The sequence below is a fragment of the Perognathus longimembris genome, chromosome 2, assembly GCF_023159225.1.
Source record: "Perognathus longimembris pacificus isolate PPM17 chromosome 2, ASM2315922v1, whole genome shotgun sequence".
NCBI lineage: Eukaryota > Metazoa > Chordata > Mammalia > Rodentia > Heteromyidae > Perognathus > Perognathus longimembris.
In genome coordinates, this window is record NC_063162.1 from 13,546,307 (window position 1) to 13,618,395 (window position 72,089).

Below are 72,089 nucleotides of genomic sequence, written 5' to 3' on the forward strand. Positions count from 1 at the left end.
CATTGCAGTGGGGAGGATGAAGCAGAGCAGCTCACATCATGGTGGCCAGGAAGTGGAACAAGAATATCTGTGCTATTGGACCTTCTCCTTATTCTTCTTTTAATCCGTTGGAGCCCCAGACCACAATGCCACCCACATTTAGGGCAATTCTTCCTCCTTAGTTAATTCTGTCTGGAAGCTCCCTCACAGAGACACCCAGAAGTGTGCTTTACTCATCTCCTAAAGGCTTCTCAATTAAGTTGACAGTGAAGATTAACTATGGAGAGAATAAAACACTGATACACACCAACAGTGGTGGATGGATTCAGAAAGCATTATGCTAAAAAAATGATGCCAGACACAAAAGGTCACCTCTCAGAAAATTCTATTTGGATGAAATATTCACAGTAAATAAATCCAGAGATACAAAAGGCAGATTGGTGACTGCCGGGGGCTAATAGGGGGAAGAGACGATATGAAGACACTGCTGTACAGACAAAAGGTTTTATTATGGAGTGGCAGAAATGTTTGGAAAGGGGTAAAGGTGGTGGTGGCTGCATAATATCAAAAGTGCTAAATGTCATCAAATTATTTACTTTAAACATCATGACTTTCACTTTAATAAATTGTTTGTTGAAACAAAACCCTTCAGAGTATGAGTCTGTGTGCATATATGCATGTGTATTGTGATAGAAAATTTTGGATACACACAAACCAAGCTCAACCAACCAAGGCTCTGAAGCTGGGTGCTGGTGGCTCACACCTGTAACCCAAGCTACTCAGAAGGCTGAGTAGCCATCTATCTGAGGGCCACAGTTTGAAGCCAGCTCATGCAGAAAATTCCAAGAGACCCTTCAATTAAGCAGCAAAAACGCTAGAAGTAGATTGTTGCTCAAATAGAAGAGCACTGGCCTTAGCAAATAAAGCCAAGCAAGAGTGGGAGGCTCTGAGTTCAAGCCCCAGTTTTTACACACACACACACACACACACACACACACACACACACACACACACACACGGGTGGCAAGAGATTATAGTTGGGGACACAGGCAGGTGGGAACTAGGCTTTGATCTGGATTATAAAGAATGAAGAACATGGCTTCTCAGGCTAGGGAGTGTAGCAGAATTTTTGAGGTAAAAACATCTACGAACTGGAAATTGGGGTAAGCATTGATAGGGGAGAAGACTGGATGGAGGGTAACAATGCTGGCCAAAGCTAGATTAGACTCTCCAAGGATAAAGAGGCCCAACCTCACCTCAGTTGGGAATGGGGGACCTTGAGCTTGCATGATCCAAGGAGAACGAACAGTAAGAAGGTGGTCTTTGGTAGCATGTGACAAATTGGAAGGGACAGGATTGGAAACATGTATTTGTGAGATTGCCGTGACCATGACAATTGGAACTTTTTGGAAATGAAAAGCAATTCACCTATCCTGGGTAGGTTTTGTTCACAGAGAATGTTGGCTCTTTCAAGAGGTCAATTTCTTGCTCAGGTATATCTGCCCACAACTTCATATGGTTGATAACAACCCTTGCATGCTTTTTATTAGAATTAAGAGGTAGTGCTTCTGTAGGAAATGTTTAGTGAGGCATCACTGTGAAACTGTTAAGAAGTTATTCTGACTAACCCATGTATTTCATGACAACTTCCTACTGATTTTAAGTTTTCACTAGGATGTTATAGACTCAAAGATTAGACAGGAATGATTTACCTCACTGGACAGTTGGAGAGACTGAGGTAAAATGAGACATGATCTAAAAGAATCTGTGTAACAGAGTCAGTGTGTGATCAGGTCATCCGAACCAAGGCTTGGATGTCAAAACCTACTCTCTGGAAGTCAGTTGGATCCAGTCAGTTGGATGCAGATGGAATAAGTCCAGCTTTTGTGTGTGGCCCTTTCTTTGTGCCTGTGATGTCAAGGGTGAGTCAGGAAGTGGGATGGACAAGATTCACCCACCTGACAGAGGAAGTCAGGCCCCCAGGACTGCGGGCAGGCCAAGGATTCTCAGGACTTCAGAGAGGGAGTTCAAGGAAGACCTGATTTGAGAACCTTGCAAAGGGACCACCAGGCAACAAGAGGCAACCAACCTGGAAATCTCAGAAATCTAGTCCTGTATAGGACTGGAGGCATGGCTCAAATGGTAGAGCACCTGATTAGCAAGTGCAAGGCCCTGAATTAAAACCCTAGTACTACCAAGGTTAAAGTTTTCTTTTTTAGTGGTGAGTGGTATTCCATTGTGTGGATATAGGAGAGCTTCTTTTTCACTATTGTCCCCTTGAAAGATACTTGGCTTGTTTCCAGTTTTAGATGATCACAAATCAAGCTTCCATGAATATTCATGGTTGGTTTTTGTCTGAAATAGGATTTTACTTCTCTGAGAAATATGTCCAGGAGTAGGGCCACTGGGAGTTAAGACAAACATATGCTTCGCTGATGAGAAATTGCCAAACAATTTCCTCTACATCATTAATTTTTATAATGAGTAGACTCCAACCTCTGTTCAGCACTCTTTCTATTTTTAAAGACAGTAATAGAGCCCTGAAGGGGAGGTAGGAGGAGGGAAAAGATGGAGTTGCATCTCAGAAAGCATGCAAATAGGCTACAAATGGGGCTTTCCCAGTCACTCACAGAGCTGACAATGTAGTGGGCACATGGATTGACTCTGAGGAGCCACTGTCAACTTCAGTTATCTGAATGAAGCCCAAATCCAACCAGCCTGGATTCAGAACTTGCCACATGCCAAGCACCAACCTAGGCACTGAGAAGAAGGCCCACAAACTCAGGTAGAGCCTCCCTCCTCGCAACCTCTCACCCCGGAGCAAGAGCAGACACCCACGTCCACTTCATACCATCCAGGATGGTATTGGGGCAGAGGAGGCAGTGAGATACATAGACTCCCACAAAGCAGGTGACAGCACAATGATTAACACTGAGCCCCAGATAACACAAAAGTGCTCTTTCTCTGTTTCTAATTTCTTCTTTTCTTCAGGATGTTATTGTCTGAAACCTGAGCAAGCAGCTTGAAGATAGGACTGAGGTGAAAATGAATTCTGGACAAACCAGAAAGTGAACACTGAGACTCAGAATCACTTTTTGACAACTTGATCACCTGGAAACCGAGTGTGACAGCTGGATTAGTCACAAAAAACAAGGAGCGTTTTATTGGATTATCTGGATCATCTGTCTGCTTGAACTTAGCCACTCAGGGATGGCCCACCTCTCAGCTCCCAGAGGCCGCTTTCCACAGAACGCATTCACCTTGCTGTTCTCCCTGTCAGTTTCTTATCTTTCTCTCCTCATCCTACTCAAGGAATTCAGGCTGGGCCCTGAGGAAGGACTCATAGGTAAGTCATTGGTCTTCACTGTCTCTTCTCAACTGAAGGTTTTCTAGGCCCAAAATACTGGCTCTGCATTTACCCGAATCAATAAGGCTCTTTTAAATACATAGGTCTAACCTGCCCTGCTCTGAGAAGTGGAATTCTGCTTGACCTAGAACATCTCCATAAGTGTTTCACCCTTTGACTTGACTCTTGTAAATTTAAACTTGAGCCCAGGCTGGTGTCTGGCTTTCTAGAACTAATGTTCACCATACTTCCACAATCCACACAAAGATAGGCGGCTTGGGGCAGAGCCAACAGAGCCATGACTAGGGAAAGTAGCCTATGGCATTGTAAGACCCATTTGTCTTGATCATATCTGATTGGCCTTGGAGCTTACACCTAACCCAAGTCAAGCCAATCAGATCCTCTCCCCTTTAAATCAAATGTGTCAGTGAGGGGCTGGGGATATGGCCTAGTGGCAACAGTGCTTGCCTCGTATACATGAGGCCCTGGGTTCAATTCCCCAGCACCACATATACAGAAAATGGCCAGAAGTGGCGCTGTGGCTCAAGTGACAGAGTGCTAGCCTTGAGCAAAGAGAAGCCAGGGACAGTGCTCAGGCCCTGAATCCAAGGCCCAGGACTGGCCAAAATAAAAAAAAAAAAATGTGTCAGTGAGTTTTGAGGAGTTAAGGATGTCATCTGGAATCTGTCCCATGAACAGCCATGGTAATGAGCAGGAGAGAGCCTGTGGAGAAGAGAGTGGAACAAGGGTCGAAAAGGCTACAGGATCAGCCATCTATGAGCTATCAGAGAAAGAAAGAGTGACTTCCACCTCCTATGAGGCCAGCCTACATGTCCCACATCGGAGTCTCAGGAGCCGGCCCTGAGTGCTTATCAAGTATTTTCCTGGAACTAAGTTCATTTGCTGGATGAGCTTTCTCTCTCCAAATCCTGCAACCCAAATCACCAGAGAAGGCCAAAACTGGCCATGACCCATGACATGGCAGGGTGACTCTTAGCCCAATACACTTATGGTGTCAGCACACTTGCTTCCACCTTTGGCATAAGGCAAATTTCTTTTGTATGAATGGGATATGTCGAAATATTTTAAAAAATGAAAACAGATTTTTTTTCTCTGTATCTGCACAAGGTTAATGGATATAACATAGGGCCCAACAAATATTCAAGTCACTTTCTGAAGAGCTCTAAGTAGGCATAGTCACATGGCACCTGAAAGCCAACCAGTAGACCAGCAGTGGCCAGAGCTAGCACAGGGACCAAAAGGAGCCTTTGTATGTGTCCTGGCAGAGCTCCCTGTTCTGGGCCAGGACTCCTGTTGCAAATCCTGACATTAGGTAGTTCCCAGAACACAGTGAGACTGGAGCCTGGGATGGCCACGTTCCATGTATTATCTCCCTGCTAGGAAATAAATGGCTTGACAAGAGAACTTCCTACCCTCAGGAAGAAAACTGGCTCCCATTTGTTCTGGGTCTGGCCATAAGGAATAACCACTTTACCTCCTGCTTTGGACCATTGTTCTGCGGCTATTTATCTAGAAATCTCAATAAAGGACAAACTTCCTCAGAAACAATAGTAATAAGAGCCATAGTACAAGGTCTAGCACACACATTCTCCTTAGCCTCCAAACAACCATATGAAGTGGGTGGTACGATGTCATTTTACAGATGAGCAAGCTGGGGCCCAAAGAGAATCATTAAATGCTTTACCGGAAGTTACTTGGCTGGTAAGTGATAGAGCTGAGTATCCACTCTACTCTGCCACTAGCATAACTCTAGTGCCCCAGCATCTCTCTGGCAGAGCCTGGCATGTAAGGTCCTGCTGCCATGCTAGCTGAAGTGTTAAGGTGTCATCCTCTCCACCCAGCCTGGGCTTCTGCCTGTGCCCCTCCTTGCATCCACAACCCCACACCTGCTCTGTGAAGTGAGGCTGACTGTCCTGTCCCTGCAGCCCCCATCCTAGATGAGTGAGCTCTAACGTATGCTGTTTCAATTGGCCACACTGCAATGCCAGGAGATTCATGAAGGAAGCCTAGAAAGTTCTCTGATAAAAAGAACAATGAGTAGCAAAACACACACACACACACACACACACACACACACACACACACACACAAAAGTGAGCTAATTTGAGACAGGACAACAAGCTTATGGGGGTGGGAGGGTGGGGAATCCCAACATCCCAAATCCCCTAACATTATGCCCCACAGTGAATGGCTTCAGGGGTCCTCATGGAAACCAAGAACTGAGCCAGGAGGCACAGGCCCTCTGGTGAGGGCATGGGTAGTGTGCACTGCTGCTGAGGAATTCACATCTGAGGGAAAGTGTTTTTTAGACATCACTTCCTGAAATATACAGAGAGAGGGAGGGAGAGGGAAAGAGAGAGGGAGGAGGAAGGGAGGGAAAAATGGAGGGAGGGAAAAGGAAAGGGAGAGAGAGAAAGAGAAACTGAGAGAGGCTAAATTCTTCCAAACTCTTGTTCTTCCAAGAGCTTAGAGTAGGAATCTTGGAAAAACTGAAGTCCCTAGTCTTGCCGTGTCTTTGGCTGGCCTCACTGCCATTATGGAGAATTATGTTGTGACTCAATTACATAATAGCCAGTTGCCTAATTCACCAATTGTATATAGATTTCTTTTTAAATCCATTTCCCCTCATAAACAAGAGGGTAATTTTAACCACCAAAACCACTCAAAATCTTAACCCCAAGCCATGTTATTTGCATTTTTTCCTGACAGGACTTACATTTTATTTTTCATTTCTATAATTGAACCATTTTGAGCCTTGAGCTGACCACCGGCTGTGACAAGTGTTAACAGTCTCTTGGTGTTCCCATTCTTTTCCACCATTGCTAGAATTAAGGGAGTGTTTCATGGCCTCGGGCCTAAAAGACCTAAAAGATGTTTAAAGGATTTGGGGCTCTGTCTGCTGGGTCAGAAGACAATACAAAGTGAGAATAGAAAGCCCTTTTCCCTTTTTAAATTTTGGCATCTCAAATAGAGTTGGGGCTCTTAAAATTCCACAGTGCTTCCTCACTGGAGTCCTGAGAGCCTTCTAGAAGCTTGTAGAATCTTAGGAAAGAGGAGAACAAATCAAAATTAGTAAGGAATCGTCTTAAGAAACACACACACACACACACACACACACACACACACACACACACACACACACGAAAGAATCCCGCCAGGTGTGTTGGTATTGGTACATGCTCCTCGGGAGGCTGAGGCAGAAGAGTTACAAGGTGGAGGCCTGACTGGGCTATGAGACCTTGCTTCAAAAAAATACCAAAAATACCTTCTTCAAGTGTCCCTAAAACTGAATCTTTTCCCACTCCTGACCCCCATTTAAATATTTCATTTTTTTAAAAAAGTGTGACCCAAAGTCCACAGGTCCAATACCACCCATGTCTCTCCTGAGGGAGTTAATAAATTAATATGAACACACATGTTATAACAGGCTTAGGTAATAGATTTGCAGTCTCATAGCAGTAAAACTTTCCTAAACGATTCTTTGCTTGTTGGTGTTTTTCTGGGTTTTTGTTGTTGTTGTTATTAGTTCCGTTAATGCTTTTGGCTTTTATCATCATCATCATTATCATCATCATCATCATCATCATCATTACTATTATTTTAAATCTTCAAGTGTTCAAAGTCTTTCTCTAGGGCTAGATCTTCGGGTACTTAAACACCAGGGTGACTTTGTGTTTGACTTGCAGCCTTGGTACTGCTCAAGATCAAAGCAGCAAGGCAGGATTAATGGGAAAGAATTGTTGTTTCTTTGTAAGTATTTCTGGATGTTAACCATCTCTGACCGTGTGTCAACTCCTTCCAACTCTATTCATCAATAGATTCTCTTGAAACCTCATGGATTCCCTGGCCTATAATCTTCTTTTGTTTCTGTAATGAGATGAAGGGAAATAACTTCCACTGAAATAAGTTCCAATTAATTATGCCTCTGAGTAAATCTTTTGGATCATGATAAGTGGCTCGCAGTCAGAAGCACAACTCTCCTGGAATATGTGTATGCACACTCGGTTTTTGTTTCTCTTTAGGAAGTAAGGGAAATCAGGCAACATTTTAAAAAACAACTCAATAATTGATTGCACTTAAATGTTTTGGAAGATGATACATGATTTGAAGATGAGACTGATGGGCCCTCAAGCTTTCTGAAAACATCCTTTGGCCAAAAGGAATTAGGCTTTTGTTTTGTTGTTGTTGTTGTTGTTTTCTCTACTGAATTTAAATCCGATGAAATTATCAGAAATTACTTACATACAGACAGCTGGTGATCAGTGTGGTAGGTGGATAAAGACAGGGAATGGAGAAAGTTGACTGAGTTGAGAAAGAAACTTTTATTTAACTCAAGTAAAAGTACTATTATTTTTGTAAGTTCAGGTTATTGCAAAGGAGAAGCTAACAATTGTTTTAAAGAAGTGTTGGTGGTGTGGGACAAAAGGTTCTATGAGTTTCTTACAAAGGTAGTTACCCAAAAATGATCTGAAACGTATAGAAGTTATCATGGATCTCAGTGTGGGAGAATTCAAATAGTTGATCAGTCATTCTCAACCAAAAGGAGCCATGGAAGAAAGAAGCAAGCCCTGGGGGAAATCATCATTTTAAAGAGGATAAGGAAGAGATGCTGGGAATGGGGCTAGCCACCCTTCATTGAGTGTGTGGAAGATGTAGAGCTGAAAAGTTTTCAAAGTATTGAGGCATTCTTTAGGAAGTAACTCTGAGGCTCACTGTCAATTACTATCAAGCAAAGATGGGATGGAAAATCAGACCAGGATGTCTCCACAGTACAAGCTCCTAAACACTGAACTGTATTGCAAACTAATAAGAAGAAATTCAACAGGGCCATAGGTCATGAGATTGCTGAGAACAGAATAAAAGTGGCAATAATAAGGAAATGGTCTTCCATTAGGTTTGAAATATGCAAGAGTACTTAAGTAAAAAAAAAAAAAGGGGGGGCTGGGGATATGGCCTAGTGGCAAGAGTGCTTGCCTCGTATACATGAGGCCCTGGGTTCAATTCCCCAGCACCACGTATACAGAAAATGGCCAGAAGTGGCGCTGTGGCTCAAGTGGCAGACTGCTAGCCTTGAGCAAAAAGAAGCCAGGGACAGTGCTCAGACCCTGAGTCCAAGGCCCAGGACTGGCCAAAAAAAAAAAAAAAAAAAAAATGGCAGGATCAGAATTGACTTCCACAACTAAGGGGTTACCTTAGTTCAAATTTAGCACAAGTTCAGGGACCACATATATTCCTACTGGAGAACAAGGTCACTGTCTAGAACAGCAAACTTCTATGGAGGCCGGATAGTAGTTTGAGTAATGCAGAATATCTGGCTTGCTGTGTAACTGTTTATGCCATAAAGCAGCCAAAGGAAAAAAAAAGTAAACCAACAGGCATGGCTGGGCTCCAAGTACACTTTATTAAAAGAACAAACAGTGGGCTAGATTTGATACACAGACTCGTTTTCCAACTCTTGTCTAGAATATTCTTGACAGATATCAAATGTTCCTTGGTTAAGTGTTAGATACATACACATGGATACATACTTTCAAATCAGTTATTTCACTTCTCAAATTTTTATCTGAAATTATCATGACTATTCTCAGAGATTTTCTGGATGACTGTTCATTGCTTTATTGTTTGTAAGAAAACAGCGGAAACCACCAAAGTAAATCATGGTTAAATAAATCATGTTATGTCCACAGAACTGAATATAAGCCAGTTATTTAAAATAATACAGAAAAGGGATGTTTTTTGTTGTCAATATATGTTTCTACATATTCAGTTCATGTTCATATTCATACATGTTCAGTGGGCAAAGCAGGTTACAAAACAATCTTTGGTTAAGTACATATTACCTCACTGGACACTGTGTTGAAAATGAGCTATACAATTTATGGTTGGGGAAGGGAAGTAAAGACTGGGAGAGGGGCAGGGAAGGAGTGACCTGGTCCAGAAAGAAATGTACTCTTTACCTGACTTATGTGATTGTAACCCTTCTGTATATAACTTTTATAATAACAATGAAACAACTAAAAATAAAAATTTCACAAACAAAACACAGATTACATATTATATGTTATATTATAGATTCCTACAGAAGATACCTATGAGAATGTCACTTGTGGTTGGGATTATTGGTCATTTTAACTTTCTTTTTTATGAGTGTCTGTATTTTCTCAACTTAATGAGCAGTCTTATTTTACAGAGAAAGGAAAGCTATTTTGTTTTTTTAAGTTATCCGCACTAAGGAAGTTCTCAGACAATTTAAAAATAAAAGGATCTAGCTAGGCCCTGGTGGCTCATACCTGTAATCCTAGCTACTCAGGAGGTTGAGATCTAGGGATTGCAGTTTAAAGCCAGCCCCGGCAGTAAACTCTGTGAGAGTCTTATCTCCAATAAATTACTCAAAAAAGCTAATAAGGGCTCTGTGGCTCAAGTGGTAGAGCACTCGCCTTGAGCAAAAGAAGCTCAGGGATAGCATCAGGCCCAGAGTTCAAGCCCCAGGTCTGGCAAAAAAAAAATTTAAATTAATAAAAATAAATAAATGAAAGGCTCTATTTATCTCCCCTTTGTTCATGTACTTCATGCATAAGCACCAGTCCACCCTGAAACTTTGCAAGAGATCCACAGACTCTTAGTATTCCACCAAATTTAAAAAGTGACAAGATTGAATATGGATGTAATTTACCACTTCTACAAGTCTTACTGAGTCATAAGGAAATAAACAGCCATACGTGGTGCACATGCTTGTAAACCCAGCATTTGGGAGGTAGAGGCAAAAGCTGGTGAGTCTAAGACCAGCCCAGGCTACATAGTAAGACCATGTCTCAGAAAAAGCAACACTGAATGAACAAATGAATGAATGCTACTGAACCTCAAGTAGCTCATGTGTTGTGAAAGAGGAAAAATGACTACAAAAAAAATAGCTGTCATGATAGTCAGTCAGAGGAAGTCCCATTGGACAGGTACATAGTCACGAGGTATGAGGTTGAGGTTGGGTGAGAATGGAAAGCATTTGCTATCAACTGTACCCCTGTTATGCTCCCAGAACCATATTCCATTTAGTCTTCTCAACCCCTTCTTAGAGATGACTTGTTCCCTGGGTCCAGAAGGCCCCAAGACCAGAAGCAGAAAAGGTGAGAAAGTTCCACTGATGGCTGAAGTTCTTGTTTTGTTTGTCCACACTGCTGTTTCTTAGAGAGTGAATATTTGATTATTAAAAGTGTCTCATGACCAGAGATTTGGAGGAAGTGATACATGGAAGGGTCTGATACATCCTCAAGTAAGACACTTGAAGACACTTACCAGACGCACTGGGCCATGTTTTCATGCACTATTATTTATTACTCATCCTCATAGAACCAAGAATTCTCTCCCCATCACACAGTACTGGTTTTCTACCCAGAGAGGACAGGTATGTCAGAGAACAACTCAACACGACAAGGCCCGGAAGTGTAAAGGAAGGTTTGTCCAGGTACAGCCAAGGGGACAGGCTATCCCCATTCTCTGTGAGAGTACAGCGACCCACTGGAGTGATCCAGCTTGACTGTGAGGGGCCCTAACTGAAGCCTTGCCCCTAGATCTAGTGCCGTTTGTGAGAGTCATACGCGGAGTCTCCCTGTGGTGGCAATGTTGCAGTAACACAGGAGGCCGTGAAAAGAACACAGTGACAGCCAGGCGGGTGACAAGTTAATTTCCCCAATGGGGATTGGTGCCCACATAGCCCAAACAGACAACATGATTTGCCTAATATTCTCTCCAGAGACATGTCTTCCTTCCTCTAGAAAGCCACTGAGGAGTTTCTCCCTTTCACTCATAAACAACCGTGGTTAATGTCTTCCCATGATCTTTGTGCACTGCTGGCCTTTGGACGCTCATTTAACCTACATTGCTGACAGCTCCACCAGGCTCCCTGGAGGCTTCACCCCACCTGACAGGCAGCCTCCTCCTCCTCCCTTGCAGATCTTAGTTATCCAAGTATCTGAGCAACGAGTGGACAGAGGAGGCCACAAACTCAAGGGCTTGCCTCAATTGGCCATTCTTGTTGACATAGACCCTCAAGTCTGGCATGAGGCACGGGTTGTATAGAATTAAGGAAGGGCACTACAGGTTCACTCTTGTTCAACTCTTGGGGTCATTGCTGGGCTTGAATCCCATTTTCAAATATACTTTCAGTTTCAGATTCTGGGCCATCCACAGGCATAAAAAGTGAAAAGGCAGATGTGCAGTACCTAGAACCAAACTGCTGTGATGAAGCTGGCTTAGGTTTAGACTCCATCCTATGAGCATCTCTAGGAAGAGGAAGAGGATAAGCACATGAGCAGCCCACCAGGAAGCTGAGCCCAATCCTTGCATGCTACTGAAGATGGCTTCTAAGAGGCAGGACCTTCCCACCCACTCCACCCACCAACACAGACAAGAAAAGACATGGCCAGATATGTGGGTCTTGTTATCACAGCATGATTAAGAAGGAAGGAGCAAGAAAGGAGCTAAGCAAACAGAAGTCACCTAGGGGCCTGCCCAGGAGGTGTGTAAACTAAGCTTCATCCCATAGGGATAGGGGTAGATCAGTCAGAGCAGGGAGGGACAGACTGTGTCTGTGATGGGAAAAGAAGGCAGAGAGAGCTCTTGAGTCTCCTGAGCTCATATGCAGAGGAATTGAGTGTTCCTGTGTAGATATTGGAGTAGTGGGCATCCAGGGACAAGAGAAAAGAGCCAGGAGTCCAAACTACAGCAGATCTTATCTGAAAACAACAGCTTTGGTTTTCAGAGGGTACCTCAACACAGACAGACAGACAGACAGACAGATGACCGACACACCTAAGTGTGTGTGCCTCACTCTGGCCAGATGGCAGTCATCTCCCAATGCTCATTTCTACGCAACTAGGCCTGCATGGAAGAGCTGCTCCAGGCCTGTGTGTAATTACTTAATTTTGACAAAATTGGATGAGTACATTGCTTGTGTCATGAAAAATTAATGTAAAGAAAAAGAAAAAGCCAACTAAGAAATCGAACTTCTCAGCTTTCTAAAAGAGCATTCCTCCTAGGGAATCTCCTTTTGATTTTCGGGGAGAACTTTTCACAGATTTGCCCAGTGAAATGCCAACATCTCCAGAAGAATTCCTTTCCGAGGCCTAAAAGCTGACTACACATTGCTCCCCGCTGGCCTGGGCTTAGAAGCAAAGACACCTTTACTGAATGTTGGCAGAAAATTAACCAGGCAAAAGGCAAAGCCGTTGTCTCCTTGGTTAGCTCCACGTTCATCACTCCCTGCCCTATGCTTCCTCCCTCCCAAATGTGCCTTCTCCCAAATCACCTTCCCTTCAGAAACCCACTCCTCCCTTCCACAGATGCAGGCCCGTGGCACAGCAAGGGTGGCATGCTTTCTGCCTGAGATGAAGTTTCACGCTGCTACAGTCATTGGCTTCCGATGGAAGGAGGAACGCTGCCAAGAAGGAACCTAGATAGCGAGTTGAGCTGCGTTTTACACGCCTGTCCCTCACTGCCTTGTCAAAGGTCCTTCCTCTCCCCTATCATCACAGGGAGAAAAAAAAGACAGAAGTCTGTGCTGGCTGGGCAGCCATCAGCGGCATAGAAGGCACAGAGGGAGAGGAAAATATGCGGTATTAATATTTAATGCCCCCTTTCCATTTTCCCCTAATAAGCCTTGCACTACGGCGGGCAAAGCTGATTTATTATGGCAGCAGTGGAAATATTTCAAGTATGATGCATGTCACTGGGTCACACGGAAGCCGTCACACAAAAACACACATGGCAAGCCACGGACGAAGACTCTACTGGACTTGATCTCCAAGCCTTTGGGTTTCAAGGCACCTTGCAAACAGGGCATGATTTTGATGACAACTGGGTACAGGGTGGCTGGCGGCTGGGCAGGAGAGCCCTTTGTTAAGTGAGGCACTTGTGGCATGGCAGGAAGAAGAGGACTTGGGGTGGCATGCAGTAGGGGACTCCATCTGAAACACTGGCCCTTGCCCTTGCCTGTGTCCTTGGCACCGGTGACTTCCTGACAAACTTTGTCCATCAGTACTCCTCTGGCCCATTAACAGAACAGGATGGAAGAGCCTATGGGATGAGACCTCTGGATATAGCCCTGAATCAATGTCAGATGCAAGTGGCAGAGCCCAGCTTTTTTGGCCCTCTGAAGGGAGCTCTGGGATGACCTCCAGAGGTTTCCCCCTGAACTCCAAGGGCCTATAGCTACACCCTGCTCATTTGCACACTGGGTTCAAGCTTCTTTCTGCTTCCTGTCCCAGGCCTCCACCCCTTTCAGGAGGGACTGTTCTCCTGAATAACCACTCAAATAAACTTGCCCACTAACTTGCCCTCTAAGGGTCTTCTGGACAAACAATCCATTCTTATTCACAATAGCAACCATTCCGCTAATGGAAGCCAAAGAAAACATCAAATACAGCCATGCCAACATGGCAGGTCAAGAAAGGCAAGATTCTGTCATCCCCAGTGAAGACACGAGTTTCTTATAAGCCAGGCACCAAATCCAGATAATAGGACATGAAATAAGTCCTTGCTTCATCTTTTTGTGAAAACTGAGTGACTCTACCCCTGTGAGCATCCTTGACCTTTTCTCCCCTGAGCAGTAATGACACTGATGAGAAGAGAATTGGAAGTACTTAAAAGATATTAGAAAGGACGTCTGCCTCTGACACATGAGGCAGACCTGATCACATGACCTGATTGGATATGAGTTAAACTATGCCCTCTGCCCCACCACCACCACCCCAACAGATATGCCCCAAATCCTGACCTGGATGTCAGTGAGTATGAGTTTATTTGGGAAAAGAGTCATTACAGATAGAATTAGGGAACCTGGGATGAGCTCAGCCTGCATGAACTGGGCAGGACCTTAAATCCAAAGATTTGTGTCCTTATAGGAAGAGAGAAAGATGAGACAGAAGAGCAGGAAAAGACCATGGGAAAGACCACGTAAAAGCCAAGGATGAAACAAGAGTGATGTGGCCACACACCAAGGACACCTTGAGCCGCCAGCATCTTGAAAAAGTAAGGAACAGCCCTCCCTTAGAGCATGCAGGGGAAGTGTGTTCCTGTCAACATCTTGACTTCAGACTTCTGGTCTCCAGAACGCCGAGAGTATAAATTTCTATTGTTCTAAACCACTCCATTTGTGGTCATTGTCAAAGCAACTCTGGGAGCCATCATGCTGGGAAAGGCCAGGAAGTCACTGTCTTTCCAGTTCACCTGCGCAGCCCTGGATGGCTGAGAAGCTATGTACTGGAAAAGCCATGGGTGCTTCAGTACAAATAGTCTCCATCAAACTCCTGGAATTAATGGCCAAGATCCTGGCAGCCAGGACAAACTGAACCCACAGCACAGGACAAGTCAATACAGGCACAGTGATGCATCTTTCTCTCTTCTTATAAGAACACAAGTCCTGGAAGCTGTGGTTCCCCACTCCTATCTGTGGGCACCAAGATCCTTCCTGGGCCCCTTTGATGTCAACAGAAACTATGCATTACAATCACTGGGAACTTTCTTTTTTAAAAAAAATCAGTGTTTTCTGTCCTCTGCAAATCTGATTTAATTGGTCTCAAGTGGGGCTCGACCTTTAGAACTTCTTCAATACTGTAACTTCTTCCAAAGTGTAGTCAGAGCTCAGAATCATGGTCCTCAGCAACCTTATGTGATCGTGTCTGCCATTATTCAAAGAAGAACTTTCTTGGAGATTAGCTCATGAGATCTTCAAAGGTAGTCCTGAGAGTGAGGAAGGCTGAATTGACATTATTGGCCCCATTTCATAGGTGAAGAAACTGAGGGCTTGAGTGCTCAAATGAGTCCCTCTGTGATACCTAGTTACTCAGATCACAGAGCCAGGATGCAAAAGCTGACCTAAAATGTAAAGGATGGTATCCTCCAATAAGAGTGCTTTCCTGACAAGGCAGTAGGCTACAAAATACTTATCACCCCTCCTTATAATAAGGCTTCAAACTGATGAGGAGCACCAAACTCAGAAGCAGCCGACAATGTCCTTTCCACATCGAAACTGTGACATTTAAAGAGTAGTTTGCCCCACCTGGCATGTCTATAAGCCCATTGTCCATAAAGCATTCCAGGTGGTGTTGTACCTAAATTTTTGCTAGGGCTTACAAAAAAACCAAAGTGCAACCTAAAAATAAGTAACTGGCTTATTAGCATATGTAAATGTCATTGCTTATTAATTAAGTGTCTGTTAACATTTTGCAGCATTGGAATGCAACAAGTAGGTTAGAGTCTCTTGCCTTGTCATGCACAATTTGCTCTACAATCTGAGAAACCATGGTTAATCGCAAAACAAATTAATTACATGCATACATCTAATTTCAAAAGGAAAAAAATCACAAAAAATCCTCCAAAGATTGGGTTTTTTTTTAAGAGCCAAAGTAAGATTTGCTGCCACGTGAACTCCTTTAATATTTGTGACAGAATGAGAGGTAGGCTGATCAAAATTAGAACATGTCCAGGGCTACCTGACAACTGAAGATGGCTCTAGCTACTCAGAAGACCATGAATGCTGATAGTCCCTATCTTCCCACATTTGCCAAGCCTGCTGGGAACCAGGCTGGGACCACTATGCCCCTGAGCCCTCCTGGCTTCCCTAATCCAGAGAGCAACCCTAGAGACCATCTTGCCTTTCCGTGCAGCAAGAGAAAGATTTTTGAGGATAAAAATAAGGACTTCCTCATCTCTTCATCATAATTGATTGATGGAAATCTCCATTGGGCATTGATCTTTTTTCCTGTTTTTGAACATGGTAAGTTCTTAAAGTCTTTTTAATATGAAGCAATCTTTAATTTATTCTTCTCATTTCATTTATTCGTTTCATTGGTTCCTCGTGCTTCCCTGAATAATCTCCCACAGGTTTCCCCATGTTAATCTTCACCTGAGCCTGACAAATTTGCCTCAGCCTGGACTTGGGACTACTCTAAGAGAAGTCACTTGCTTTCCCTCCTTGGAGATAGACGTCCTCCTCTCACTTCTTGTTTCTCCTTTCTTTCTCCTTCCTTCCAGCCATTCCCACTACACTCACCCTCTTGGCTATATAGAATGGTGGATACTGGGAGTAGACATTGAGATAGGCCTGCCAAGGGGATGTTTATTTGTCACAAATAAAAAAAAACAAACCAACAAAGCAAAGTAAAAAGTCATGCCTCTATCAAAGCCACATTGTAGAGGTACAGAAACACAGAGGAGGGCTGGAGGGGAGGAAAATCAGTTCTCTAAAAAGAAAAGGCTTCCCCAAGAGTGTTTTCTACCCTACATTGTGATGTCGTTCTAACTCCATGTTGTTTGAAGTTGATTTGGGATGACGGTAAGAAGGATAGACAAGAAATGCTACTGTCTGTGAGGACTTCTAGACTCTTTGTCATGTTGGGGGAAATGATGTTATGTTATGATACTTCTCAGTATCTTCTGTATAAGGACCCACTTGATAAATTCCCCAAGTTCTTAGAACTAGGAAATTCTTTGTCTTTCCCCAAAGTATTGGCATCAGACAACAAGAGTTAGGTCATTCACCAGCTTTTCCTTTTTTCTTAGCTACCAGGAAGCTCTTGAATAAATCCCATGACTATTAACAAGGATTATTTCATTCTTAGTCTCCAGTGGAAGATACTAACACATAGTAAAAACTGCTAGCCTCTGAATTCTGAGAGTTGCCTAGCCCACTAGGTTTGCGTGATGTCTTGCTTGGTGATCTTTTTTAGGAAAACAAAAATACTTTTTAGGGTTTTAATGCCTAAACTATTGGCTCAGGGACTATATCTGTCTTACCAGAGATGTGTCATATTCAAATAATACCATTAAGTAAAAGAGATTAGCAAAGGGATCAGTACTCAACAAGTATTACTTACATGAGAGCTGAGGATGTTCCTCCATGGTAGAGCACTTGAATAAAATGTGCAGGAGCCTGGGTTCAATCCCTAGCAGCAAGTACAATCACAAACAAAATGTAGTTGTGTGAGTACGTAAATGAATACATGAATGAGACAACATTGAAGAGTGACACATATTAAATGTTTACTCACCCCATGATTCTCTGTGCCTCTGAGCCTCACCACCCACTAATAACAGATTAACCTTTCTCCAGCACAGCACTGATCTTGCTACGCTTCTTTCTTCTCCTCTATCACCTCTAACTCTGCTCCAAAGCTATTAAGGTTCCATTTTGTCTTCAGAGACTAGGTGCGCTCATTCACCTTAAACTTGCCATCAGGTCAACCATTCCTAATGGGTCAATTCCTTCTTCGTCATATGTCAAGTCTACCAATGATGCACTTGAATGCTATATCCTTGTCAGATTGCCTCAGAAGTTTCTAAATGTCTAGTCTCGTGTTGTGTATCTCACTGCAGAATAGCAAGAATTTGTAGTAGGTACAAGTGTATGGACTCTACAATAAGTAACGGTGACCTGTAACTATAACTACCAAGATTTAGATGTTCAGAGTAGAAGAGCTTAGTCAGCAGACTCCTTTACAGAATGACACCTCCTTAGTCAGGTTGAATTTAGAGGCCTGGGCTATACACATGTCAACTAAAGGGGTTTCTGACATTAAACCAACAAACAGAAAAAAAGACCCCTGGCTCCAAAATTCCTGGAAAAACTCCAAGGAGATGGCTGCAAGTTAGAGCAAGGGCAAAAGGAAACTGTAGTACATATCTGAAGATAGCCTTGTCCACTCGTGGAAATACAAGGTGATGTTCAGAAATAATAGCCTGAGGGGAAGTTGGCTAGGAAAAGGTCGGGCCTTGTGTGACAAGCTTTTCCTGTTAATCCAAATCTCGGAGAACAACACAACCAGTCCCTGAAGAACACACTTATTAGGGGTGGTTCTGCTCCCCAATGGGCTTGGCAAAGGAGGTAATCCATGCTGAGGTCACAAAGGTGTTCCTACAAAAATCAAAGGATGCTGTCTGAGGATTGTTCGTCTTTCTCATTTCCATCTGCTTCTCTAGATTTCTATCTGCCTCGCTAGATCTCCATCCCTCCACTTCTTGCTTTAATCCAGTGATTTTTGACCCTGTGCTCCCAATAGAATCACCTAGAAAATGTAGACAAGTACTCATGTGTGAGTTTCACTCTAGAGATACTATTCTATTTGACTATGGCTGGGCCCTGGAATATGTGTATTTTAGTAACTGCTCAGATGATTACAAAGATATCCTTTGATTTATCCCAGATAACTGGCTTGTTCTTTCACAGATTGTTAATGTAATCAATCCATCCATCCCAGCCTCTTCTGAAATCCAAATGTGTGCCGAGGTGAGGCAAATTTAGCAGAGTATTGAGTCAGGGCCTTCCACAGCAGCCTGCTTAAAATGTGAGTCTCACTGGGCACCAGTGGCTTGGGTCTATAACCTTAGCTACTCAGGAGGCTGAGATCTGAGGATCACAGCTCAAAACCAGCCTGAGCAAGAACGTCCATGACACTCTTATCTCTAATAAACTATTTTTAAAGCCAGAAGTGAGCTGTGGCTCAAATAGTAAAAAGACCTTAGGGACAGGGACTGCACCCAGGCCCTGAGTTCAAGTCCCAAAGCCAGCACAAAAAAATAAAAATAAATAAAACACAAGTGAGTCTCTGGACCTACAACAGCAACATCACTTGGGAATTGGCTAGAAACTAAAATGACCAGTCCTTCCCCAGAGCTAAACCAGAAACTCTATCAAGCAGGCCTAGAAATTTATATTTTTAAAACTCTTGTAAGACTAGGTAAGAGTTTTTGCTCACCTGTAATCCTAGCAGTTGGGAGGTTGAGACAGGAGAATAGAAAGCTGAAGTCAACTGCAAATTCAAGGCTACCCTAGCTACGCAGGGAGACCTTGTCTCAAAAGAAAAGAGCCCTTTAGGAGAAGGGAAACTTGTAGAGACAGAAAACAGAAAGGTGGTGGACAGGCGTTCAGACGGTAAGGGTGGGGATTGGATGAGGAGTTACAGCATTGCAGTTTGCAAGAGGGGAAATGCTCTGTGGAGGGATGGTTACAAGTGATGATGGTTACAAGATGGAATTGTGTTCAATGCCCGTGAAAGAAAGGCCCACTTTAAAATGGTTTAGATGGTGATTTCCACATTATTTATGTTTTCCTTCAATTATAAAATAAGTAGATTTTTAAAGTTAAAGCCCACTAGGTGGTTCTGGTTGATGCACACTAACGTTTGCAAACACCTGTTCCAGGTTCCACGTATTCATCGATTTGAGCATTAGCCTGTCATCATTCTCCCTATCCTGTGTAGTAAGTACCAGAGATTGTGCTCAGCACAATATAAACATCAATACCAGCCCTATGCCTTTGAGTACGAACTTCAGTGTGAAAGTAGATATCAAGCAAATTATTTTGACAACTCATTATTTAATTCTAATTGAGAGTATATTGAGAGTATAGCACCAAGTAGAAAGTACAATGGGCACATGTGTCCCAGCTTAGAGAAGCACTTCCCTGAGGAAGAAAATACCTGAAAGATTCTTAAGACTTAATCCAGATGAAAACTGGGGGCATGCTAACTAGGCACAGGGAAGAGCTTTAAGCAGGAAGGAGCTTGGCATGTTGGAGGAACTGAGGGAGGACAGAGGTGATTGGAGGAGTGAGCAACAAGTCTGAGCAGAAGCCAGGCTAGGGATTTTGAACTTCGTTCCATGTGTAATAAAAGGTTCATGAAAACTTTTTGAACAAGGAGCAATAAGAAATGCCTCTAGGCCAGTGCAGAGAACATGTCTGAGGTAGAGGAATTTTCAAACTTATTATTGGGTTCTGGGAGCTATAGCTACCAGTACCAGGTAACGAGGAGTTAAGGAAGCTCAGTCATGCCTTACCCTATGTGCCCTTTCTATCTAAACTGAGAAGACAGAATTTGCACATGTGTATCAATGCTCTCGCTATATTAATAACGTGTGTTAGTTAAGATAGGTTATGCTTCCTTATTGCAACAAATAAATCCCAATCGATTGACATTAAGTTCATTTCTTATTAATGCTGACCATCCAAAGGAAGTCAGTAGACAATTCTGATGACAGTGAGCCAGGACCCAATGTGTAGGAGTTGTACATCTGTATGTCTTAGTCACTACACCAGAGATGCTAGGGGATCCGATACTAAATCTTAATGCTTTAACCCAAGGACAAATCATGTTAGCTCAAAGGCTGTTGGCTAAGCCTGGTCTACCTAACTACAAGGGAGCTTGGAAATCTGAAGGAGCACATGTCTGATGAGCAGCCAAAGTCCCTATCCTATAATAACACATGCTGAAGAGTGAAGCTTTTTACAAGGCACTGCTCAGTTATAAACATCCATCCCACTCAGATCATCCTGCATGAGAGAGGAGCTGAGCCTGACATTCCCCTGAAAAGATGAACTCTGCCAATAAGGCTCAGATTCGAGCGCATCTGATCCCCAGATGCCTTGCTGAAGGGTAGTGATGTCCCCTCACATTTGGAGGATCATGTTGCCTGGACTTCCCTCAAGCACCCAACCATATCATGAGACAACTGAGTGGATGTCTTCCAAATCATGTAATCTATCTCATCATGGTGACAAGGAGAGGAAGAAACTTATCCCAAACTCACAAAAGCTAATGGCCAAGCTAATGATGGAGCTCTATCTCCTGCCTTCCGTTCCCAGGCTAAATTAGCCCTGGAATATAACAAATAGCATTTTTCCTTTTTTTTTTTTTTTGTCGGTTATGGGGCTTGAACTCTGAGCATGGTCACTATCCCTGAGCTCTTCAGCTCAAGGCTAGCGCTGTTACCACTTGAGCCACAGCATCACTTCCAACAAATAGCATTTTTAAAGAAAAAAAAATTGAACCAAAACTCAAAGATGCTGTCTAAATACACAAAAAGGTAAACAACAGACATCAATACTGCATAGCCAGTAGAAAGCATGAAACTAAAATGTCAGACATAAGCTGGATACCAGTGGCTCACACCTATGATCCTAACTACTCAGAAGGCTGAGATCTGAGGATTGTGATTTAAAACCAGCCAGAGCAGGAAAGATCATGAAGCGCTTATCTCCAATTAACCTCCAAAACAAGCAAACGTAGAGCTGAAGCTCAAATGGTAGAGCACTAGCCTTGAGCACAAAAGCTCAGAGACAGTGCCCAGACGCTGAGTACAAGCCTCAGGACCAGAACAACAACAACAAAAGTCCAGCATAAGTCTAAATACACCATGATCATAATAAACATGACTGGATAAAATTCTTCAATCAAAAGTTCAACACATTTTTACAAACATCTGCATGCTACCCACAATTCAACCTAGAAACAAAATGACACACAAAGGTTAAAAACAAAGGACTGAAAAGGGGGGAGAGGGGGTACGAGGGACGAGGTAACAAACAGTACAAGTAATGTATCCAATGCCTAACGTATGAAACTGTAACCTCTCTGTACATCAGTTTGATAATAAAAATTTGGGAAAAAAGGACTGATAAAAGATAAGGCAATCATATGCTAATTAAAGTGGAGCCAATATACTGATATTGATATTAACAAAATAGGAACCTAAAGGCTTTCAGTAAGGCTATATTCCAAATAGAACAATCACTATGTTAAAAAGTCAAGACACATACTAGCTAAAGAGTGCCGATATGGCAAAGATATAAACAGAAATGTATATAAGATATTGTGGGGTCTGTGTGTGTGTATGTGTGTATCCGTGTGTAACTGTAAACCAAATGTTTCTGGTTCTATAATCCCATCCAACTGTCCTTTCTTTGACATACAGCCATAGTCCTATGCTGGACCTCGACTAACTGTCCTCTGAACAGTGACTTATTCAGACATAGGCATCTAGATAGCAGCCCACCCACTCTAATGAGCCATGTAACTCTGCCAATAAGAAATCAATATGTGATAACCCAGTATTTTGCACTAGCCTTGGGGGAAGGGCTATCACCTTACAAAGGAAAAATGAGAATTATGTTCCACAAAGACAGACTAAGTCCGGGTATCTGCCTCTGCTCCTGATGCCCAGTCACAGCAGCACAGCATTCTAGGGGAACACCAGCACTGGTCACTACCTTTGAAAGGCACAACGAGCCCTGTGGACCCTTGGCTGAGGCTGCTGAGACCCCAGCTGCTGAGAATTCTTTCACAGCCCCTGTCATGCTGGGCGTTTCCAAAGCAAATATCCCCAAGGCCCACACATAGCCATCTGTTTTCCATTTGTAGGAGTGAGTCCTACACAGCAGTTTGTTAAGAATGCCACTGAAAGAAAAGAAAAGAAATAGCCTCCTAAAAACACCCAACTGGTCTTGCCCTTGCCCTGCAGTTTTACAACAGGGCCCAGGGTAGCAAAGGACTGGCAGTGTGCCTATTAACAAGTATACCGGCATCCCAGCTCCCATCCATCACAGACCTATGCCAAAGCATGAATGAGGCACGCCACGCACTGGGTGTTTATGGCATGGGCCACTAGCTGCTGCTGGCTCTTTATCCAGCATCAAGGAGCCTCCAAGCTGGCTTCTTGGGGGTGGAGGCTTGAGGGAAAGAAGGCTTCGGATGGGGACAGATGAGGAACTAGAGGTGGAAGATCATTTCCGCAGTGGAACTTGAGGTCAGACAAGAGCTGCAGTGACTGCTGGGAACTTGACTGCGCAGCTCTGTGTCTTTTGTTGCATCCAATTGTCCTTCCTGCAGCCCACTGTAAGGACCCCTGAATGCATTGCAGACATTTTTGGCAGGCTAGCCTCGGTGCTGGGCTTAAGTTCATTAATCTGCCTGCCATTGAGGCCCTTGTGAAAAGAGGAAATTGTTTCACGCTCCCCGAGAGACCAGGGGAAAAGGCTGAAGTGGGAAGGAGGCCCAGACTCTAGATTCATAGCCAAGTTGGGGTGCTATGGCCTAGTGCCCTGGAGTATCACAGAGAGCAGCTTCCTCTGGGAGCAGACAAGCCCTTCCCTGGAAGGACCTTGTAACACACACAGCCTGGCCACTAATGAGCCCAGGGATGGAGGCTGGCTGGCGTTGCCCAGCAGAAGCCATGGGCCCTGAAACAATCAGGTCCTGTTTCCTGACAGAGATGACAAATGGAGGAAGTGAAAGGGGAAGGAGGTGAGCAAAAAGGAAAGCAGGGACAAGAGGAATGGCGAGTGCAAATTGCTGTAATGAATTTTAAAGGCAGGCTCTTGAAAATAGAAGACTGGGATTGTCCCAGAACCGTGTGGGGACTGTGTTCTTTTGCACGCATGCTTGGACAGGTGGCAGCCTTGTTGGCCCTAGGGGCTTTGGCTGGGGCTGGCTCCTTCCCGGGTGCCTCTGGGTTGACTGGAACTCAGAAACATATGGGCTGTGCATCCTAGCTCACATCTGGGTTATGATGCAAGGAGAATGGAGGGGAAAAAATTCCACTTATTATGTTAAAAGAGTTCCTTAATGAAAAGTAGGACTTGGTTCTGCTGGACTAGTTCTGGAAGAGGAGAGCTAGAAAAAAAAAAACAACAGGCAGCTCCAATCACCAAGGGGAAGGAGACATTTGGAACCCCTGGGAGCAAGAAAGAAAGGAAAATGGGAACAAAGATGGAAGAAGACAAAAAAAAAAAAAAGTAGAGGCCCAGGCCCAACGGTAGAGACTGACAGGCCTGGATCTCCAAGCAACAGGGAAAACTCAGAGACCTACACATCACAGGAGGGTCAGGGTGTCATGGTGACAGTTTCCATGGTAACCACACACCTCTCACTTGACATCCAAATGGGCTCTTTGTGTCCTTTTCCCCAGATTCTTGTTACAAATGACAGACAGTAGGGTTTGCTAGATTTAGCATAAAGTTCTATGTGTTTTGATAAATTCACCTAGTTGTGAAGCCACCAAGACAGTCAAGATAACAGAAGCTGAACATTCCAAAACCATCCTGCAGGCCTCTTTGGAAATCAAACCCAACCCTTACCCCATCTAAGACCTAGTCACCAATAATATTGTGCCTGTCCCTTTGGGTTCACCTTTTCCCAGACATCCCTAACATGGAATCATGTGTTGTTGATTTATTAGTCTCGCTTCTTTCACTCGGCATAATAATGTGAGATCCACCCAGGTTGTCATTTGTATGAGCAGCCATTCCTCTTGATTGCTTAGTAGTATTTCCATCTGTGGTTGTGCTAAAGTCTAGAAGTCTGTTCCCTACGAAGGAATATCTGGGTTGCTTTCTGACACATTTGATCTTGTCTTTTATGGAAAAATGTGTGTGTGTGTGTGTGTGTGTGTGTGTGTGTGTGTACACACATGTGTATGTGCTGGCACTGGGGCTTGAACTCAGGACCTGATTTCATCCCTTAGCTTTTTTATTTAATGCTGATACTCTACTACTTCAACCATAGTTCTACTTCCAACATGTTTTATTTGGTTTGGGGATTTTTTTGGTTGTTTTTGTTATTATTATTATTATTACTTTGGTGGATAATTAGAGATAAAACTTCCATGGACTTTTTCTACCCAGGCTAGCTTTGAATCACAAAACTCAGATTCGCTTCCCGAGTAGCTAAGATTATAGGCATGAACTACTGGTGCCTGGCTTATGGAGTTTTTTAACTGGTAAAAATTGTGAATGAAGGAAATCAGCCTCAGCCAACACTTTGGTATCATCTCTTTTTTTTCCCCTCAAGGACTCTAAGGCCTTTCTAGATCCACTTCTTCCTATATATTGGCTATCTATGCTTGTGCCATATTTAAAAAGGTTATGGTTTAGGCTTGTCTGTATTGAGATATAATTCATAAGTCATTGGCTTTTAGCATAATCACAGACTTGTACACTTATCACCACCATCAATTCTAGAGAATTTTCATTACTTCAATGAAATGAGGCCCACACCCCTCACAAGCACTATAGTCCTCCAGTGTTCCCAGCCCGAGACTAGCAATAATCTGTTCTCTGTCTCTAAAGCAAATTGTGGCAATCTGGGACATTTCATACCAACAAGATCCTGCAATGTGCCGTCTATTGTGTCTGGTGTCTTTTCTTTAGCATAATGTTTTTTGAGTTTTATTCCTTTCTTAGCATCTGTTAGTACTTCACATCCTTTCGTTGCTAAATAATATTCCACGGTAGGCACTTACCACATTTTTATTCATCCAATCATCAGTGGATGGCCATTCAGATCAGATGGTTTCCATGTTTTAGTAATTGTGGATATTGCTGCTCTGAATTCATATACAAGTTTGGGGGTTAGCATATGTTTTCATTTCCCATCAGTAAATGTCCAGCTGTGAAACAGCTAGATTATATGGTAAGTCTATGTTCAAACATTTGAGGGACTGCCAAATGGTTTTCCAAAAACAGTTGCACCATTGTATAATCCACAAAGACACTCTCAAGTATAAAAATGTGATATAGATGGCCGCGATTTACTACTACTCATTGAAATGGCAAGCAACGTTGATCATTGTAATCAAGCAGTGAAGAGTCTGAAACAGCATGCCCCTCCAGACCCGCTAACTCCCATAGAGAAGCCTTTAATCAATTTGGCATGTAATCCTGGAACCTGTGTCCTGAGGTACAAACCTCATGAATGTTCATTAAAACAGAAATGCACTCTTGCTATACATGTAACATGTAACTTCTTTTGGGGGGGGAAAAAACACCTATTTTCAAGGTGATAAACTGCTAAAATTTTTTGCCATATTTCAGTATCTTTTCAGTGATTGTGTAGCCATCCATCCACAGAACTTCTTCATCTTCCTAAAAATGGACACTTGGGGTGCATTGAGAAAGCTCCTCCCCATTGTGCCCAGTGCCAGGTAGCCAACATCCTATTTCCTGCTTCTCATGAGGTATTCAAGTACCTCTAAATACCTCAGGTGGGCAGAATATACAGCACTTGTCCATTTCTGCTAGCTATTTTACTTCAAAAATGTCTCCCTTCAAAGTTAGTTCAGGTTGTAGCAGGTATCAGAATACCTTTCATTTTCACCACTAAATAAGATGCTTTACACATATGACATATACATATATGTGATACATATGGTGACATATGTATATATAATCTATAATGTACATATGTGAGTGCATGTGCATGTGTGTAATTTGTTCATCCACAGGTAGACTTGGGTTGCCTCTCTCTCTTAACTATCCTGAATAATACTACTGTGAATCTGGGTGTATAAATACCTCTTCATAGTCCTGCTTTGGATTATTTTGGATATATAGCTTCTATTTTTGTATATATACCTGTCTTTTTAAAAATTAAGTAAACTTCTCACTGAAATTTACACTTAAAAATACAAACAGCATGGGCTGGGAATGTGGCTTGGTGGTAGAGTGCTTGCCTAGTATACATGAAGCCCGGGGTTCAATTTCTCAGCACTACATAAACAGAAAAAGCCAAAAGTGGAGTGGTGGCTCAAGTGGTAGAGTGCTAGCTTTGAGCAAAAAGAAGCCAGGGATGGCGCTCAGGCCCTGAGTTCAAGCCCCAGGACTGGCAAAAAACAAATAAATAAAAAACAATATACTATTGTGGTTATCGTGAGTTAGGGAACTATCTTCCTGCTCTGAATTTCCTTGGTTATCGTGAGTTAGGGAACTATCTTCCCACTCTGAATGTCTTTGTTTCTGGGCAATCAGGTATCTTGCAACCTGCTTCACCATGCCATATCATTGTATGTCAAGGTTCATTACTAGGAGGTGTTCCCATGATGTAACACTTTACATCCACACTGGCTAACGGGATCCTCACAACTCTCTGCAAAAGATGTAAGTCCTGTTGTAGAGACAAAGAACCTGAGTGAGAGAGCTTAGGTGAACTGCCCAGAATTCTCCGGCTAGTAAGTACGAAGGCTGAAAGTCTATCTGATCGCCAAGCCCACGTGTGAAAGGTGGGCAGCTTAACTAGTGATATTCTACATCCGTCTTGGTAGTTGACCAAAGAGAGAACTGGTGGGGGAGAATGAATGTGGACAAGCATTCCACAGAAGTGATTCTCCAGTGACAGCAGAGCTGCCTTTGTGCAACCCATGTTCTTCTTCAGAGGTTAGGCTCCCCATAGCTACAGAAGAAAGTGAGTAGATTCTTTAAGGAGAATGGTCGCACCATCTTCCTTCACCTTGACCTCCCACTTGTTCTCCCCTCATTTCCCTCCTCTACACCGCTGAGGTTCCAGGGGTATTTCAAAACTCAACTGAAATTAATTTACACTAATAGAAAGACCTTGGGGTCTTATTTAAATGGGTGTGCAGGGGTGCTTCTGGCCTCCATCATGATTGTATCTGGGGCTCAAATTATGTCATCCAGCTCTCTCTTCATCTCTGGCTTATTCTTAGGATGATGACCTAGGCGTTTTGTTTTGTTTCTCTTGTTGTATTTTTTGCAGTAGGTAAGCTTTCTTCACAAAGTGGGGGAAATAGCTCCCAGAAAGTTCAGAATCACAGTTCTGAAGCTCCCTCCAGGAGGGCTTGCTTCCTTCTCTCCACATCGATGTATATCAATCTCAGGGCAGAATCCAATTGGCCCTGCTAGAGACATATGCAAATTTGTGGGCCACTCATGTGGTAGGAAGAAGCAGCCTTAGGATCAATGTAGATTCCATCACATGGAAGGCAACTTAAGCCTTAAGAGAAAAGAAGATAGCATTTGTGCTAAGTAAACAAAAACAATAACTACCACCACATGTTGCCTGCCTTGGTCAAGAGGCTCTTCTGAGCAATAACAAACTTCCCACACACAGCTTTTGTGGTTACTGCCACCACGGCCATTGAACTCAATCTCACATTGCCAGAGGTGGACGGAATCCTGAGTGTGACACTTTACAAAGAATGCAATCCTGAAGTCCATGATAATATCCAAGTCACGAAACTTGATTCCCCTTTTCTGGAGGAGACAGTGCATTATCCAAACATTTTCATCATTAGCTGTTTTTTTCAACTCACCCCAGGCTTGCCTCATCTCTTACCAAGTCTTGTTTCTCCCCTACTCGAAGGTAAAAGAAGCATGAGGTGACCAGATGTAGTGCTGTTTACATTGCACAAAGCATGGGCCGTGCGTGTGGCTCTCTGCTCATCTCTGGCTCCGTTCTCTCAGCTGTCCTGGGATCTGATGATTGCTACAAGCCAAATGGTCACAGACAAGCCTAGTCATTACTCTGTCTCTTCCCCATGAGCCATTGCAGACCTGACTGCATGAAAATATCTGGCTTCCTCATCATAAAGAGGTCTCAGTTTTCTTTGCCATTTGATTGACTGTTAAATGAAAGCCAGGCCCTTTTGTTTGCTGTAGGTTCTTTTTTCTTTTTATTTTGGTTGGTTGGGATTTTTTTTTCCAGAATGTCATGATTCATTTATCTCTGGCTTGCTTTCATGGGCAAGCTATAACATTTGGCACCTTCTTTTTTGTTTGTGCCAGTAGTGAGGCTTGAACTCCAGGCCTTGCACTTTTCCTTGGCTTTTTCTTTCAAAGTTTGAGCCCTATCTTCCCTAGCATCTTACTGGCTAATTGAAGATAAGAATTTCACAAGCTTTCCTTCCTGGGCTGGCTTTGAACCATACTCATCAGACCTCAGCCTCCTGAGTAGCTGGAATTACAGTACTGAGCCACCAGGTCTCAGCCTTGGAACCACCTCCTCCTTCTCCTTCCCCTGTATTTTTCCCTTCCTGTACCCAAGCCCTATCTTTAGAAACAATGTTTTCTTCCTTGCTAGGGTCACAAAATTCTTGTCTATAGATAGATATACTTCCCAGAGTTCAGGGCTTTTGGATATAATAACAGTGTTTGTTTAAAAGAGCTCGATGCTCCTAAACCATCTTCCCACTAAGTTACAAAATACAAATCACAGAACTTTTGCTTTCTAATGACTCATTACCTAAAGAGACATAAGGCAAGCTAGGTGCCAGTGCCTGTAATCTTAACCACCCAGGAGACTGCGATCTGGAGCATCATGGTTCAAGAGTAATGTGAACCAGAAAAGTTAGCTAGACTCTATCAGTAAACAACCAGCAAAAGTCTGGGCTGGAGGTGTAGCTCAAGTGCTAGAGCACCAGCCCTGAGCAAACAAGCCAAGTGAGCATGAGGCCCTGAGTTCACACTATGATACGGGAAAGAAAATTAAAAAAAAAAGGAAACATGGGCAGAATGAGAAATTGGGCCATTATTATAATTATATATTAATAGCATAGATAGTAGCAATTTATCATTCTCAAAGCACTTTCATTTTTACCAGATTAGTTATTCCACAACCTTATGAAAAAAGTAATAGGAGTTGGTATAGTAGCACATGCCTATAATCCCTGCCCTTGATTACAGGAAGATCTTGGGTTCAAGGCCAGCCTGGGATAAACAGTGAAGCTCTCTTTCAATAAATAAATTGAATAAATTAATTAAATTAAATTGGTAGCAGGATGGAGACTATGAATGTTTCGTTTTGTAAGTAGAGAAGTGACAGACTATTTCTAGGGGGTGAGCTTTCAAAGGGAGCCTTCTAGAACAAAGTCCCTCATGTGCCTCCTGATCCCAACAGAGCTGAGGAATGGAAGAACAGGTATGAAGCTGGAGTCACAGGAGAAGAGAATGAAAGCCTAGTCAACTCACCCATCTCTGTCCAGGCAAAAATCCTTTGACAACCATATCCCAGAAGCCAGCGAGGCAGATAGAACAGCCCCATGTCATAGGGGAATAAATATACCAAGGCTGGAAGGAGGAGGGTAGAGCACACACCATGGTCACGTCAGAAATAGACACAAAGCCTTACCCAGACACAGGCTTATTACTCTGCTTTGTCTCTGGACTCTAGAATGGATTTCATCTGCACATGACAGGAATGTGGCCCCAGAGAAAAAGGGATAGGGAGGGCCTAGTCCCTCGACCTCTCCCACTATTGCTGTAGGAAGCTAAGCATAGAGACATATGGGTTGTCATTTGCATACTAGGATTATGGACTCAAGTTGAGCAAGGCACAAAATGGACTCTTGGAGGTTTGGACCCTTGCCTCCCTTCAAGCCAACAGGGAAAAGACTGTGGCTCTCTCAGTGGATCTGCCTAGTGATGGCCTTTCAGAGCGAGCACCATTGCTACAATAAGGCAGGAAGAGGGAAAGCAGGAGAAGGATTCCTGACAGGAATAAAGGTGATGTCTAGATATCAACGGCAACAAAGGGCAGAACAGAAGTGTGATTCAGCCAGTCATCTATCTAGTCATTCAACAACTATGCAGTATGCCAATTCTACGCTGACCTTGAAGTTCTCATGAGGATTAAAAGAGAATACTTGTGGCTGGGAGAGGCCAGTATGGTACTTGTAACATAGAGGATGCCCCTCAGTGCTGGGGCCCCTTCCTTCCCTCAGGATCACAGTCAGGGCAGGTTCTGGGAGGTAATAGGAAGTGTACTAGGCCTTGGAAAAGCCCAGAAAGACTCAAGATCTTCTTATTTGTGAACTCAAACGAGGGCTTTCTAAAGAACTGTGTCCTTCCCCATAGCTATTGCTTAGTCAGGGTCAACACCTCTTTCACTGTGATTGCAGTCCTTTGATGAATGGGATTGCTGAAATGGGTGGATCAAGGCCTCTGCACAAACTCATTACAACTTCCTGGTTCTAACCAACTCAAGACTCCATTCCAACCCAGGAACCTACAGAAGGTTCCAATCCCACCCTCCAGAGAATTCTATGTGAGATCATTAACTCTGGGATTCTCAGCAAGTATACTAGGGTTTCATGCCAGCAGGCTTCCAGGAGTGCAAGCCACTGCAGCAGTAAAGCTAGCCCCATCTTAAGGGTTCCAAGGCCCCTGTCTCCTCTAATACAGACTCACTACACCTCCAGAAAGGGTCCTCTGGGTATGCTTCTCCCTGGACTCTGCAAACATCCCCTTTGATCCCTGAGACAGCTCACTGGAAAGTCCAAATGACCTTCCAGGAGCTCACGGTGAGTGAGGAATCCCTGTTCAGAATCACATAAACCAATTCTTGATGAGACCAAGTTTGTGGTGGAGGAGAGTAACAGCAGAAAGTAGAAAGGGGCAGGGCAGTGGGAGGGTTGTGGAAGAGAGACTGGATAAGACTGGGGAAACTACCCACACACAGACCTGAGAGTTTGGGGGAGCACTGCTGCTTGAGTGGGTAGTGCTAGCTCAAGGCATCTTCTGCTTCCTCTTCTCCCATCACCCTGCCCCAGCCCAAGTGTCCCTGATTCCTGTAACACAGGAAAGGGTACTGTGTACAGCTGATCTGAGTGAGCCTTGTACAAGCACACTTGGCTTCAAGGGCACCTGACTTACTAAGGGCTTGTCTATTAAGAGTGACTTCCCCCCTTTCTTTCTTCTTTCCTTTTCCTCCCTCCATCTTTATTCCTTTCTTTCCTTTTCTGTTCCCTTCCTCCCTCCTCCCCTCCTTCCCTCTTTCCCTCCCTCCCTCCCTCCTTCCTTTTCTTCCTTTCTGTACAGGGGCTTGAGCTCAGGGCCTAATTGCTCTCACTTGGCTTTGTCATGCAAGGCTGGTGCTCTACCACTGGAGCCACAGCTCCACTTCTAGCGTTTTCTTTTTTCCTTGTTAATTGGAGATATGAATCTTTTGGACTTTTCTGCCCAGGTTACCTTTGAACTGTGATCCTCAGATCTCAGCCTCCTGAGTAAGGTAGGTTTACAGGTATGAGCTACAATCACCCAGCAAGGACAATCTTTTCTAACTCATGCAAAGGCAATACCTGAGTGAGTGTAGCTCTACTAGACCACTCTGAGTCCCTCTATTTGTTTATTTCTTGAATATCAGCTGAATGTCTACTATATGCCAGGCTACTCCAAGGTGAGAGAGACACTGTCCCTGCTCTGAAAAGCTAAAGGTCTAGTAGGAGAGTTGGGTACACAATGAGGGTAAAATGCACAGATAGAGGGACTCGAAGAGACCAGATATGAGGCACATCCCAGCTAATTGTGTTCTCCTTTTCTTCCCAGCCCCACTTTGTTCAACAGATCAGAACTCACCCAGGTGGATACACAGTCCCCTGCCCCCCCCCCAGCTGCTCCCCAGCTCTATCTGACCAAGGCAAGGTCACCTTTCACCCTCAGGTGTAGTCAATAGGTCCTTTGTCTCCAGGGATTGTGGGAAATTTCTTCCTTCCTCTAGGCTCGGGGACCTGCCATTCTTAATAGGTTCAGTATTTGATTATCAACAGATGGAAGGTCAACTCCCAAAACCCAAAGGCTTTGGGTCTGAATTGTTTATTTAAGTCCCTCCAACTCTCCACAAGATGTGAGGCTGCACTCTAAATCAATCTGACCTCAGGGTATGGATAAAGTGGCTCAAGATAGAAAATATGCTGTGTAGGGGCTGGGGGGTGGGGCAGACACAGGCTTCCTCTTCCCTGCACGGCTACTCTTTGTCCCTAAGCAGTTTCCAGAAGACCTTAGATATCTGTCTGTCCTTACTGAATCTTTCTAAAGACATTCAAAATCAATCATCTCTAATCCACTTCCCATCGCAAGGTTGTCATCATTTGAAATTGATTTTCTAGAAATTTCTCTCACTTCTAGTAGCACAAGTTAGTCACATTGGCTTCTCCCTTCCCTGTGTGTACAGGCTCTTACAGAAAGGACAGTGGGACAATAAGAGAGCTAGAATATGGGCACTATGGCCAGATGGTCAGGATGCTTTGGGGGTGTCCTATTCAGAAAGCCACATGATAGATTGAGCTCATCTACTGCCTATCACACAACAGCCAACCAAGGTCAGCAGGGCCATGCTGGGAAGATACATAGCCTTCATTTTCATGTGGGTCTAGGGCAGAGGTCACAGCTCTAGGTCAGCCAGTAAGAGGTCATCTCTCACTAAGAGGAGGCTGACCATGATGCCACATGACTGAGCCCCAGAAATGTGCTGCAAAAAGAAGGTCACTCCAAGGAACTTTGTCCCTGTGTTGCTGGGAACAAGAAGCCACTTGAGAGGGGACCTCCTGACAGCATGGGATTGGAGTCGCCACACACTCTATTTCCCCCGAAGAGTTTGGGCTCCAAGCCTCAGCATCATCTCCCTCCTTGGTTTCCCAGCCTCTCTAGTGCCTACTTCTGGCACAAAGGCAGTATGGCCAAGGGTGGAGGGCAAAGACTATCAATGTTCAAGTATAAAGGGGGGAGGGGAGAGCAAGTGCATATCCATAAATAGCGCACTGGGATCTATGCAAATCATTGGCAAACCCACTTGAGAGTTCTTGCTCTATTAAATATTTTATGAGCACCAAACAACGGACTTGGTTCATGAACTAGCAACACAGAATGATGGCTAGATTGGATTTAGTAATGACTATATGACTACATTCCAGTTTCCCACCTGTGGAAAGCCAACGTGCTAAGAAGAGATTCAGGAAGGAGGCTTTGCAGGACGACTTTTGCAAGCTGAGGTAGAAGTAGTGATGGACCAAGGCTGGGAAGTGGGATGATAGGCCCGGAGCAAGACTTCCGGGAAGACCTTCCCATGAAAGGTGTGTGGACTCTGGGGTGGAGGGACACGGGGCCGGATGATCTGGAGCTTGAACTTCCTCAGAGGAAAGGAGGATTCTTACCATCTCTTCCTTGCATCATGTCCCTTTATGAGCAAGGCAAAAAGATTTTGACAGTTTCATTTTTATTTTGTTCTAAACAAGAGATAATATAAAATAGGCCCCTGGGGGTGGTTTGAATTAACAACCCCAACCCAACCAACAGCTGCATTCCAGAAAGGGGAGAGGGGCATTTCCTGCTTTGAGCTATATTTCCTTTCAGCAACAGTACACTACCACACATGAAATACAGCCAGAAAGTCCAGGAGTGTTTTAGGGAAAGACAAAGATAAGCCCCTCCTCTATGTTAAATGTACAGCCAGTTAATTGGCTGTGTAAGCCTTGGTTTTCAACTCGCCTACAGAAGTCTTAACGTTAATGAACCCATTACTCTATGCATAGGTATTGTGGAAGGAAGGCAAAAGGAGATATCTTATCTGGCAGTACTTATCAAAGTGGAATGAATCCTGTGTGTGTGTGTGTGTGTGTGTGTGTGTGTGTGTGTGTGTGTGTGTGTCCATGTTAATGAGAACAATTATATTTCTCCATCTGGAAACCATTAGCTGTGATTATGATGATGGACCCTCCCACCCTTATTATGATCAAGATTAGCTAACCTCGTTTTAACCAGGCCACCTTTCCTAGTCTTCCCCACCAAGCCCAAGAGATGGCTTCCTGTAACTAAGCCATTTCCCCCTCTTCCACTCTGGAGTCCTGGCAAACTCCTTACCCCCATCTCAATTGCAATAGTCTTTAATAGGCCTTCCTGTCCTGGGGGCCCAGGCCTGTGCAGGTGTCTGGGAGGCAGGGGAGGAGATAGCCAGCTGACTGGTGCAGCCAGGAGCCCTCCATTCATTCACCCATGCTCGTGGCACCCACCCAGCTTGCAGGTGTTCCACCATTATTCTGGCCCAATTCTCTTGACACCACCATGTCTAAAGAAGTAGATGGGAAAAGAACGAAAAAAAAGACCATTAAAAGGGTTGATTTCACAAAAGCCTAAGAGATAAGTGGACCTCAAGTAGAATGCCTGAGCCCTTCTTTGCAGCCCATGGATTCCCAAAGCTACCCTTCACCAGCCCCCCAAGACTGGAGATGATGTGGGGTGCTCTCTGGCTGAAAACGTCAATGAATTCGTTAAGACGATGGGACGTAGGGCTTTCCTTCTCTCTGTTGTAACTGTTCCTCCTCCTTCCCCTCCCTTTCCCTAAGCACCTTATTTCCTGACCGCCTCTACTCACATCAGTAGGAAGGTGAAACACATGCTTCAGCAGGGCAGCAGGGTGCAGAAACCCGGAAGACCCCATTTTTTTTTTTTTTTGGCCAGTCCTGGGCCTTGGACTCAGGGCCTGAGCACCGTCCCTGGCTTCTTCCCACTCAAGGCTAGCACTCTGCCACTTGAGCCACAGCGCCGCTTCTGGCCGTTTTCTGTATATGTGGTGCTGGGGAATCGAACCTAGGGCCTCGTGTATCCGAGGCAGGCACTCTTGCCACTAGGCTATATCCCCAGCCCCCGGAAGACCCCATTTGAGAGAACCTGATGCTTCCCGAAGAAGCCCACAGAGAGTCACTCTGAGAAAGATCAGGATGCGGAGGGGTCCTGTGACACTTACTTCACAGCTTAGTATCGTTCCTGGTCCCTTGGAGTGCAGTTGGCGAGGGGGGGCCCGGGCTGCTCAGCAGCTGCTCTCTGAACATTTCCTTCGTGTGTCTGCACATGCACAGCACTCAGCCACCAAGGCTGTGGATGTGGTTGCTTCTTACGGCATCTATTTGCAAGTTCTTCCCAAATATGTCAGTGTATTCCACAATAAACGTGTACTGTAATCAAAGAGTCTTGAGGAAATGAAATCCCTTTCTTTAACTAAGAATATAAAGGAGCAATGGTGTAAATGGTGTTGACAGTCAAACCCAAGGCCTCACACATGCTAGCAAGCACTCCAGCATCGAGCCACACCTTCAGCTTCTCTGTCTTTACACACAGTTCCCAAGCAAAATCTTCTCTGAGTAATAGCTTTTGTCTAGCTGAAACCTTAACTTCAGCTAAACCATCCAAGACATAAACTTAGTTTATATATATAGCACTGTAAGAGTGCCCAGGAAAAGCAATATTCCGGGAGAAAAGGCAGTGTCTGCATACCTGATGTTGGTGTCATAGCCTCCCACAGCCAGAAGTAATGGACTTTCCCTGTCTGCGTCACCTGCTTGACATTCTTTTTTTTTTTTATTGTCAAACTGATATACAGAGTGGTTACAGTTTCATACTTTAGGCATTGGATACATTTCTTGTACCTCCTCCCTCATTCCCCCCTCCCCCTCCCCCTTTCCCTCTCCCCCCATGACTTGTTCAGTAGATTTACACTAAATAGTTTTGCAAATATTGCTTTTGTAATCATTTGTCTTTTTTACCCTGTGTCTCTCGATTTAGGTGTTCCCTTACAGTTTCCTAGTTCTAATACACGGTTTCCAATGTACTCAGATAAGATACAGAGATAGTGAAGGTACAACCATAGGAAGGGCATACAAGAAGATCATCAATAATAGAAGCTACGGTTTCACATCGCATGTTGAAAGTAATTACAACAGTGATATAACAGTCGTTTCCATAACATGGAGTTCATTTCACTTAGCATCATCTTTTGTGTTCATAAGGGTATAGCTATTGGGCTCTGTGATCCTCTGCTGTGACTAGCCTAAACCTGTGCTAATTATTCCCTATGAGGGAGACCATAGAGTCCATGTTTCTTTGGGTCTGGCTCACTTCACTTAGTATAATTTTTTCCAAGTCCTTCCATTTCCTTACAAATGGGACAATGTCATTCTTTCTGATAGAGGCATAAAATTCCATTGTGTATATGTACCACATTTTCCTGATCCATTCGTCTACTGAGGGGCATCTGGGTTGGTTCCAAATTCTAGCTATGACAAATTGTACTGCGATGAACACTGTTGTGCTGGTGGCTTTAGTGTGTTCTTGTTTGTGGTCTTTTGGGTAGATGCCCAAAAGTGGGACTGCTGGGTCATAGGGGAGCTCTATGTTTACCCTTCTGAGGAATCTCCATACCGCTTTCCAGAGTGGCTGAGCCAGTTTACATTCCCACCAACAATGAAGTAGGGTTCCATTTTGGCCACATCCCCTCCAGCATTTATTATTGTGAGTTTTCTTGATATAGGACATTCTTATTGGGGTGAGGTGGAATCTCAATGTTGTTTTGATTTGCATTTCTTTTGTGGCCAGTGATGTAGAGCACTTTTTCATATGTCTCTTGGCCATTCTCATTTCCTCATCAGAGAAGTCTCTTTTTAAGTTTTTAGCCCACTTTTTGATGGGGCTATTGGTTCTTTGTGGTTTTGCTTTGGAGGAATGTAATTTTTTTAGTACTGCATATATTTTAGATATGAAGTCTTTGTCCGTTGTATGGCTGGTAAAGATCTTTTCCCAGTCTGTGGGCTTTCTGTTTATCTTGTGAGCTATGTCCTTTGCCCTGCAGAAGCTCTGCAGTTTGATGCAGTCCCATTTGTCCAACCTTTCTTTGATTTGTCGTATTTCTGGGTCTTTGTTAAGGAAGTTTCGTCCTGTGCCAACGAGCCCAAGCGTTTCTCCTACTCCTTCCTTTAGTATTTTCAGGGTATCTGTTTTGATTTCGAGGTCTTTGATCCATTTGGAATTGATTTTGGTGCAGGGTGATATATAAGGATCTAGTTTCAGTTTGTTGCATGTGTTGAATCAGTTTTGCCAGCACCATTTGTTAAAGAGGCTGTCTTTCTTCCATCCTATTTTTTTTAGCTCCTTTATCAAAGATTAAGTAGGCGTAGTTCTGTGGGTTCATTTCTGGGTCTTCAACTTTGTTCCATTGATCTTCAGGCCTGTTCCAGTGCCAATACCAAGCTGTTTTTATTACTATAGCTTTATAATACAGCTTGAAGTTGGGTATTGTAATTCCTCCAGCACTGTTTTTTCTGCTTAGGATTGTTTTTGCTATTCTGGGTCTTTTATTTTCCATATAAATTTCTGGATTGCTTCCTCTATTTCATTAAAAAAATTGTGTTGGGATATTAATGGGTATTACATTGAATCCTGCTTACCATTCTTCTTCAGAGCATCCTCTCAGGCTGTCAACTAAGGCAGAACTTGGCCTTAAGGATCCTCACATTGAGCTTCCAAATCACATGACATCCAAAGCCAGAGCAATTCTAGAAATTCCAATCCCTAAACTAAGGAAGTGATGTCTGTAGGAAACCAGGCCACTGTAGATAAATCAGAATGGCATCTTTGCTCAAGAAAACACACAGGACTAGATTACAGAGTCCCCTCGCTGAGATGAAAAGGCCATCACCAACCAAACGGACCCCAAAAGATTTTTAGCAGTATGAAAGGTGGTCTTGACCACCAAGCCATATTTTATCCCTGGCAACCTCGACCTCTACCATAAATCCCTCTTTGGCCAGTGGATGCATCAGCAGGTCTGAGGTGGAACATCTTTGGGCCATCTTCTCTGATGTGTCTAATGACTAAAATCATTCCATTTTTCTCCCAATTTATTAAAACACTACTTCCTCAAAAATCTTTGGTAAGAGATATTGATAAGAAAGCAATTGGATTATAGACAATTTACTTTATGATACAACAATAGGGGTATGTGCATCTCCTTCTCCCTGTAGGGATCTTATAGCTGGCACCAGGCTGTGGGTTTCCAGGGCAGCCTAAGAATCATCAACCTTAGAATCATCTGCATGGTTGTGAACACTGTGGGTTCTGGAACCCAGTATGATTAGAACTGTGATCTCCCTGTAAGCGCCAGGGATCTATCTGCATTTGCTTTAAATCCCATTGGATCTTGGGCACCTGACATTTGACCACTGGTGGGAAGTACAGGAGAGGAAACATCCATACTCAAGTAGCAAAGCCTTCCTATGAAATAATCTTTCCACTACACTCGCAGCCGCATCAAAAGACAGAGGTGAGTAATTGCACTTAACCATCGCTTATCCTGCTACAAACAGCTATCCTTTTCGTTGTACCTAACAAGACACTGAGGCTCAGGATGATTGGGTAACTTCTGTGATGCCACACAACTTTTCAGTGTGGAATCTACATTTGGAAACTTACCTGTCAAAAACAAACAAGCAAACCCCCAAAACTTTCCTGTCTATTGACTTCAAATATGAAGTTAGAAACCTGTCTCAATCAGAAGTTCTCCAACTTAACAAGCTGTAAAGATATCCCCCCCATCCCCCAAAAAGAGATAGAGGGGAAAAATAATCGAACATTGAGTGGTGAATTACTTTGAATGCTCTACCACGCGTTAATTCCCCTTGAACATTTTTGGGCAGCAACTGAGGCTGGTTGATGCATTACAGGTTTGGCTGAGAAGGCTCAGAACTTTGAAACTGTTCCCTTTTGTATTTTGATTACACATTCATCCTGACTTGAAGAAGGATTATGCTCTATGGAGCCACACACTCCCTCCCAGCGGCTGGTGGTAGCTGGTTGTCTCTGTAATGATGGTTTAATGACTGTGAGAAAGTGCTGCCTGAGCTACACTAATCACCCACTTTTTAAAAATTAAATTCCTGGGGCTGGGAATATGGCCTAGTGGCAAGAGTGCTTGCCTAGTATACATGAAGCCCTCCCTGGGTTCAATTCCCCAGCACCACATATATAGGAAAAGCCGGAAGTGGCGCTGTGGCTCAAGTGGCAGAGTGCTAACCGTGAGCAAAAAGAAGCCAGGGACAGTGCTCAGGCCCTGAGTTCAAGCCCCAGGACTGGCAAAATATAAAATAAAATAAAAAATTAAACTCCCAAGGAAACCACATGGTGTAGAGTTGTGCAGTTGACAGGAAAGCTGAGCTGTGGAAGAGCCTCCTTCATGCAGAAGAAACCTGAGGTGGAGGACATGGCACTTTGACTCATCCAGGAGTCAGTCGGGAGATTTCAGAAACCCCTTAGAAGAGACAGAGGCAGAGCCCAGGAAAAGAAATACAATGAAAGAGTTTCTGCCCAAGATACTAAAAGAATAAGAGTCAAAGACCTTCTTCCTGGCCTACCATCCAAGATCCCTTCACACTCAGGACTGGGGAAATCGCCAACCCTGGTTAATGAACTGTGGAGCTGGTAACCAAGCCAACAGTTGTTGAAAAGCCAGACACTGAACTTACCATGGAGTTGCTACTGAGCTGAATGATTTGTAAGGGGAGACACATATAGAGTACTATAGCAACACTACCATGTGTGGAGACCTACTAAGCACCACACCCTTCTTAGCAGTTTTCAAATATATTTATTTGAAGGTCGTTATTCCCCTCTTTTGATAAGTAGTTAGGGTCCTTACCCCAAATCATGTAGCTAATAAGTAATGGAGGCAGGGTATGAGAAGAGGCTTGGCTTTAAACTCCACAATCTTAACTGGTCAAGCTCTAAAGCTTAACTTAGAGCTATGGTGCTTCTTCTGTGCCCCAGGATTGTGTGAGCATTGAGAGCGGACATGGCCCAATTTCAACTGAGTTCCAGGACTACTGCTTGCTGCAGGTAGGAATTGAATCACCTTGGTTTCCATCATCCTATCTCTGGAATGGGTCTGATAATAATGGCTGTACAAGATTATCTTAGCATGAAAAGGGATAAAACACAGAAAGCATTCAGCACAGCAGATCTAGTAGGTGCTCAGGTAGCACCGCTTTCCCTTCCCTCTCTGGCTGCTTCTCAACTAGGAAATGGTGGCAGCTGGCATCCCAATGCAGACAGACCCCATAGGGTGGGGGGGAAGTACTGTTAGCACTGATGGTGGATGTGTGAACAAGGGCAGCAGTAGTGGAGAGCATTTGAATGTCACCTCATAAACCTGGCCAGATTCAGACAAGGATGGGCAGGGAGTGTTGGCTACAGCATCATCTGCATTAGAAGGGCATTGGAAGCAATCTAATATTTATCACTTGGTAAGTAAGATTATGACAGATATCTCTTACAGTATGCAATATAGGAACTAGGGATATTGATTTTGCCCAAATACAACATGAACAGAAGTTTACATCATAGCTTTGGGGTTCAAAAAAATTAGAGTCAGAAAGAAGTCCTTTCAGGTAAGTAAGAAATACTTGCGTACTCAAAACAATATCACATATTTTGCCACCATATCCCTTCGTGAATAATGCCTCCCCTACAATGTTCAAATCCTCAGAACTTGTGAATAGGTCTCTTTGCATAGCAAGAGGCAATTAAGGTTGCAGATGGAAAGAAGGTTGCTAATTAGCTGACCCTGGGATGAGGCCTCTCCTGTGGATAGCAGGAGCTTAGCATAATGTGCTCTGCCAGGAGCCAGAGTATGGGAGGTCTCCAGAAGCCGGAAAAGTCCAGGCACCATTCTCCTCTAGAGTATCCAGAAGGAATCTTGCCAATAAGTGACAGCCCAGAATGATCCTTTCCAGACCCCTTGAGAACTAGAAGATCACCAAGTTTCATCATCTAGAGTCACTCATTGGTACTAGGCTACCGCAGCAATAAGAAACTACAGAATGAACAAATGCATAGGTGCAAACTGATGATGACCCAATAAGAAAATAAATAAACAAACAAACAATAAGTAAATATAGGGAGGATCAATCGACCAGAGGAAGTACACAGAATTTAAAAGCCATGTTATTGTGGAACTAGATAAAAGCAACTTCTGGAGTGGGCAGGAAACGGTTATAAGTGGTTCCAGAGTGGGATACTGGGCCATCTTCCCTGCCACACTAACAGAAAGGCACTTCAGAACTGGGTGTAAAAGGGTGACTGGAGATCACTGAGTTTGTCTTTAAAAAGAGAATTCTGAAATGACATTCTACAAAATCTCTTCACTAGGATGTGGCTTAGTGGTAGAGTGCTTGCCTAGCATGCATAAAGCCTTGGGTTTGATTCCTCAGTACCATGTAAACAAAAAATATTAATAATAATATATTTTTAATTTTAAAAAAAACACAGAAAAACAGAAGATACAGCTGGATACTTGTAGCTCATGCCTGAAATCCTCGTTCTTTAGGAGGCTGACATCTGAGGACTGTGGTTCAAAGCCAGCCCAGACAGAAAAGTCTATGAAACTCTTATCTCTGATTAATCAGAAAAAAAAATCTAGAAGTAAGTGTGGCTCAAGTGGTAGAGGGCCAGCCTGGAGTAAAAAGGTCAAATGAGACCTAGAGGCCTGGAATTCAAACTTTAGTACTGATGCGCGTGCGCGCGCGCACACACACACACACACACACACACATACACACACACACACACACACACACACTCTGAACATTGCCCAACCCAGATTATAAAGATTGTGTTGCCTTGCTATCGAAACCACATAAACATAGCACAAAGAGAACTGCAAACTGGTCTCTCTTATGAACCTAGATGCAAAATTCCTCCACAAAGTACAAGCAAAGTGAACCCTGCAGCAAATACAAACATTTACATTCCATGATGCAGTGGGATATGTTCCAGTATCCAAGGCTGCTGCAACATTGAGAAATCAATCAACATAATCCACCACCTCAACAGACTGAGGAAGAAAACTCGTGTGGTTACCTTGATGGATGAAGAAAGCAGCACTGGACAAAAAGTCTAATACCCATTCATGAGAAAAAATTTCTCTGTGCACTAGGCCCAGCTTTATAAGGGACATTTGCTTCAAAAACATGATTATGCCAGGAATCGGTGGCTCAAGCTTGTCATCCTTGCTACGCAGGAGGCTGAGATCTGAGGATCACAATTCAAAGCCAGCCTGGGCAGACAAGTCCCAGGGATTTTTCTCTCTAGCTAAATAAGCAAAAAGCTGGAAGTAGAAGTGTGGCTCAAGTCGGTAGAGGACCAGTTTTGAGCAGAAAGCTAAGTGAAATAGGAGGCACCGCCTTCAAGCCCACTACTGGCACATACAAAAAAATTACTATTATTATTGGTGCATATTAATTATGTGTAACAATGGGTTTCATTGGGACTTTTTCACAGATACAAGTAACATCCTTGGAACAAATACCTCCCATCATGCTTAACAGTAAGGCTGTTTTTCCCCAAGACAGGAATAAGGCAAGGATAGCATCTCTCTACTCCTATTCCATGTAGCATTAGGGAAAAAGCAGTGTACTTATTTGGCCATCCTAGCTCTCCTAGTAGTAGGAGATCTCTAGTAAGTCTAAGGATAGGTGGGGATCACAACACTGTAGCACATCACCCCCCCCCACCTCACCCCAAAGTAACTAAGCTACCAGAAAAACAGTGCTTCCAGCTGAGTTCCTCTCAAAGCCCTAACTCACCAGCTTTAATATTTTTAATACACTATTTCCTTTTAGCCCTAATTAGTAGATTCAAACCCACACGGCAGCCCTTTGCTCTTTTGAAGAGGAAGAGCTAAGTTATCATCAATCCATCCCAAGCTAAGAGAAGAGAATCCAACTTCAAGCTGTTTCACACTCCCTGGCATCAGAATAAGCGCTCACCTTTTACAACTTCACCGATTGTAGAATTCTTTCTTGTTCATGGGCTTGTCAGATCAGACCCTCTCCTCTCACCTCTGTGCCTTTGCTGGGCTCTCCCCTGACAGAATTAATTGCTGCTTCCTCTAAATCCCCATCACACTTCCCTGTGCTGGGCTAGACTGGAAGCGTCCATGCGGTCCTTCCTTTAGCATCTTCTCCCCAGCACCTGGCTTGGACGCTGATGTGGGAGGGGCCGATTGCAGGGGTAGAGGGTGGGGGGAAGTTCAGTGGCAAAGTAGAGATTACTGACACAGAGAAGGGACCCAGAACTGGCGGGGCTGTTGGAGAGATGGACAGGCTGGAACTGAGTCACACAAGGACATACAACTTGATGGTGACAGCGTTGGCTTTTGACACAGATCTTCTGCCTTTCATTTGGATAAACAGACATTTTCCACCTGCTGATGTCCTGCCCTGGAGCTCTGGAGGGACCATACCCCAGGAAAACTAAGGATTTAATTCATAGCTTGCCATGGAAGCTAATGAGAAAGCAACAGCCTTATTCCTGCTGTGCAGAGACACAGAAAGAAAAAAAAAGACTGCCTGGACGCTAAGAACCCTCTCTGAAAACAGAATGTAAACCACAATGCTCAGCCTATCACAACTTCAACAAAGTTTTTCTGCGTTGAACTCTGAACTTTGAGAAGTCTGGAATCTTTAGCGATTGCTTATTGCCCGCAGGATAGAAGCAGTTAGTCCCGTGCCTTCTGGGCATGCCTTAGCTGCACAGCTCATTGAAGTTCCAGTGTGGCTGCTTTCAAAACTGCTCAAATTCCTTCACTCAAGTGTTCTTAGCACTTATGTTGATAGGGAATACTTCAAAGACTTACATCTTTACTTTATCAAATCTGATCTAATTTTGCAGATGGAATCAAAGGGGTTCATTTTTTGAGTCTAGTCAAGTTTGCCAACCATTTCAGCGTGGAGGTATCGATGTCTTGTCATCTGTGTAATTAACCTAAAAGGAGGGGCCCCGATGACACTGGGGTGTCCAGCCATCCAGTCCCAGAGACCCCTGAGTAGAGGGAGAGCCCTCTCTCCTTGTGATGGGGACACACGGAAGGCAAGGATGGATCCCAACGCCCTAGTACACCGGGGTGGCTGATCCTCTAGCAGTCAGAGACAGGATGGGTGTTCTGGGGGAATTCTATGAAGACAGAAAACATAATGAGCCTCAGTGTGTTCCGTGGTCTTTAGAGAGAGCGCTGTGTGGCGTGGGAGCCCCAGATGCTGCCAGCCAAGGCCCCCGGTATTAACCTTCACCCGAGGCTGTAGGAACAATTATGCTTCTCTTCTCCCAACCTGGCATTTTTTTTTTTTTAAATAAAATCCCAAACTTGATGTCAGTGCTGATTTGCCCCTGATACTTGTGTTTGAAGCTGGATCCAGGCTTAGATTCAGCTATCTTAGCCAGACAGTAATTTCCAACTGAGCTATTATAATTGTTACAGTAAAATGTCTGTCTGCATAAAACACACCAGGTTGTGGGGAAGCCATTGATTTGGGTGTTCTGAAAAGTTCTCTGTGGCTCAGAGAGAAGACATTTCTGGCTGGTTTTGCTTTATCATGTATTTCTACCAATCTGTATAGATAGACACATACAAGGGCAGCCCGTTTCACATTGAAATGGAACACAAAGGCAAAGGTTCAGGGCTCAGTACGCCACAATCTCAGCTCCAGGGTCCGCCTGTTGTTTTTTTTTTTTGAAAAAAAGCTCTTCAAAAACCTCCCCATGGAAGCTTCCCCCACCTGCCTGGGCTTTGGGTGTGAGAGGGAGTCCCTCTCAGTGACCAGCCTTTGGGAAGTCCCTGGGAAATGGATTGCAGAGCCTTGGTACAAAGTCCAGGCAAATTGACCATGAAAAGGCTCCATGGCCCAGATCTCTGCCCACATACTCTGGTCAGAAAACTCAGAGGGATTCGCTCATCTTCCTACACAAGGGAAAATGGGCCAAGCCTGGAGAGGCAGTGAAGCAACCCAGGCTGCTTGCCTCTGTACCTGCTTGCTACGAGTTTGCCCATCTGACTAACCCCCCAGATGCTGCTCTACCCAGCAAACACAGGGACTCTGTGAAACAGAGGCATGCTAGTTCCATGGGCAGCTACTTAGCTCCAGGATCTCAAACTCCATCCCAGATCCTCCAGAGCCTGACGGGACTCCCTCTCCAGCCCCTCAGTCTGCCATGAACGCGTTACCTGGCAGTCACAGGGCCAGCTACCACTCCTCCACTCCCCTCACCCAAAGAAGACTGCTGCTCCCTCCGCCTCAAATCCTTAAAATTGCTTTAAAGAAGGAGTTCGCATTTGGATCTTTACAAACTACAAAGCCAGTTCTGCCTCCCACCAGGGTCTAACCTTCCCAGGCTTCCTCCTGCCAGGGACTTTGCATTTGCTGTTCCTCTTGGATGCAATGCACCCACCAGGGCATCTTCAATCCTGACAATGCCTTCCACTCACTTCACTCGCACCCATCCTTTGATTGTTAGGGAAGTCTTCCCTGATGCCCCAACTTGGTCATGTCCTTCATTATAAGCTCAGATCACAGTGCTCCTGTCCCCCAGAGGTCTGGCTGTTGCAATTCTGTACTTATAAAGACTCCCTCTCAAGAATATATACATAGATATAATTATTGTATATGATACATAATATTTTTGTAAAATAGCATAATATACACACATATGATATATACATGTACACATATGTGTACATATATAATAAATTCATATAATTTATTTCTTTTTAGGGTTTAGGGTTTGCTTTGCTAGCACTCTACCGCATAAGCCATGCCTCCAAGCCCTGTTTTTCCCTGGTTAATTTGGAGACCTAGACTCACGGACTTTTCTGCGTTGCATGGCTTCAAACTGCAACCTGTCAGAACAGTCTCCTGAGCAGCTAGGATTATAGGCAGAAATCACTGGTACCGGGGTGGAATATGAACTCTAAGGGAGTAGAAGCCATGCCTGAGCTTTAAAAATTCACCACAGTAGCCCAGCACAGTGCTAGACACATAAGGAACACTCCATAAGTGGGTGCTATTGATGTAATAAGATAAAAGGAAGAATGCCACAAAACAGTATTTCACGGGCAGGCTCTTATAGTGAGTCTACAGACTTTCGATCTACTTTTGCTGCCGGCTGTGTGATCTCAGGTAAATGTCTCAGCCTTGCTGTGCTTCCTATTTCTCATTAGGAAAAAAAAGTGATACAATAAGGGGGGGTCACAATAGAACCATCATGATCTTTAGGTGTAATGACCTCATCATGATGGGTACCCCTGATGTGCAGGACACAGGGTCAGCACCCTAGCTTGGTACTGCTGGTGGTTTTTTTTTTTTTTTTTTTTTTGGCCAGTCCTGGGCCTTGGACTCAGGGCCTGAGCACTGTCCTTGGCTTCTTCCCGCTCAAGGCTAGCACTCTGCCACTTGAGCCACAGTGCCGCTTCTGGCCGTTTTCTGTATATATGGTGCTGGGGAATCGAACCTAGGGCCTCGTGTATCCAAGGCAGGCACTCTTGCCACTAGGCTATATCCCCAGCCCCTGCTGGTGTTTTGAGGGGACCGCCATGCATTTTGTGTGGTACTCAGGGTCTCTTGTGTCCCTAGAGAAGCCTGATCTGGCAGGCAGGATTCTCCCTGGGTGACAGAGCTAGCAAGTGTCCTCGTAGGACAGCAGTCCATCACAGTCTGTCTCTTTGGCCCCTGGATGTGGTGTTTGGGATGACAGAATTGCAAAGGCCAAGTTCAAGTCCTGACACTCTTTCTTGGTGCATGAACTGTTCCTGTAGTTTTCCTGGGCCTGGGTTTCCTCATCTATGAAACAGGGACAGTTGGAGATACTTCTCCTCAGGATGCTGTGTTAAGTGAGTGGAATCTTGTGATGTCTTTGGTGCAGGGTGGAACTCAGAGTCATGACACAGTAGGACTCTGCTCCCTGGTTAACAGCTGAACTCACTTATTTGAGTGAAGGCATATGAAACCTCTCTGCCATGAAAGCCACTTTATGGGTCCTATTGTTTGGGTGGGGCTGGCCTGGACTTCCACCCTCCTAATCCATAGCTGGAATGATAGACACATGCTACTGCTATACCCAGCTGATTGGTTGAGATGAGTTTAGGGGAACTGTTTGACTTGAACTGGCCTCAAACCGCAGTCCTCCCAATCTTTATCTCCCAAGTAGCTAGAATTAACATGCCTGTGCCAGTCCTAAGGACGGTTTTGTTTGAGAGTCAAAAATTACTTTTAAAGAGTTACTACTAATAGTAGAAAATTACTGATTTTGTCCATTTCTTTCATTTTACACAGGGGAAAGCTAGAACCCATGGTAGACACCATGACTCCTCCGTTCAGCTGATTATCAGAGTCCAGTCCTTCCAACTCTGGAAGCTGACTTACAGAAGCCCTAGAAGGGTGTAAGAGAGAAAAGTCACAGAGCCAGGGAAGTCCTGGGGAAAATTATCATTTCCTGTTTTCAAAAATAACCGGGACAGCTGGGCTCTTGCCAGTAATTCTAGCTAATCAAAGGCTGAGATCTGAGAATCATGAGTTGGAGCCAGCATGGGCAAGAAAGTCCGTGAGACTCTTGTCTCCAATTAAACACTCAAAAAGCCAGAAGTGGGGCTGTGGCTCAAGTGGCAGAGCACTAGCTTTGAGCAACAAAGCTCAGGGACAGTATCCAGGCCCTAGTTCAAGGCCCAGGTCCAGCACAAAACAAAAATACAAGGGCAGGGCCCACTGTGGAGTCTTCCCTGAGCTCCCTGCCCCAAAGCCTTTTAGAACTCTACAGTGGAAAAGTGAGGCCACTTCCCTTCCTGGAGTACCTTACCTACCTCCCACCAGAACCTGACTCCCTAGGGCCTCCTCACCAGGAGCCATCCAGCCACCATGACTGACAGTACATCAGTGGTCACCACTGGTCGTGAGAGCCCAAGCCTTGACTTCTAATGGATACTGCTGGGTTCTCATTCCTAAATCCTTTTGAGCCTAGTTTCATAGTTCTGGAGTTCCAGGCTAATTATCTAGCCAGGAAGATGTTCTTAATTGATGGAAGTAAAATGTCCTCTATTAGAAAGCCCTGCTCATACACTCATGACCTCTGAATGTTTAATGAAAATCTCTGTTCTCTCTTCCATTGTTAATCTCCTGCTTTGCTGGGTCATGAAATGCAAAAGATTTTGAGCAGGAAAAGATGTCCAAGGTCAAGGTCATCCAGACTAAAGAACTTATTGCACTGATGAGGATGCTCAAGCTCAGATCAAAGAGTAACGTGCCAAGAAAAAGTGAAAGTATGTAATAACCGAGCTAGGGGAAACAGGAACAAGCCTGTCTCTTTCTTTCCCAAATGATGACTGCCTTATCTAAAACCAAATGCCTCCTATTCTGTGAGCTACCAGGGCCTTTCTACTCGATGCATTAAATCAATCTCATTCAGAAACTTGTCCTGTTGCTGAGAAGCTCTAGCTTAACACCTCCAGCCTTCTTCCACTCCCATTGGTGAAGCTACATTGGGGCCATTTTCTGGAATTCACATGAGAAGTACTAACCCCCGCCGTGTCCTTGCCGCTGAGCCAGGATGTACTGGGGACCTGGGAAGGCCCCCATTCAGCTTAGTCTTGCCCACATTCGACTCCCAAGGCAATGATTCAAATCAACATGAACCAACCTAGAGAAAATGGGTTAGGTTAAGCCAAGACTATTGGAAAAGGCCTTCCATGTAAGTGAGGTCATGTTCAGATCAGGGAACTGATCCTTTACTTGATACCTGAGGAACTAACAGGAATAGAACCCACTTTCCCAGTTGCACAGCAGATACATTTACCCTGGTCAATCAAGGGGGAAAGCCTGGTACTTATATCCAATTACCTTTTCGAGAAGGAGGCACTGGCCATCAAAATGGACAAGGAGGCACTGGCTAAAGGCTCATTAGTCACCTCTACTTCTATCCTCTCTTCTCTCATCTCTCTTTCAATCTTGGAAACTTTCAAATGTTGACCCCCATTCATTCATTCATTCATTCACTCATTCAAAGCAGTTAAGATCAAGATAGCAGCCCAACCCTCACCCACCATTGGACATACTGTTCCTATCACCCCCTCTCCCTAGACAGTCTCTCCTCCCCAAATGAGCACCTGATAAAAGTACAGCAAGCTCTGTGCATTTTTAAAGAGTTAGCCTATTTTCAACTATAAAATAATATGTGGCATAGAAAACAGCATGTAGGATGAAAAAAGATCCTGTTTAGTTTCAGTGTGACATTTGCCTGGGGGAAAGAAGTGCAGAACTCATTGGCAAGCCGATTGTTGAAGCCATGACCAGCCAGTAACAAAGTGTCATCATTTAATATGCCAGTCAGCTCTGCCTTTTCCAGGCCAATCACTCCTTTTGTGCTGAGAAGGCGAAGGCAGAGGGTGGGAGGTTGGTGGGGGGGGGGGGGGGGGTGTTGTGGAGCAGTGATGGCAGGAAAGGGGACAGAGATCGAAATTGGGCAGAGAGGGAGTGGAAATGGTGGAATAAAAGGGTCATGGTCACTCAAGAATGAAGATTACTGAAATGTTTTGTTGCTACTTTTATGTGGGCCTTGCTGGGGTGGGCCAGTGGACCTAGCCACAACCCAGTGGCTCTCAGTCATAGCCATCTGAGTGAGGCACGCATAATTTAAAGACCCAGCCCTGCCCAAGCCCCAGACATAGATATGCTCCTAGCCCTCAAGTTCACAGAACTTACTATGTCCCTGGGAGCTAGGGGTCATCTTCTGGCCCCTGATGCCACCAGCATCTAAAACTATGGGCAAGAAAAGGTCAACAAATCTAAACCTATTATCATTTTCTGTGAGCTCGACACATTTCTGTGTTTAGACATCAGTGCAAGTTCCCTGTTTCCTTCATAACACAGAGCTTTGTATCCAACTTACCATTAACTGGGTTCGGGCAAGGCAGGGCTTTTGACTCTGCGCACCCCCCCCCCCCCCGCCACCTCCACGGCCCCCTCTCCCTGTCTGTCAACCTTTTCTTCATCAACTATATTTGTTACAATCAAGTCCTGTCAACTGTCACAGCTTACATACAGACTGCCAGTAAATATGTCTTTCCACTCATTAGACATTCTTCCTAGTCACCTTGGGATTTCTACCTTGTCTATCTCACGCCAAAAAACTTTTGTTCAGAAGTATGAGACACCCACTGAGCAATGTCAGCTTGCGGCCATTACCTCAGGAAGTGACAGAAAACACCCAACTGTCACTCATTAAGATCCATTTTTTTTCCCAGAGTTGATGTAAGTCAGACTTTGCCCCCAAAACGAATCATGATTTATTTAATATATTTGCTTCTACAAGTGTCAGCTCATCAGTTTCAAATGTTCCTCCTTTAACTCTATTGAGGACTGTACAGAAAGTTTTCTTTGAAACCTAGTTTTTGCTTTAAGGCTTAATAATTAAAACAGAACCAAGAACAGTCAAGACTCTGCTCTGTAGGTGCACTTTGGTGGCCCCTGGTTTTATAATTATATGTACAAAGCAGTCGTGTTGGAATTATTGCTGGACACGCTGGGAAAATTGCCTCCCACTGAGCAGGCTGGCTTTTTCTGCCAGGCACACTGGGCTGGGGCAAGATGAAATGAAAACCAGGGATGGTTTGAAAGCAGGGACAAAAATAACAATTAGGGAAGAGAAAAGGGGGAAAATGCAGTTTCTTAATTGCTCGGCGCGTGTGCCAGCGGGCAGCTCCCTGTCACACTGCAGGAGAATGGAGACCCAAGAGGACCGGCGCTGTCCAGAGGCCTGGGGAATGCAGACAAAGGTGCTCTGGCTACAGCTTTCTGGAAAAAAAAAATGCCCCAGGCCTCACTTTGACCTGGATTTGGGGAGAGATCAAAGTCGGAGCCCAAGAGGAAGGTGATTTGATGGGCTGATGGCTTCCTATGGGGGTCATTGCAGCCCAAGGTCATTTCCAGCCACTTTCTCCTCTGCTTCACATAAACGCTAGCTGCTCCATTCTCCCAGAAAAAGAAGGGCTGAGTGCCACCGCAGGGGCCACTCAGAAATCAAGAGCAATGTCCAGTGACTTGACGTCCTCCTTAGACTCAGCAGCAGGAACTGCTGCTGAGTCTTGCCCAACACTGACTCTTGCTTCTCTCTCTCTCCCCCAGGAATCCAGGGTGAGATTAAATCTAATGCCATCTCCCCAAATCAAAAGGACTTATCTCCAGACCCGCATATGCCCCCTTGCTAAGCAGAAAGGAGGAAACCCAATGAATTGCTGAAGATGAGACCCATGGTCTAGGCCAACAGTGGCATTCCTAGCACGGTGGGTGCTCACATCCAACTCCTTGAGGTGTGGCATGGGAAAACCAAACGCTACATGGACATCTAGGCTCAAGACACCCCAAGCCCTGTTCAGATGAAGATCTTGGAGTTCAAGGAGTAAAATATTTTGCAGATTTTGTTTTGTTTTCTGGCCTTGGGGCTTGAACTCAGGGCCTGAGCATTGTCTCTGAACTTTTTAGTTCAAGGCGAGAGGCCTACCACTTGAGCCACAGCTTCACTTCCAGCTTATTTGGTCATTAGTTGGAGGTAAGAGTCTTGACTTTCTTGCTGGGCTGTCTTTGAACCATGATCCTCAGTCTCAGCCTCCTGAGTCACTAGGATTTCAGGTGTGAGGTACCAGCACCAGATGTTATATTCACATTGGTTTCCTGACCTTTGGGTACATGTGTCCATCTCTGAGAAGAAGGAAGTATTTTACATAGGGATGGGGGCTGTGAGTCTGAAGATAGTGTCAGCATGCAGACTCTGGAAGACAACTTCCATGTGTCAATTCACAAACAGAAATGGGTGAAGTTCTTAAAACTTAAATCCCATCATAATACCCCAGCCTGCCTTCACAAACCTGTCCCACTAGACCCTTCCAACAGCTACCCATGTGGCCTTGAGTATCTGTCCCATGCTGAACGCAGCTGCTGATTTCCAAATCACAACAGGGGAATTGCATCGCCTTAACCCCTCCAAGACGCTAGGGTGTCATGTCAAATTTGGATCAAGAGCTATAAGACTAGCTGCAGATCTGCAATAAAAATCAAAAGTATGGCAGCCCAGAAAATGGAGAGAAAGGAAAGAAAGGAAGAGATGGGAGAGTGTCATCACAGTGTAGCATCTTCCAGTGGGTTCTTCCTCGAGAGAAAAGTGATTATCTGAAGGCAGTCACGCCCCCATGATGTAGCACCCACAACGACTGAGGAAGTAGGCCCTGCCCCTTACACCTCTGTTTCTCTCCAAGACTCACACGGTGGAGAATTCTCCAAGTAGAAAAAGTTTCAGCTGCAGACTCTCCAAGGGTGAAAAATGTCTTCTCTCAATTGAACTCATTGCCAAAGGTAGCTTTCCCAAGAACTCTGATTGAAAAAAAAATTATTCCAACTAAGCTCATGGGGGACATTTTCCATCCTTCTAGCTCCCTAAATACCAGGAACAGGGCCATCTACCTCCAAGCAGCCACTACACACCCATCCAACCCCTTGACCTAGCACAACGGGCAAAACTGAGGGAGTCAAAACCACATTGAAAAATCCGCCTGCGGATGGAGCCTTTCATGTTGCCCCTGATCTACAGCTCAGAAGGTAAGATCAGATGTAAGTGTTTGATGAGGTTAAGTCCATTTCCAACCCTTTATTCCAGCGTTTAAAACCATCATGTGTTTTAAGAAGTCAAGGGCTTTCATGTGCAGGGGGTACAGAAAGAGCTGGGCTCCTGCTCCCTCTACAGCACCAGGAGGCAGGGGCTGGGGAAAGTATTGGTATCTTTTTTTTGTCAACTCCATAAGGAGAAGAAGCCCCTACCTGCTGAGCTCTGAAAATGGTTGCTAGTGAACCATAGCTAGGTTGAGATAAGGACTCATGTCCATTATACATCAGTGCGGGAGACAGTCAGGATGGATGCCTCTCTTTGGAGAACCTAAGCCTTAGAGTCACTCCTTTCCCCAAAAAGGAACAAAAAGAAACAAATGCATGTTCTTCTGTTGCAAGGCTGGCTCCAGGACGCTGCTAAAATCCCATTCCTTCAACCCAAAGCTCTTCTTGATGAATATCTCCCTGGGTTGATCTCCTAGCATATCCATCATGGATACCACTTGAAAAACCCTTAGCATAAGATGGTGGACTCAATCACCAAGCCCCCATTACACACGCTGAGGGCCACACAGGGAGTCTGAGGAGGAAGACACCTTGAAGTTCTTCTCTAATAGACAAGAAAAGGGAGATAACTCAGAGGGTGGGGTGGGGTGGGGTGGAGTGAGGTGGTGAATGACTTGCCCAGGGTCATATCTAGCTGGGGGAGCTAGCCCCACACACATCCATCCCCCTGATGGCTTGCCATCCTCTACCTGGACTCAGTTCTTTCAGACCAGCCATCACCACATATCTGTCCACACTGTCACACTGTGTGCTCAGAGATAGCACTGCTCAACCTGAGAAGATGCTGTACGTGCTGATACCCAGCTTCCTCTCCAGAGATGGTGGTTTTATTGGTATAGGATATGTCTCGGGCAATGGTATTTTTACCACCCCATCACCACCCCAGGAGGCTCAAACAGGGACCTGAGATGGAAGCACTGTTCTCCAACACTGCTCCTCAAAGTGTAGGGTGCACAGAAATCCATGGCAATCTGATAAATGCAGATTCTGATGCGGGGGGGGGGGGGGGAGTTAGTGCCTTGGATTCCGCATCTCCAAAGAGCTGCCGATCTGCACATCACACTTTGAACTACAAAAAGGGAGTCCCGCCCCCACCCCCATCCTCTGGATTATTGCCACCTGGGACTGAAGGAAGGGCACAAAGGTAGCAGTCCTGTGCACTGTAGGAGAGTTAGCAATGCACCTCCCCCCACTAGATGCCAGTCGTACCTTTCCCAGCTACAATGAGCAAAATGGTTCCCGGCAGCACTAATGTCCCGGACAGAGGCAGGCTCACCCCTAGTTGAGAACCACTGCTCCAGAGGACAGATGTGGTGATTTAACACCTTAGAGACCTCCAACTCCTAACCCAAATTCTTTACAGATTGCCCTATTAGCTATCTTTTCATACATATCTTATTTATCAGTTTATGAATTACTTAAAAGATCCCATCTCATCCATTAATCAGTCAGAGATTCAGCAAATGCTTAGTGAGCCCCAACTAATGCCCTAAGCTCAGAATTGATAAAGCTCTCAGCTAAAAGGCGGGCATGAAATCTCTTCTGTCTCCAGTCTGCAATCCACCCTTGGAGGCAAGCCTTAGGGTTAACCCCATATTATAAGTGATGTTAGAGACATTAAGTAACTTGCCCCAAATCACACAGCAAGTAAATTATAGAAACAAAAATGCAAAAATTAATAGGATACAGAGCCTTCCCCAACGGGTTCATAATCACACAGTCAGTATAGACAGCCCCACTCCTACCTCAGTGTAAGGAGCACTGGTCAGGAGCCAACAGCAAGGGGCCAGTCAAGAGCCAGGGCAGGCCTTTGCTGGAGGAAGTGGAGGGAGAGAGAAGCTGAGCTGAATTTTGATGGAGGAGAGGAACTTCACAATGATGCAGTCATGTGGTTCTCCATCCCCACAGGACTGGGAGCTTATTTGGTAAGGGGAAGGAGAGAGATCCTTACTTTGTTCGTCTGAGTCCCTGGCATGGTGTTAGGCACACAGCAGGTGTTCAGTAAATATTTGATGGATCAAGGAATCAACCAGGCAGAGACTAGCCTGGCTCCCAGGATGGAGATGTGTGAGCATGTTCTTTCCTGCAGGAAGAGCAGGGTAGAAGAGGCGGGAGGTAGGCAGGTCCCTGGTGTTCTAATTCCTGGGCTGAGCAGTTGCAGGATGCTCCCAGGATGCACTGGGTAAGGTAATGGGGTTTTAGCCACTCCATCAAATCACCTTCTAGCTCTGCGTGTCTCTCTGGAAGCTAGAGAGTCCTAGCAAGGGGAAGGAATCCAATGCAATCTTTTGATTGGAAAAAAAATTCCTACCATCCCCATGATAGGAATGTCAGATCTTATCTTTGATGGATCCAGAGGGGCTCAAATCACAGAGACCACTAGCATCTTGAGCCTCCTGATAGAAGGAAAAGACCAACTGCAAGTCTGCTGTGGGCCCTAGAAGGAAGTACCAACTCACAAGAGACCCTGAGGACAGAGGAACGGGGGTCCAGTCAGCAAAGTCTAGACTGTACAACTCTGCCTGAGACAAATAGCTTCATTATTAAACACAATAGATGAATTTTTAAAAATAAAAGGAGGCTGGGAATGTGGCCTAGTGGCAAGAGTGCTTGCCTCGTATACATGAAGCCCTGGGTTCGATTCCTCAGCACCACATAAACAGAAAAAGCCAGAAGTGGCGCTTTGGCTCAAGTGGTAGAGTGCTAGCCTTGAGCAAAAAGAAGCCAGGGACAGTGCTCAGGCCCTGAGTCCAAGGCCCAGGACTGGCAAAAAAAAAAAAAGAAAAAGAAAAAGAATAAAAGGAAGTGGGGGATAGAGACTAGAGAACTGACAGGCTAAAATGGGGGGGTGGGGAAGACACTTATGGACACTTCAACCACTTTGGATTCAAACAATAGCAAAAAATATTAAGACCAATAGAAGTTTGGACAATGGGTAATTGATGAGACTAAGAGATGATTGCTAAGTTTTTAGGTATGATAATGCTCCCTGTTCGAAAAAGGAAAAAAAAGAGTTCCTATCTTAAATGCCTTTAGATGGGATGATATTGATGGATGAGAGAATTTGGGAGAAAATATGACCAAGATTGGTTTTGAAATTGTTGAAAGTGTAAGACAGGTACACAGGATTTATTCTTCTTGTTTTCTTTTCAACGAAGTCTTCTATAACTCATATATGACTCGTTAACTTAAAACATGAGATTCAATGACTTCTAATGTATTCAAAAGTTGTACATTTGTCACCACAGCCATTTTTTATCATGTACATTACCTCCCAAAGAAGCCTTTCACCCTTTACTCTGTTTCCCCATTTCACTCTAATCTCTTCCCCTAGGAATATGCAGTTACTAATGTACTTGCCATTTCTCTGGATTTACTTTTTCTGGACATTTTATATGAATGGAATCCTTCTATGTGTGGTCCTTCAGGACTGGCATTATTTTACTTAGAATGTTTTTCCAAGGTTCATCTTTATTAGGGGCATGTATTGATACTTCATTCTTTTTATGGCTAAATAATATTCTGTTTTGTAGATATACCACATTTTACATATCTAGTCAACAGATGATTGGCATTTACATTGTCTCCATTTTGATGCATTATGAGTCTGTCACTGTGAATACTTGTGTGTAGATGTAGGTATCACCTGGACATTTACATTTCTCTTAGGGCTATGTCTAGGAGTGAAGTTGTTGGGTGGTATGGAAAGTCTATGCTTAACCATTTAAGAAATCACCAAGCTGGGTGCCAGTGGCTCACACCTGTAAGCCTAGCTACTGAAGAGGCTGAGATCTGAGGATCATAGTTCAAAACCAGCCCAGACAAGAAAGCCTGAGACTCTTATCACCAACTAACCATCAGAAAACTGGAGGTGGTTCTGTGGCTCAAAATGGCACCAGTGTTGAGCATAAAAGCTCAGGGACAGTGCCCAGGCCCTGAGTTCAAGCCCCACAACCAACAAAACAAATCATCAAACTGGTTTCCAAAGTGTTTGCACCATTTAGATCCCTATTAGCAATACACTTATTTATATACATACATTTATTTCCATAATAAAATATATGTATGAATATGTACATATTTTAAAAACTGTCATTGGCTAAAAACTAATAATGCATCATAGTAATATTGGCAACTGTAACTCTTCTGTATCACATTTACTGACATGGGCATGCTGAGATGAGAATACCACCGCTGTCACTTTCTTGCCTTCTATTATTATTTTTTTAAGTACTAGAACAAAGGGCTTTGGATTTAACTTGTCAGTTTATGAGTGCAATGTATCTTGCCCACTGTCACTCTTCCAATCCCCAAACCACCCATTCTCTCAACTTGTCTGTATCCAGTTTTATGTAGCAATATTGAATATTATGACTTTTTGCCCACCCTTCCTCTGTCCATTCGTCTGTCCTCTTGACAGTCCCCAACACACATTTCAGCTTCCTGGTATCTGTTTTGTTTGAATGTTAGTTGTTTATAGAAATTCCACCACTGGACTCTTCCATGAATTTCTCCTCAGCATAGCAATACGTGAGGCAACTTGTTTGCATTTATCTGCATATGACCCTCTATATATTTTCATATGTGTTTAACATCTAACTTCCACATAGGAGACCAAACATGTGTCCTTTGTCTTTCTCTGAGCCTTACTTCACTTCACATCATCTTTCCAGGTCCATCCATTCCCTTCTTATTTGTTAGGCTAGGAGTGTGTATGTGCTTGGTTTCAGGTGGGGAGTGTAACACTAAAAACAGCCCAAAGTTCAAGTCAGTCCCTACACAAGTTTCCCCGCCCCGCCCCCCTCCCCAAGCTGAAGGAATCGGACGCAGAGTCTCATGCTGCAGCACGGCTCGGCAGATGCTTGTGTGATGACTGCCCAACATAATTACATAAAATGAAGGCCACAAAGGAAGTAATTGCTGTGGTAAGATGAAGGAAGGGGAGAGAGTCTTCAGACCCCAAGGTTAAATGCCAGGGCGTAAAGAGATGTACACAAGAGACCTCACTCAGCAGGACAATTTGGGAAGTAATAGCACATGGAGTCCCAATCGGCAGGTGGACAGCAGGCACTCGGCTGCATTATTCCATCCCAGGTCCCTATTTTCTCTCGTCAAGAGGTCTTTGACAGAAGACACAATTGTGTTCTAAAGAAAGGCTGAAATGCGTGCGGATGACTGGAGTGATGGGCCGTAACATCTTGGATGCTCAAGAAAAAGCAATGCTAATGGATTTGTACACTGAGTAACAAGAAAAGGGAGAGGAGGAGGGCCCCACCCTGCCATGGTGGTGGCCCAACACAATCTTCTGGGACATAACTGGGTACCAAAGCGCTGGTGAATGAGTGAATGACTAAATTAGTGAATGTGTGTCCCTTCCTCTGGCGAGGACAGAAGGACACCTTTCTGGACACCTGTCCAGATTTTTGGAGTCCAGACCAGCACAGTCAGCCTTAGCTGGTTTTCACGTTCCCTACAGATTGAACAGATATTTCTCATAGGTATGCTGTTTGGGGATGGGGTGGTGGTGGTGTTTGTTTTTGTTTTAGCTGTTTTGTTTTGGGTTTGGGTTTGGTTTTGTTTCTCACCCTCCCTTCCCCAGCCACATCTCAGGCCCTTGGCAGCCCTCCCAACTCCGATGCTCAAAGCATCCTGGGAGAGTTCCCAGCCCGCTGGGTAACATAGTTGACCCTCTGGCTAGACACTCTCAAGATGGCGAGGATGCTCAAAGGTGCACGGCCATGGGACAACAAGATGAAGAGCACCTGCTAGGGGGGTGGATACAGGAAGAGACCTCAGGTTCCTCCTGATCTTAACACCTTCCATTAGGCATGGGGACACTGAGGACCAGACATGCGGTTGAGATCTGTTAAAAATCACAGAACTAGCCAGGCATTGGGGGTGCATGCATGTGATCCCAACGACTAAGGAGGTTGAGTTCTGAGGATTGTGCTTCCAGGCCAGCTTGGGAAGACAAAGTCTATGAGACTCTTCAACTAACCACCAAAAAGCTGGAAGTGGAGCTGTGGTTCAAGTAGAGCACTAGCTTTGAGCAGAAAGAGCTAAGGGACAGGACCAAGGTCCTGAGTTTAAGCCCTGCTACTAGCGCGCACACACACACACACACACACACACACACACACACACACACACACAGAGTCACAGAGCTGATCCTACTCAGTGTCCAATCCTAGTGACCCCCTCCTCATGTCTCCAATTAAAGGACCCCGAATGTAAAGCCCACCTTTCAGATGCTCTCCTTCCTACCTAATCTATCCCAGATCCATGTGCTCCCATGTCTCTGACATTATTTTCCCTGGGCACCATCTAGAGCAGGCTGTCCCTCCCTCTGCTTGAATTCCTAAATATACACAAACACCTGCCAATACTCCTACCTCATTTACTCCCTAAATGGTAGCAAGAGTGATCAGTTCAGGTATGTAGATGATCATGTAAAAGCCATCAACGTCCCCAGAAACAAAACCATATTTCCGTGTCTACCGCACCCTGCTCCTGTGTGAGTTTCCAAAGTCATCTTGGACTACTCTACATTCCCCATCACTCCTCATGCTCTTTGTTCAAAGCATACCACTCTTCATTTTCTCCTTCAAATGTAGTGCATTCTCTTCCACTCCGGGGCCTTTTCACAAATGCTGTTCTCTTTCTGGGAAAGGTCTTGTCTTCTCATTTAATTTGCTTGCAGGCTTTGGCTCATGTCCCTTCTCTGGGAAGTATGCTCTGACTGGGCACTGGAGGACGCTCTGGTGTTTGATGCTCTTAGAACAAAGTTTCTTTCCTTTGGAACATTCATCCCAGTTTATAATCATATACTCATTAGTGTGATGAAATGAAGACAGTCTATGTCTCTGGATAGTAAGGATGAAGTCGCCTCTTTTCATCGTTATTTCTAACACCTAGCAGAGTGCCAGACACCAGGACACATTTAGTCATTATGCACCTATACGCTGTTAGAATATTCAAGTGTTCCTATATCTGTTGGTAATTAACGATTACCACAAACCTTCCCAGTGCCCACCCCAGCCAATCTATCTCCTCCCCAGATTTCCCATAATCCAGTAATTAAACAGGCAGTGTTTGACATGGGGGTACTTTAGCTAAATGGTTTGGGGGCTTTAGGGTGGTTTGCCTTACCAAGACTCTCATGCTTGCTAGGCAGGCACTATACCACTTGAACCACCCACCTCCAGACCTTTTTGCTTGCTTTATTTTCCAAATCGCATCTCACGTTTGCCCCTCATCTAGGCTGGACTGTGGTCCTCTTTATTTTTCTCATTTTGCTAAGATGACAGGTGTGTATCACTGCCACGAACATTTTGCTCAGCCTAGCCTGAAACTTCGATCTCTTGAGTTCATCCTCTTGAGTAGCTGGGATTACAGGTATGAGCCACTGCTCCCAGCCAAGTGTCTTTAACACCACACCATCCTGCCCACAAAATAAGCACTTCATAATCATGGGTTACATGAAAGGCTAATCACGGAGCTAATACATCAATCTAGATCTCTCCACCCTCTGCAAATAATTCCTTCTACTTCATCCTGCTGGCCTAATGCCCTTTCTCAGCAAGCCAGCGGAGTTCTGAGCACTCCCTCCCTCCTACTCCTCCCTCAAGCCTGCAGGCCCACTGCAGCAGACACACGGCTACCTGGGCACTAAGCCCACAACCTATGGTTGGCACCAGGAGCAGAGGCAAGGGGGGAAACTTGTCTTACCATTTGCCAAAAAGAGAAAGAAAAAGAAAAAGAAAATCTCTAGAAGATGCTAGTATCAGTAGAAGTCCTGTGACTCTGGAAAATCCTTTCCTATTTCACACCAGTCAGAGAAGCAAAGTGAAAGAAGGAACCTGCTTTCCATGGAAGAAGAGGCTCAGTTGTAACCCACTTCCTGTTCTCATCTCTGTCTCCATCACAGAGGCTTCCTAAATACTGGGAATTGAGGAGAGTCAAACTGAATAGAGCCAAAGCCGGGAAAAGGTAGGTTAAGCAACTGATCTGAGATCTGGGCTTTGAAGGCAAGGACTGAGATTCCCTACCCAGAGCACCAGCCCATGAGCAGGCTGTGTCTGTGCCATGAGACGTGATGAGGGGCACACTATTCAGCGGTCTGTTTCAGAGCAAGGAAATGTGTTCATCTACTAATCCCCGTCCTGCCTTGGTTGAAGACGCATCTGGGAGCATTAACTCTCTGGAACGTCTGGTTTACTCTGGGATCCAGTCATGCAATCAGGAGCCTCAAAATATTTGGAAACCCTCTGCTGGTGACCTTAGGGGCTATGCGCATCTGGACCCCAACCATCATCTGCTATAGCATTTAAGTGCCTGACAAGGCAACAGCTCACAAAGGACATGGCAGAGGAGGGAGGCTGCGCATGGAGCAGTAGGGTGCCAAGGCAAGAGCATGCACTTTGACACCCAAGTCTTCAACCTGGATGTCCTTTGACTCTAACATTTACTAACTGGACCACTGGGTGAATTAGATTATCTGAACCTCTTTTTTTTTTTTGTTTCATCTCTAAAAGTTATACAGATGGGCACTATGGCACTGTAATTCCAACTAGATGGGAGGTGGATATCAAGAGGATAAAAGTTTGAGGTCAGCCCACAAAATAGCAGAATTCCATAACAACAAACAGGACATGATGGGGCATATCTGTAATCTTAGCTACATAGGAAACAGAGGTAGAAGAGTCATAATCCAAAACCAACCTTATCAGAAAAAAATACCCTTTTAAAAATGGCTGGCGGTGTGGCTCAAGTGGTAGCCACTAGCAAGCACAAGGCCCTGAGTTGAAACCCAATATTGCCAAATAACTGAATAAATTTTTTAAAAAAACTAACAGTTAAGTTAGACGCTGTATATGAAATGATTGGCACAGTGCATATTATTAATAATTGCTATCTGGAACGGGTATCTTGAGATGTAGGCAGGTATTTAAGCTATACCCTTAATCATCAGGTTTTCTTTTTTCATTTTTGTTTGTGTTTTCGGTGGTTTGGGGATCTGAACTCAAGGCCTCCTACTTAATAGGAAGATGCTCTACCACTTGAGCCATGGCTTCAGCCCTCGTTTTTATGATCTAGAAAGTTCACCAGACTGAGCCTCTGGGAAGAGGAATATCTGCTCTTTGTAAAGAAGGAGACATGTTTAAAATGTTTGGCTTTAATCAAACATTTATCTATTTGTTCATCCAACAAATATTTATTGAGAATGTATCTCAATTACCTCATCCACAAAAAAGGGCTGCAATAATTGCCACAATTTATCAAATGCTTTTTTTAGCTTTTGCCTTCTTTCAATCACCCAGTGTTCTCTGCAGGAAGTCAACTTGCTATAGTATTTTTTTTGAAGTCATGTGGTTATGGTACAATGGTACAGAAGTGCTGATTTGACCACTTGGTGCTGCATGACTTTGCACAGGTTTTCTTGAGCCTTCTATTCTTAATCTGTAGGGCTGCTACAAAACACATTTTATCTAGTATCACATATTTGATTGGAACCCAACAGTGTTCCCATTTTCTTTGGGGCACACACAGTGCCATATACTAAAGGGTGGTATGAGGCAGGCATTTCAGATCTCTATGCAGAGGTGAGGTGATACAGAGGTCAAATGAAGTTGGGCTCATCAGCAACACATCTGCACTTCACAGAAGTAACTGAACACTCAAACAGAGCCAAACACAGACACTTATTCCCTATTCCTAACGCAGTCCCTGCACATAGTAGGGACTTGGTCAATATTTGTTGATCAGCACGTGAGACACATCCTGGCTCCTTCTGAATAGAATGACAATACAACAAAAATATGCTACAAAGAAAACAACACACACAAAACGAAGATCCTTCAGGACTTGGGATTTGTTGATATTCATTGATAAGTCAGCTGAGTAGGACTCAATTTAACGATGTTCAAGCTAATACAGAATAAATTGTCTCCTAAGGCAAAGGTCAACTTACACTACACATATAAATCATTGGACCAACAGGTCCTATTCTAAAGAGATTCAGACTCCTCATCATTATAGTCAGACCTCTGTATTCTTGTGTTCCTAATCTGTGGAGTTGGCATTCTTGGACTCAATTAACAAAGAACTGAAAATATTGGGTAAAATTATATCCCTGCTAAGTCATACAGACTTCTTGTCCTATTCCCTAACAGTGTAACAACTGTTTGCATTGCAAGGGGCTATGCAGATTAGATGCAAATGTTATACCTCTTTATATGAAGGGATCTACTTGGTGTTTATGCAGTGGTCCCATCGCCAGTCTCCTTCCCCTGTTTTGATACCAAAGGGGATTATATATGTATTACTTAGTTTAAAAACCATACATGTAATATATTATCATGGGCAGGATATTACAACCTTACTACTCAGTGTATGGCCCACTGTGTCGTACTGTCATCCTTTGAGAACTTACAGAAAGGTAGCATCTTAGGACTGGCCCAACTCTGCTGGACAAGAATCTGTATTTTACAAACACCACACAAATCTCAAACTTGAACCATGTTGACCTTGATTTTATAGCCTGGCTGCAAAACATCTGGAGAATTTTTCAAAATAGTGATGCTTGGGTTCAGCCTACAAGATACCAGGTCTTTGGTCTGGAATATAGTTGGGACAAAATGACTGAACGGAGGAGGAGAAAAAGGAGAAAGGGGAGGAAGGAGACAAGAGGTGAGGGAGGGAGTGGAGACAAGGAAAAGAAAGTAAGAGGGGAAGAGAAAGAAAAAAAGGAAAGAAAGAGGAGAAAGAAGAGAGGAAAGAAAAGGGAGAATGAGGAAGGGGAGGAACCAGAGAAATAGAAGAAAGGGAAAAGAGGAAGGGGAGGAATAGAAGGCAGAGGCAGAGGTAGAGAGGGAGGAGAAAAAGGAGAAGACCAAGAGAAGGAGTAACAGAAAGAAGATACGGTAGGAAGAGAAGGGGCAAGAGGAGGAAGAAGAAGGTAAAGAACAAGAGGAGGAGAAGGAAGAGATGCTATTCCTTGCCGGTATCACCAGCAGGTAGCCAGGGACCTATTTCCTCATGGAGAACTATTTCACCATATTTAGTGTCTGGCCACTGGGAAGAAGGCTTCAATGTCCCCAAAAGCCCAGGCCCCCACCAGACCAGGCCTCCAGCTACTGAAGGAAGAAAGAATGTGCTCCCTTCCCCTCCCCTGCCCCCCCATCCAGTCTGCACTCTCCCAATTCGGAGTGTGCACCCTCTACAGAGCCCCATTCATATCACCGTGGCTTGAACATCTGGTTCCGTTCCTTGGAATGTCTTCCCTCCTCACTGCTTCCCTCTCCTCGGGGGCCACTTTCCTGATTCCTGCCCAAAAGAGTGACCCTTGGCCAGCAGCGTGAGCCCAGAATGTCCCCACAGCCTCCTCCCAAGTCCAGACTTCCAGGTGGGGCTTTTGAAGTGATTACATCAACCTGCTCATCAGAAATGTCTCAACCCTCCCAGGAATCTCTTTGGGATCAGTACAAGGTTCTGGCTAATTTTAAATGTAATTAAAGTATTTTCTTCCTTTCTTCCAAGGCATACTCAATTTCCATAACACCCCTACTTCAGAATATATTTCCTCTGAGATAGTCTCTTCTTTCCAGATTTTTTTTCCCAACCTAAAACACAACAGATGCAAACCACTGTGCTTATTTAGCCTAGTATATCAGTAGATAATATTTCCACATTGCAGAGAGGTTTGTAAGAAAGTCTTTCCTCCCCCCAAAACACTAATACTAAAGAAAAAAAAAACCTCCTTTTTTATTTTCTTAAAATTGCTTTTTATAACCCATTCAGCATTTCCAAGGATATAATTAAAACATCAAACAGTTTTCCTGCTGGTTATGCTAAAATTTGAATAATTGAAGCAGCCACCATTATTAGATATTAAAATGGACTTGAGTATTTATTAAAAAGATCCTCTTAAGTAAGTATTCATTTGAGTTTGCTCTGTTTAATATAAAGACAAGCCCCATAATGTGAAAATACCTGTTTCTAATAAAGACCATAATTGGTAGCAGGAGGATATTTTTTTAAATATAAAATATGTATTTTGCTCACTATTTTTTTCCTCTTGCTTAATGTGACTAATTTCCCCATTCAACTTTATCCCTAAGGAAAAATATAAAAAGAAAGGCCATTACCAATACATGAAGCTCTGTAGTTTGCTTTTGCTGGATATAATTGCCATCAAACAGGCAAGTAGCTGGGTAATTTTGGTTTAAATGAGTACATAGCCTGAAAAAGGATAGATTAACCTTTGAAGGACTGAAATTAGATTCTAGTGACTGATTGTCCTCACTCAAAGCACACTATGTCCAGGATGGGGTAGGTAGATGTGGCGTACAGTTGGAAATGGGAAGGGGGGAGGTCATAGATGCTACCTCAGAGGAAAAGACTGAAAATGGCCCTTGGGAGAATTAGAAAGCCAATTTAAGAGAAAAAGATAGGGTAGAAAATGTGTCTTTTTGCTTTTCTAGGGGCTTATGGACACTGTCTAGATAAATCCTTCTTCTCTTCACAAAATCCTGGCTGACATCTCAGACACTAAAGCAGACTAGGCCAATTTATTGGATACTGTCATTGCCAACGTATGACAGGATAGAGCTATGTTTGCTATACAAGGAGCAGTGGCGGAATGAAGGTATGAACAATAGGTGACAATTGGCCTTGTCTCCCAGGGGCTTGCAAAAGAAAGCATGACGGTTTTGCTAATCTAGAATACTAGATATGTGGGCCAGCTGGACTTTGAGTGGCATAAAGTAAATTTCCAGAGTAAATTGCTTTTGATTCAGGACACAATAGAAGGCTTCTCAGCAGAAGCGGCACGGAGATGAAACACAGGTTGGATTTATATGGCACAGACAATTGAGAATATGCCAGCTAGAGAGACTATGCCCCAGCAAAGCCTCCAGAACTTCCAGCAATATGGCATGCGTGAAAACTTCTGGAAGCAATTTCATACCTCAAACTCTGGCTGTATGGACTCACCTTGCATTCACATCTTGCTTTCTTCGTAAGGTAGAGGAGAAATTATTGGTTGGCCTACAAACATTAAGTAGATCTCCACTTCCACCAAGAACTCAGATGCTTCAGAAAAACAAGAAGAGGATCCATAACTATCAATCAACTGAGCAATGGGGTGTGTACACACCCCTACCAGCCAAACCTAACAATAATCAGAAGTATACAGGAGGCACCAACCTTTCCAGTGTTGTAGAAAGTGGCCCTAGAGTGACCACTCAGTTCCTGGCAGCTGAGAAGACCAACTTATGAATGTAAGACTCGAACTCAAGGCTGGTAGATACAACTGAAGAGCCTGGGGTAAATGAAGAATTCTCACTGCAAGGCTCTGGGGAGGGGAGGAAAGAACATTCCTTGGTGGAGACATTATTGGCACCTTCAAAGCAGAGAACAAATGGTATCCACAAAGAGAGATTTCCCAAGAGATTTCCTCTCCCTCTTTTCAACTCCTCTGTCCTCTCAAACTACATCTCAGTCCCCAGCCCTCATCCAGGAGGATAACGCTTGCCAGGGTTATTTGGGGGAAGAAACAAGGTTTGGGAATGCCTACTCAGCCAAATTCCTTTTGATGAAAGCTTTCTCCCCACCCACATGGCCAGAGTTGGTCCCAGACCTCCCAACCCCAAGATTAAGGCCCCTGCACCACAGGTGGAGAGCACACGTGGGCACATCACAGCCCATCCTGTGGCCTCCCAGTGCGAGTCCCTGATGGACAGTAAACACTGAAGAAAAGGTGGGGCCAGGGACAAATGCAATAAAAGCCAAGCTATTCTATTTCCAAACAGTTCCCAGGTGTCCCCAGAATGGCCAGCTGTCACTCAAGGTTCAAAGACACTGTGAGGTGTGAGGCATGGCTGAGTGTCTATATATTATAATGCTTTTAGGTATGGTTTTATTAAGTCCCTGGCCTGCTTTTCCTTGAACTATCTGAAGATGTTGTTGGAGGCTGTGAACAAAATATAAACAATATTAGACCTTGGAATAAAAAAAAAATCATTTTTTTTCTATTTCCACAGTTGTTGGCCACCGACCTCCCAGGCATAGTGCTCAGTTTGCCAAGCAGCAGTGAAATGCTGGAGAGAATAGGTGTAGCTTTTTAAATTTTTATTTTTTCTCATTTTTATGTTTCTTACTATGTTTTTATATCTGTGGAAAAGTGTTTCATGCTGCAAAACAAATCAGGGGGGAAGTACTACAAACTTGAGACCAAAAAAGGCGGGGAGCTATGCATGCAGATATAATGAGGTGGCCTTCAATGGGACCAGCTACCAGTTTCCTTCTAGAATGGCTCTGTGATCTCCAGCAACCCTGAAGAGGAAGCATTGCCAAGGACCAAAGATGAGCTATGGCCAGAGATGGAAGGAAACCTCCCATGCAGACACACAAATTTCTAGCCCCTCCTTTGACACAAGCAAGATAGGTCTTCGGTCACGTTCTCCTTTTCACCAGTCTTTCTAGTCCAGTAAGGAACCAAATTTGAAGAACTAAAGAAGTTGGATATTGTTGCCCCTGTGACCCATTTTCCAATAAGCAAAGGAAGGACAAAGTCCCAGCTGACAGGAATTCACCTTAGGATTGATCTGGTTTCAGGCATGGGCTCTAGGACACATCGTGTCCGACCCTCACTGAACACACAATCCCTAACATCTGCCCTAGTAACAGATTACCGGTCTTCCACTCGTCTTTAGTTTCTTCCCCCTCCCTCCCTTCACTTTACCCTCCCACCGGGGCATTTCTCACAGGAAGGCTTCTCTAATTCTATCATTAGCCTGTTCAAAGGCCAGATGGGTATTGAGATGGTTCCCCATCACTCTAGGCCTACCTCTCAGTCTTCCTAGTCCTCTGTGCCCTGCCTCCACTTACCCTTTCATCCTCATTGTCCCCTAAATGCACCTTCTGTTCAGCTAAACCTCATAACTTGCTCTTCATCACTTCTATGCTTTCTAACTTGAGTTGCTCCCATTGATGGATCTTTCTGGAATGCCCCCTAACCCACTACTGTCTCAACCCTCATCCATATCCCTGCATAGCAAAGACCTTACTCCCTGACTTTCGTGTAAGAAGATGCGGAAAGACATTTCCCATCGCTGTGAGAAAATAGAAATACACTGACTAAGAAAAAAAAAAACTATTCGTAATAGTAAGAAAATAGAAACTGTCTAACTGGAAAATAGTTTAATTATGGGACAAACATTTGATGTGTAATGGTTATTCTTGAATGTCAACTTGATTGGATTGAGAAGAGCCTGGAAAATGAAGTAACTTTGGCATGTGACTGTGAGGATACCTCCAGAGATGATTCAATTATGAAAGCCCTGACCTAACTGATGGATTAACCACTGATAGATCCAATGATGGAGCTATAATTTGACAGCATGACTAGAAAATGGTAGAAATTTTGGAGGTAAGGCCTAGTTGGAGGGAGTAGGTTACTGTGGCCATGTCCTATTTGAGGACTTGTCCTTGACTCACTCTCTCTCTCTCTCTCTCTCTCTCTCTCTCTCTCTCTCTCTCTCTCTCTCTCTCTCCTCCTTCCTGGCCACCATAATTTGAACAGCCTCTCCCACACACATCAAGTCATTCTATCTCACCTTAGGCCCAAAGCCATGGAATCGGCCAACTTTTGGCCAAAATCTCTAAAGCTCTGAGCTGGTATAAATAAATCTTTCCTCCTCCCTGTCATTTGTTACAGAGACAAAACACTGACTTATACAAAATGACTTTGTAGACATCACAGATAATTTTTGGAGACTATTTAATGGTCATTCTACTAAATGAGTATGCCTCAAAAGTATTTATCCAGTATCAACTTGCTTTTGTGAAAAATGCACATGCATGAATATATGGACCTATGTACATAGACAAATAGACTAGAAGAAAATACATCAACATCTTACTTGTGTTTTATTTCTGGATGCTGGGTTTAGAAATACTTTTATTTCCTTCTTAATGCTTTTTAAAAAAATATTTTCTATAGTAAACATGTATTTCTATAAATGTACAAGTATATGTAATCACTGATTTGTAAATAAAAGAGAATGAAAGAAGTCATACCATTGTTTGAATGTCCCAAAAGTTTTTCTTTCCTGCTGTGTGCTGGTAGCTCACACCTGTAATCCTAGCTACTCTGCAGACTGAGAACTGGAAGATCATGGTTTCAGGCCTGTCCTGGCAGAAAAAAGTTCATGACCCCTCCTTTAACCCATAACTGGACACAGCAGTATGTGTCTATCATCCTAAGCTATGTGAGAGGCTGAGATTTGGAGTATTGCAGTTCAAGGCCAGCCAGGCAGAAAAATCCATGTGACTTCGTCTTAATAGAAAAAAAGCTGCATATGGTGGCCTGTGTCTGTCATCCCACCTATAATAGAGAGCCTAAAATAGATGGATCGTGGTGAAGAGCACAGCTAGGCAGGAAGCAAGACCCGATCTCAGAAACAACACATCTACACATCTGTATCAGGCCATAGTGGACATTTTAAAAAAATAATTCTGCAAGAAACTAGAGCAAAGAGAAACAGCTCGAATAACCTTTACATGTTCACTTTTGCATGAAGAAGATGAAGTTAAATGCCACACTCCCCTCTGGCCTCTAGTTAGGGACTTTGAGAAACACTTAGCAAAACTGAATCCAGAATACAGGCTGCATTTAAAGTTTCCTAAGACTGTTTGTCCCTAGGGAGGAAGAAAAAAGACATCTTCATCCTTGAAAACCTAAGTAATTACTCAAAACATTAAACAGTCATTACTCAAACCATTCCCCTTCTGGGTCGTTGGCTAAAGAGAGTCAGCCATCATAGACTGAGGCTGCCATGACTAGCTACGCCCTTATTCCCAAAAGGAGTTGTCTTACGTGGACATCCAACCAAGGTTCTAAAGACTCAAGAGTCCCATTTACAAGGAGTTTTTCTTTTTGTTTCCTGAAAACTTGCCAACAAGAATCTCTCTATAGCCCTCATAATCTCCCCTCCCCTCCCCCCCCCCCCCCCCCCGCACTACACCAGGAAATTCAATTCTCATGGGGTACAGGAGAGATTGACAGAACCCATTTAGTCAGGTGATGGCTCCAACACACGGGGCGGGGGGGGGGGGGGAATACAACTTCTGAGGAGAACCAATGATCTCAAATATAACTAGTTAAGAGTTACCACAGATCAAACCTGCAAGTGCTCCCAGTCTTCTTAGACCTCTTGGTCCTTCAAATCCCACTCAAGCCTCATGTCATCTTCTGAGATGACCTGCCATAAACATTTCCTTTTCTGAATCTCCTACAAACATCTCACTGTCTTCTGCATGTAAATCTCCACCACGGAATTCTACTCCTCCGTCAGAAAGAAGGCTATCATATCATTTATAAGGAAATGGAAAGAATTGGAAAAAATTATGTTGTAGTAACTAGAATGTACCTATAAATCCACAGACAAACATACTGGATGGCAAAAAAAAAAACAAAAAAGAAAATACACTTGGACATGATAAATTTATACAGATCTCCAGATGTCCACATAATGAGACCAAAGGAGGATATTCTTAGGAAGGGATCACAGAGGGCTCAATAGCTAAGTGCATATAATCATATAAAATAGTACTGATCAAAATGAACTTCAAGATGTGGAAACAAGTGATTATTTTCTTTTGTTTGTTAGTTTATCTGTCTTTGGGAAGGTAAAGAGAGGCACAGAAAGGGATGGACAAAGGGCGAACAAATGCAGCCGTGGTACTCACTAGACACTGTATTGAAAATGAGCTCTATGACAGAAAGGGAAAGACTGGAAGAGAGCAAGGGAAGGGGTGACATTGTTCAAAAAGAAATGCACTCATTACCTGACTTATGTAACTGAACTCTTCTGTACATCACCTTTACAGTAATAACAAATATAAAAAATATCTACCCCATGAAGGGTTATGAAAAGTATTGGCACTGAAGCCAAGCACCCAACACAGGGATGCACAGGCACTCGGTGTTCAATAATTATCACTAATAAGCCATCATAGTGTCTTCATTTGTGCTGCTATCAATGAAACGTTGGCCGCTTGAAGGTAGGGGACCAGTCTTTGAAGTACAGCTTAACTATTCATCATTACTAAGTTGTTCTCAATCCTAGGGATTGCCAGGATAGCTGGGGACTTAATTCAGAGTCTCACACATCGCCACTCTTAAGAGGAACTGTTTTATTGTTGTACACGCTCTCCCTTTGAACCCTGACATACATAGCAAAGTCTAGCAGGGATCCTGCCACTGTCTCCCAGGACTGACGATGTGTGCACAGGTTTCTGTTTCTTCCCACAGATCAGTACTGCAGTTCTACATTCCTCCTACTTCCTCCTTCTCTCCCTTATCCTTCTTTTTTCCTTTATCTTTTCATTTTTTGGGGGGGGGTACCATGAACCAAACTCAGGGCCATCCACCTGCTACACAGGGACCCTACTACTCAGGCCATGCCCACCAGTTTTTGTTTTGTTTATTTTACTTTTTTATTTTTAGTAGGGTCTTTCACCTTTGCCTGGGATAGCCTCAAACTGTGATTCTTCGATCTCTGCCTCCCAAGCAGCTAGAACTATATAGGCAAATACCACCCAACTCGACCCTCCCTTCTCTACTGCCTTCTGCCTCTTGTGATTGGGGCTCATCCCTTGCTCCCTTATCATCACACCTAATCCTCCACCTGCCCTGTGACTGCTTCTGAATGTCGATCCTCTGGTTCAACTTCTGTCTGCTCACTTCACCCCCTCTTCCTTCTTGTCTCCTCTCACACACCCTGGCTCTCATATGAAGTGAGCGGCCTCTCCTAGCACTGTGACGTGTTCCTCTCTGTGCACAGAGCGGGGTGGGAGGGGCCTTCCTCGGGCCCTCAAGTCATTCCTTCCTCCTCTTCAGGAAGCTCCTCTTTACATCTAGACTGGTGATGTTTCTGAAGGATAATAATGAGCTTCTAGATAAAATAGCTTTTTTTCCTCTCCTTAATGACCGACCCTCTTCTCCATTTCTGGTAGAGTCAAAGATGTTCAGAATTCCATCAGAATAAAACAGTCTGATGGGTTTGGTGCAGTCATTACTGAATAAGAAATTATTGCGCAGGAC